The sequence below is a fragment of the Coturnix japonica genome, unplaced genomic scaffold (genome assembly GCF_054131305.1).
Source record: "Coturnix japonica strain WE unplaced genomic scaffold, WE-NBRP24 Scf060, whole genome shotgun sequence".
Taxonomy (NCBI): Eukaryota; Metazoa; Chordata; class Aves; order Galliformes; family Phasianidae; genus Coturnix; species Coturnix japonica.
In genome coordinates this window covers 248,471-320,559 of record NW_028188963.1, presented here as the reverse complement: position 1 = coordinate 320,559, position 72,089 = coordinate 248,471, and the positions used below count along the sequence as shown (strand labels likewise).

Below are 72,089 nucleotides of genomic sequence, written 5' to 3'. Positions count from 1 at the left end.
TCAGCCCCAAAAATGCCATTTTCAGCCCCAAAATGGGATTTGCAACCCAAAAAGTGCCATTTTTAGCCCCAAAAGTGGCATTTTCAGCCCCAAAAATGCCATTTTCAGCCCCAAAATGGGATTTTCAACCCCAAAAGTGCCATTTTCAGCCTCAAAATGGGATTTTCAGCCCCAAATGGGATTTTCAGCCCCAAAACTGCCATTTTCAGCCCTAAAATTGGGATTTTCAGCCCCAAAAGAGCCATTTTCAGCCCCCAAAATGGCATTTTCCAACCCCAAAAGTGCCATTTCAGCCCCAAAATTGCAATTTTCAGCCTCAGAAGTGCCATTTTCAGCCCCAAAATTGGGATTTTCAGCCCCCAAAATGCCATTTTCAGTCCCAAAAATGGCATTTTCAGCCCCAAAAGTGCCATTTTCAGCCCCCAAAATGGCATTTTCTGACCCCAAATGGGATTTTCAGCCCCTAAATCGCCATTTTCAGCCCCTAAACTGGGATTTTCAGCCCCAAAAATTCAATTTTCAGACCCAAAAGTGCCATTCCAGCCCCCAAAATGGCGTTTTCAGCCCCCAAATTGCAATTTTCAGCCTCAGAAGTGCTATTTTCAGACCCAAAATGTGATTTTCAGCCCCCAAAACTGCCTTTTTCAGCCCCAAATGTGCCATTTTCAGCCCCAAATGTGCAATTTTCAGCCCCAAAAGTTCTATTTTTAGCCCCAAAAGTGCCATTTTCAACCCCAAAACTGCCATTTTCAGCCCCAAAAATGAGATCCTGAGCTCCAAAAGTGGGATTTTCGGCCCCAAAACTGAGATTTTCAGCCTCAAAGTGCCATTTTCAGCCCCAAAATCGGCATTTTCAGCCCCAAAACTGAGATTTTCAGCCCCAAAATAGGGATTTTTTGCCCCAAAATCGCAATTTTCAGCCCCAAAACTGAGATTTTCAGCCCCAAAAGTGCCATTTTCAGCCCTAAAATCGGCATTTTCAGCCCCAAAAGTGCCATTTTCAGCCCCAAAATCGGGATTTTTTGCCCCAAAATCGCAATTTTCAGCCCCAAAACTGAGATTTTCAGCCTCAAAGTGCCATTTTCAGCCCACAAATCGGCATTTTCTGCCCCAAAACCGTGATTTTCAGCCCCAAAACTGAGATTTTCAGCCCCAAAATAGGAATTTTTTGCCTCAAAATCGCAATTTTCAGCCCCAAAATAGGGATTTTTTGCCCCAAAATCGCAATTTTCAGCCCCAAAACTGAGATTTTCAGCCTCAAAAGTGCCATTTTCAGCCCTAAAATTAGTATTTTTTGCCCCAAAATCGGCATTTTCAGCCCCAAAACTGAGATTTTTTGCCCCAGAAGTGCCATTTTCAGCCCTAAAATCGGCATTTTCAGCCCCAAAACTGTGATTTTCAGCCCCAAAATCGGGATTTTTTGCCCCAAAATCGCTATTTTCAGCCGCAAAACTGAGATTTTCAGCCCCAAAACTGAGATTTTCAGCCCCAAAACTGTGATTTTCAGCCCCAAAATAGGATTTTTTTGCCCCAAAATCGCAATTTTCAGCCCCAAAACTGAGATTTTCAGCCTCAAAAGTGCCATTTTCAGCCCCAAAATTGGCATTTTCTGCCCCAAAACCGTGATTTTCAGCCCCCAAACTGTGATTTTCAGCCCCAAAATTAGTATTTTTTGCCCCAAAATTGCAATTTTTTGCCCCAAAACTGAGATTTTCAGCCCCAAAACTGAGATTTTCAGCCCCAAAACCGTGATTTTCAGCCCCAAAATTAGTATTTTTTGCCCCAAAATCGCAATTTTCAGCCCCAAAACTGAGATTTTCAGCCCCAAAACCGTGATTTTCAGCCCCCAAACTGTGATTTTCAGCCCTAAAACCGTGATTTTTGCCCCAAAATAGGGATTTTTTGCCCCAAAATCGCAATTTTCAGCCCCAAAATCACAATTTTCAGCCCTAAAATTAGTATTTTTTGCCCCAAAACGGACCCTCCCGACTCCAAAATGACCTTTTTCAGCCCCAAAACGAGCTCCCCAAACTTCCATTTTCCATCCCCAAGCCCCAAAATCGCCTTTTTTCACCCCAAAACGAGTCCTACGAGCCCCCAAACTCACCCTCTATCCCACCCCTCCCCTCTCACCTCATCGTTAATTAGCGTTAATGAATTAATCGGCGTTAATTAACGGCGGCTCATTAACGGGCGGCTCCCGGAATCACTTTTGGTTCCTCCTTCCAATTTTGGGTGGAAAAAAGCAGAAATTGGGACGGAAAGGGTGGGGTGATGACGTCATCACTGCTCGGGAGAGGGGGGAGGGGCGTCTCTTCTAATTTGCATGTCGTTTGCATATCATCAGCATATAATTTGCATGTCGTTTGCATACAGCGGCGCAATGGGATTTTCAGACCCAAAAATGGCATTTTTAGACCCAAAATGGAGCCAAAATTGGCATTTTTAGACCCAAAAATGGGATTTTCAGACCCAAAATGACATTTTTAGATTCAAAACAGACCCAAAAATGGCATTTTTAGACTCAAAATAGACCCAAAACTGGGATTTTTAGACCCCAAAATTGGCACTTTTAGACCCAAAATGGACACAAAATTGGTATTTTCAGCCCCAAAATGGCATTTTTAGACCCAAAATTGGGATTTTTAGACCCAAAACAGACCCAAAATTGGCATTTTCAGCCCCCAAAATGGCATTTTCAGCCCCAAAATTGGCATTTTTAGACTCAAAATAGACCCAAAACTGGGATTTTCAGACCCAAAAATGGCATTTTCAGACCCAAAATGGCATTTTTAGACCCAAAATAGACCCAAAATTGGCATTTTCAGACCCAAAAATGGCAATTTCAGACCCCAAAATGGCATTTTTAGACCCAAAATGGACACAAAATTGGTATTTTCAGCCCCAAAATTGGCATTTTCAGACCCCAAAATGGCATTTTTAGACCCAAAATGGACACAAAATTGGGATTTTCAGCCCCAAAATTGGCATTTTTAGACTCAAAATAGACCCAAAAATGGCATTTTCAGCCACAAAAATGGAATTTTCAGATCCAAAATTGGGATTTTCAGACCCAAAATGGACCCAAAATTGGCATTTTTAGACCCAAAATGGACCCAAAATTGGCATTTTCAGCCCCAAAATGGCATTTTTAGATCCAAAAATGGACCAAAATTGGCATTTTCAGACCCAAAATTGGTATTTTCAGCCCCAAAATGGTATTTTTAGCCCCAAAACGGACCCAAAAATGGCATTTTTAGACCCAAAATTGGCATTTTTAGCCCCAAAATGGACCCAAAATTGACATTTTCAGCCCCAAAAATGGCATTTTTAGACCCCAAAATGGACCCAAAATTGGCATTTTTAAACCCAAAAATGGTATTTTCAGCACCAAAAATGGGATTTTCAGACCCAAAATGACATTTTTAGATCCAAAATTGGCATTTTTAGACCCAAAATGGACCAAAAATTGACATTTTTAGACCCCAAAATGGCATTTTTAGACCCAAAATGGACCCAAAATTGGCATTTTCAGCCCCAAAAATGGCATTTTTAGACCCAAAAATGGGATTTTCAGACCCAAAATGGACCAAAATTGGCATTTTCAGACCCAAAAATGGCATTTTTACTCAAAATGGACCCAAAATTGGCATTTTTAAACCCAAAAATAACAGTTTTAGCCCCAAAACAATAGACCCAAAAATGGCATTTTTAGACCCCAAACTGAGGTCCCTGAAGCTCATTTGCATACGGTTCATTTGCATAAACCACGCCCCCAGCTCGTCAGCAAGTGATAAATATAGAGATATATATTTGCGCTGTGTTATTTGCATATCATTTGCATACCGCCCCGCCCCCTTTGGCACAGTTTACACGCTGGCTCATTTGCATATCGCACTCCTCATTTGCATATCGCAGTCCTCATTTGCATATCACAGTCTCCCTCATTAACAAAGTGCTCGTTTGCAGTGGTGCTCAGTGCTCATTTGCATATCACCTTCCTCATTTGCATGTCCAACTCATTTGCATGCCTTGTCCCTCATTTGCATGTCGAGTCTCATTTGCATGTCAAACTCATTTGCATGTCAAGCTCCTCATTTGCATACAGTCGCTCCCACGCGGCTCGGTTCTCATTTGCATTCCATGTCCTTCATTTGCATGTCGTCCTCATTTGCATGTCGACCTCATTTGCATGTCGACCTCATTTGCATGTCGACCTCCTCATTTGCATACGATCGCTCTCATTTGCATATGGCTCTCAGTTCATTTGCATATCAGTCCAACCCTCCCGTGTCATGCGCGTGCTCATTAGCATAACCCATGCCTCATTTGCATACCACGGCTCTGATTGGTGCGTCACATTCATTCGCAGTGCTCATTTGCATATTAATTAATATCCCCCCCCCCAAAAAAATGACCCAAAAAAGCAGAAATTCACCCCAAAAATAAATAAAATAAATAAAACCCTATAAATCAAACAGAGGCCCATGCAGAAATAAATAATTAATCATTAATTAATTAACAAACTCATTAAGAACTCATGAATATTCATCAGCAATCGCCCCTTTGGCTCAACAATGGGATCCTATAGGAAGACTATGGGAGCCATTGGATCCTATTGATCCTATAGGGAAATAATGGGTGCCATTGGATCCTATAGATCCTATAGGGAAACCATGGGATCCTATAGATCCTATAGGAACACCATTGGATCCTATAGATCCTATAGGAACACCATTGGATCCTATAGATCCTATAGGAACACCATTGGATCCTATAGATCCTATAGGAAAACTATGGGTGCCATTGGATCCTATAGATCCTATAGGAGCACCCAGACCCCATAGATCCTATAGGAACACCCATAGGTGCCATTGGATCCTATAGATCCTATAGGGAAACCATTGGATCCTATAGATCCTATAGGGAAACCATGGGAGCCATTGGATCCTATAGATCCTATAGGGAAACCATGGGATCCTATAGATCCTATAGGAAAACTACGGGTGCCATTGGATCCTATAGATCCCATAGGAGCACCCAGACCCCATAGATCCTATAGGAACACCCATAGGTGCCATTGGATCCTATAGATCCTATAGGAGCACCCATGGGAGCCACTGGATCCTATAGATCCTATAGGAGCACCCTGACCCCATTGATCCTATAGGAGTACCCATGGGAGCCATTGGATCCTATAGATCCTATAGGAAAACTATGGGAGCTATTGGATCCTATAGATCCTATAGGAGCACCCTGACCCCATTGATCCTATAGGAGCACCCATGGGAGCCATTGGATCCTATTGATCCTATAGGAAAACTATGGGAGCCATTGGATCCTATAGATCCTATAGGAGCACCCTGACCCCATAGATCCTATAGGAACACCCATGGGTGCCATTGGATCCTATAGATCCTATAGGAGCACCCATATGGATCCTATAGATCCTATAGGAGCACCCTGACCCCATAGATCCTATAGGTGCACCCATGGGTGCCATTGGATCCTATTGATCCTATAGGAGCACCCAGACCCCATTGATCCTATAGGAGCACCCATATGGATCCTATAGATCCTATAGGAGCACCCAGACCCCATAGATCCTATAGATCCTATAGATCCTATAGGAGCACCCGTATGGATCCTATAGATCCCATAGGAGCACCCTGACCCCATAGATCCTATAGGAGCACCCATGGGAGCCCCCAGACCCCATTTATTGCACATAAGCACCCATAGGTGCCCCCAGACCCCATATATCCCATAGGAGCACCCATAGGTGCCCCTATAACCCCATATATATTATATGGGACCACCTATGGGTGCCCCTAAATCCTATATGAGAGCACCCATGGGTGCCCGCAGACCCTATAGATCCTATAGGAGCACCCATGGGCGCCCCCAGACCCTATAGATCCTATAGGAGCACCCATGGGCGCCTCCAGACCCTATAGATCCTATAGGAGCACCCATGGGTGCCCCCAGACCCTATAGATCCTATAGGAGCACCCATGGGTGCCCCCAGACCCTATAGATCCTATAGGAGCACCCATGGGTGCCCCCAGACCCCATATAACCCCATAAGGGGGGGGTTTATTGCAATGGGAGGGGGGTATAGGGGGGTATAGGGGATATAGGGGATATAGGGGGGTATAGGGGATATAGGGAGGTATAGGGGGATATAGGGGATATAGGGGATATAGGGGGGTATAGGGGGATATAGGGGGATATAGGGGGGTATAGGGGATATAGGGGATATAGGGGGGTATAGGGGGGTATAGGGGTTATAGGGGGATATAGAAGGGTATAAGGAGGGTATAGAGGGGTATAGGGGGGTACAGGGGGGTATAGGGGATATAGGGGATATAGGGGGGTATAGGGGGTATATTGGGGTATAGGGGATATAGGGGGATATAGGGGGGTATAGGGTGATATAGGGTGTTATAGGGGGGGTATAAGGGGGATATAGAAGGGTATAGGGGGGTATAGGGGGCTATAGGGGGCTATAAGGGCTATAGGGAGGGTATAGGGGGATATAGGGGGTTATAGGGGGGGTATAGGGAGGGGATAGGATTGTATAGGGGGCTATAGGGGCTATAGGGGGGTATAGGGGGTTATAGGGTTGTATAGGGTTGTATAGGGGCTATAGGGGGGGTATAGGGTTGTATAGGGTTGTATAGGGGCTATAGGGTCTATAGGGCGCCCCCTACTCGGCCACCTGCACCGCGGCGCAGTTCTCTTTGCTCTCGGTGATGGCCAGGTACTCGGAGCTGGGGAGAACAATGGGGTCAGCTGGGAAACAGACCCCCCCTATAACCCCCTACATCCCCCAATTGAGCCCCAAATCCCCCCATATCCCCCCATATCTCCCCATAGGGGCCCCATAACCCCCCATATCTCCCCATAGGGACCCCATATCCCCCCATATCTCCCCATAGGGGCCCCATAACCCCCCATATCTCCCCATAGGGACCCCATATCCCCCCGTATCACCCCATATCCCCCCATTGAGCCCCATAGGGACCCTATATCCCCCCATATCCCCCCCATAACCCCCCCATATCCCCCCATAGGGACCCCATATCCCCCCATATCCACCCATATCCCCCCCTATCCCCCTTTGATCCCCTCATACACCCCCATATCCCCCCCATATCCCCCCCATATCCCCCCATTGAGCCCCATATCCCCCCCATAACCCCCCATTGAGCCCCATAGGGACCCCATAACCCCCCATAACCCCCCATATCTCCCCATATCCCCCCATAACCCCCCATATCTCCTCATAGGGACCCCATAACCCCCATATCCCCCCATTGAGCCCCATATATCCCCTCCTAACCCCCAAATATCCCCCCATATCCCCGTTTGATCCCCTCATACACCCCCATATCCCCCCCATAACCCTCCACATCCCCCACTGAGCCCCATAGCCTCCCATATCCCCCCATAATCCCCCCATATCCCCCTCATAACCCCCCATATCCCCCCTATATCCCCCCATAACCCCCCATATCCCCCCATTGAGCCCCATAGGGACCCCATAACCCCCCATTGAGCCCCATATCCCCTCACTGAGCCCCATAGCCCCCCCATAACCCCCCATTGAGCCCCATATCCCCTCAGTGAGCCCCATAGCCCCCCATATCCCCCCCATAACCCCCCATTGAGCCCCATATCCCCTCACTGAGCCCCATAGGCCCCCATATCCCCCCATATCCCCCCCATAACCCCCCATTGAGCCCCATATCCCCTCACTGAGCCCCATAGCCCCCCATATCCCCCCATATCCCCCCCATAACCCCCCATTGAGCCCCATATCCCCTCACTGAGCCCCATAACCCCCCATATCTCCCCCATAACTCCCCATATCCCCCCCATAACCCCCCATTGAGCCCCATATCCCCTCACTGAGCCCCATAGCCCCCCATATCCCCCCATTGAGCCCCATTTCCCCCCATATCCCCCCATAACCCCCCCATATCCCCCCATTGAGCCCCATGGCCCCCCATATCTCCCCATAGGGACCCCATATCCCCCCATATCCCCCCATATCTCCCCATAGGGACCCCATATCCCCCCATATCTCCCCATATCTCCCCATAGGGACCCCATATCCCCCCATATCTCCCCATATCCCCCCATATCCCCCCCCATATCCACTCACGCGCTGTCTGGGGGCGGTGCTGACGCAGCCGCCACCTTCCTGTAGCAATAGAGCATCTCAGCCGCCAGCCACAGTGTGAGCAGCACGATCAGGACGTACATCAGCACCTCGGACACGATGCTGGCCAGGTCCCGGCGCTCTGAGGGTTAAAAACACCCCCCCCCCATTGACTAAAACACGACCCCCCACCCAATAAACCCCTCCCCTTGATCTCTATGGCAAAGTCTGCCTGGCAACAGGCCACGCCCCCTCCCTTAAGCCACGCCCACAGCACGTCTAAGCCACGCCCCCACCCAGTAACCCTTCACATCCACCAATGCAAAGTCTGCCTGGCAACAGGCCACGCCCCCAAGGCTAAGCCACGCCCACTTCATGTAAGCCACGCCCCCACCCATTAACCCAATGCAAACTCTGCCTGGCAACAGGCCACGCCCCCAAGGCACAGGCCACGCCCACATCCTCTAAGCCACGCCCACTTCGTGTAAGCCACGCCCATCTGGTCTAAGCCACGCCCCTACCCAATATCCCAGGCCCCCCAAATCACCAATGCAAAGTCTGCCCGGCAACAGGCCACGCCCCCTCCCCTTAAGCCACGCCCACCTGGTCTAAGCCACGCCCCCACCCACTAAACCCCTCCCCATGATCTCTATGGCAAAGTCTGCCTGGCAACAGGCCACGCCCCCAAGGCAAAGCCACGCCCACCTATAAGCCACGCCCACTTTGTGTAAGCCACGCCCCCACCCATTAACCCACCCACCCCCAATGCAAAGTCTGCCCGGCAACAGGCCACGCCCCCTCCCGTAAGCCACGCCCACAGCACGTCTAAGCCACGCCCCCACTCTCTCAAGCCACGCCCCCTATGATAAAGCCACGCCCCCATCTTCTAAGCCACGCCCCCACCCAATAACAATCCCCCTTCATCCCCAATGCAAAGTCTGCCTGGCAACAGGCCACGCCCCCTCCCTTAAGCCACGCCCCCCTCTCAAGCCACGCCCACACTCTCTTAAGCCACGCCCCCAGCTCGTGAAAGCCACCTCGAATAGGCCACGCCCCCACCCACTAAAGCCCCCACCCTCCACCAATGCAAAGTCTGCCTGGCAACAGGCCACGCCCCTTCCCTTAAGCCACGCCCCCAGCTCGTGTAAGCCACGCCCACCTCGAATAGGCCACGCCCCCACCCGCTAAACCCCCCCACTCTCCACCAATGCAAAGTCTGCCTGGCAACAGGCCACGCCCCCTCCCTTAAGCCATGCCCCCACTCTCTTAAGCCACGCCCCCGCTCGTGCAAGCCACGCCCATCCTCTTAAGCCACGCCCACATCGAATAGGCCACGCCCCCAATAACTAACCCCCTCCACCCCCCCAATCCACCAATGCAAAGTCTGCCTGGCAACAGGCCACGCCCCCTCCCTTAAGCCACGCCCCCACTCTCTTAAGCCACGCCCCCTCCTGCTTAAGCCACGCCCCCTAGTCAAGCCTTGCCCCCATCTTCTAAGCCACGCCCCCACCCAATATCAACCCCCCTTCACCCCCAATGCAAAGTCTGCCTGGCAACAGGCCACGCCCCCTCCATTAAGCCACGCCCCCACTCTCTTAAGCCACGCCCCACTCTCTCAAGCCACGCCCCATTCTCTCAAGCCACGCCCCTCTCTTGCTTGAGCCACACCCCCTCCATTAAGCCACGCCCCCACTCTCTCAAGCCACGCCCCCTCCTGCTTAAGCCACGCCCCTTAGTCAAGCCACGCCCCCTTGCTCAAAGCCACGCCCCCTCTCTTAAGCACCGCCCCTTACTCATGCTCCGCCCTCTCTTGCTTAAGCCACGCCCCCTTTCTCAAGCCACGCCCCCACTCTCTCAAGCCACGCCCCCATCTTCTAAGCCACGCCCCCACCCAATATCAATCCCCCTTCATCCCCAATGCAAAGTCTGCCTGGCAACAGGCCACTCCCCTCCCTTAAGCCACGCCCACACTCTCTCAAGCCACGCCCCTCCTGTAAGCCACGCCCCTTCTCTTAAGCCACGCCCCTCCCTCAAGCCACGCCCCCTCCTGCTTAAACCACGCCCCTTAATAAAAGCCAAACCTTTACTCAAAGCCACGCCCCCAATCTCTAAAGCCCCGCCCCTTACTCAAACCACGCCCCCCTTAAGCCACGCCCCCACTCTATCAAGCCCCGCCCACTCAAAGCCACCCCTCTCCCTTAGGCCACGCCCCCTCCTGCTTAAGCCACGCCCCCTTACCCAAAGCCCCGCCCCCTCTTAAACCCCGTCCCTTACTCAAGCCCCGCCCACTCTTGCTTAAGCCACGCCCCCTCCCTTAAGCCACGCCCCCTCCGTTAAGCCACGGCCCCCCTCCCTTAGGCCACGCCCCCTCCCTTAAGCCCCGCCCCCCCCCCCTTCTCTTAAAGGCACAGCGACCTTTTTCCACCACGGCCAGCTTGACGCTCTTGTTGCGGGCCAGGCTGTAGGTGTAGCCCTCGAAGGTCAGGTTACGCCGCAGCCGACACACGTAGAGCCCGGCGTGGGGCCGCCCCACGGCTGAGAGGTGCACGGACAGGTCCTGGATGTCCCGAGTGCCGCGGGATCCATTCCATGTTAACAGCCCTTGGAAAGGACCTGGGGCAACCCAGGCACCATCCTCGGCTGTGTAATGGAGGATCTGTGGGGCACAGACATGTAAGTGTGGGGCTGGGACACAGTGGGACCCATAGTGATACATAGGGACCCATAGAGACCCATAGAGACCCATAGAGACCCATAGGGACCCCATAGGACCCCATAGAGACCCCATAGAACCCCATAGAGACACATAGAGACCCATAGAGACCCATAGGGACCCATAGAGACCCATAGGGACCCATAGGGACCCCATAGGGACCCATAGAGACCCATAGAGACCCCATAGAGACCCCATAGGGACCCATAGAGACCCATAGGGACCCATAGGGACCCCATAGGGACCCCATAGACCCCCATAGCCCCCCGCAGAGCCCCCATAAAGCCCCAGAGTCCCATAAAGACCCCATAGAGATCCATAGAGACCCCATAGAGCCCAATGAGACTCCATAGGAGACCATAGGGACCCCATAGAGACCCATAGGGACCCATAGGGACCCCTTAAGGACCCATAGGGTCCCCCCCCCCCAACCAAAGCCCATAGGGACAGCATAGAACCCCATAGAGACCCATAGAGACCCCATAGGATCCCATAGAGACCCATAGAGACCCATAGGGACCCATAGAGACCCCATAGACCCCCATAGCCCCCCGCAGAGCCCCCATAAAGCCCCAGAGTCCCATAAAGACCCCATAGAGATCCATAGAGACCCCATAGAGCCCAATGAGACCCCATAGGAGACCATAGGGACCCCTTAGGGACCCATAGGGACCCCCCCACCCCATCAGAAGCCCATAGAGACCCATAGAGACCCATAGGGACCCATAGGGACCCCATAGGGACCCATAGAGACCCATAGAGACCCATAGGGACCCATAGGGACCCATAGAGACCCCATAGAAGCCCATAGGGACCCCATAGAACCACATAGAAGCCCATAGGGACCCCATAGGGACCCATAGGACCCCATAGGGACCCCATAGAACCCCATAGAGACCCATAAAGACCCCATAGAGATCCATAGAGACCCCATAGAGCCCAATGAGACTCCATAGGAGACCATAGGGACCCCATAGAGACCCATAGGGACCCATAGGGACCCCTTAAGGACCCATAGGGTCCCCCCCCCCCAACCAAAGCCCATAGGGACAGCATAGAACCCCATAGAGACCCATAGAGACCCCATAGGATCCCATAGAGACCCATAGAGACCCATAGGGACCCATAGAGACCCCATAGACCCCCATAGCCCCCCGCAGAGCCCCCATAAAGCCCCAGAGTCCCATAAAGACCCCATAGAGATCCATAGAGACCCCATAGAGCCCAATGAGACCCCATAGGAGACCATAGGGACCCCTTAGGGACCCATAGGGACCCCCCCACCCCATCAGAAGCCCATAGAGACCCATAGAGACCCATAGGGACCCATAGGGACCCCATAGGGACCCATAGAGACCCATAGAGACCCATAGGGACCCATAGGGACCCATAGAGACCCCATAGAAGCCCATAGGGACCCCATAGAACCACATAGAAGCCCATAGGGACCCCATAGGGACCCATAGGACCCCATAGGGACCCCATAGAACCCCATAGAGACCCATAGAGACCCCATAGAGACCCATAGGGACCCATAGAGACCCATAGAGACCCCATAGAGACCCCATAGGGACCCATAGGAGACCATAGGGACCCATTGAGACCCCACAGAAGCCCATAGAGACCCATAGAGACCCATAGAGACCCCATAGAAGCCGATAGGGACCTCATAGAACCCCATAGAGACCCCATAGAAGCCCATAGGGACCCCATAGAAGCCCATAGGGACCCATAGGACCCCATAGAGACCCATAGGACCCCATAGAGACCCCATAGAAGCCCATAGAGACCCCATAGAAGCCCATAGGGACCCATAGGACCCCATAGAGACCCATAGAGACCCCATAGAGACCCATAGGGACCCATAGGGAACCATTGGGACCCATAGAGACCCATAGGGACCCCATAGAACCCCATAGAGACCCATAGAGACTCCATAGAACCCCATAGGGACCCCATAGAGACCCATAGGGACCCATAGGGACCCCATAGAGACCCATACAGACCCATAGAGACCCCATAGAGACCCATAGGACCCCATAGAACCCCATAGAGACCCCATAGAAGCCCATAGGGACCCCACAGAGACCCATAGAGACCCCATAGAGACCCATAGGGACCCATAGAGACCCATAGAGACCCCATAGAACCCCATAGGATCCCCATAGAGACCCATAGGGACCCATAGGGACCCATAGACCCCCCCTACCTTGGTGAACTCGGGGGCTCCCTCGGCCCTGAAGAACCATTCACCTTCAGCCTCAGCCGGGGTCTCACTGCGTCTCTTACAGGCGATACAAAGCAGTTTGAATGGGGCTCCCAATACGGCTTCAGTCTCCGAATCCACCTCCACGCAACCCCCCGAGACCCCCGGAGCTGTAATAGGGAGAAAGGGAGAGAGAATTAAGGGAAAAAACCCCCAAATTTTGGGGTGAAAAAGTTGGATTTGGGGGGGGATTCGAAGGGAGGGCAGTGAGTTGAGGTCACCCATCCAAGGGTTGAACGGTGCAGACCCTGCTTAGCTTCTAAAGTGTTATGAGGGGAAAATTGGGTGAAAAACAGGGAGAAAATTGGGTGAAAAACCCTAAAATTAAGCCCGAAAATATGAATGGGGAAATATGGGGGGGGTCACAAAGGGGGACCTCAAAAATTGGGGATTTGGGGGTGAAAAATTGAAGATTTGGGACATGAAATGTTGCAGGTAGGTTGGGGTCACCCATCCAAGGGCTGAACGGGGCAGACCCTGCTTAGCTTCTAAAGTGTTATGAGGGGAAAATTGGGTGAAAAACAGGGAGAAAATTGGGCGAAAAACCATAAAATTAACCCCAAAAATATGAATGGGGAAATATGGGGGGGGTCACAAAGGGGGACCCGAAAAATTGAGGAATTTGGGGTGAAAAATTGAAGATTTGGGACAGGAAGAGAAAGGGATGTATTGGGGTCACCCATCCAAGGGCTGAACGGGGTGGACCCTGCTTAGCTTCTACAGTGGTAAGATGGGAAAAATGGGTGAAAAACAGGGAAAATTGGGTGAAAAACCGTAAAATTAACCCCAAAAATATGAATGGGGAAATATGGGGGGGTCACAAAGGGGGACCTCAAAAATTGGGGATTTTGGGGTGAAAAATGGAAGATTTGGGACATTAAATGTTGCGGGTAGGTTGGGGTCACCCATCCAAGGGCTGAACGGGGCAGACCCTGCTTAGCTTCTAAAGTGGTAAGGGGGGAAAAATGGGTGAAAAACGGGGAAAATTGGGTGAAAAACCGTAAAATTAAGCCCGAAAATATGAATGGGGAAATATGGGGGGGGTCACAAAGGGGGACCCCTAAAATTGAGGAATTTGGGGTGAAAAATTGAAGATTTGGGACATTAAACGTTTCAGGTAGGTTGGGGTCACCCATCCAAGGGCTGAACGGGGCAGACCCTGCTTAGCTTCTAAAGTGTTATGAGGGGAAAATTGGGTGAAAAACGGGGAAAATTGGGTGAAAAACAGAAAATTGGGCGAAAAACCCTAAAATTAAGCCCGAAAATATGAATGGGGAAATATGGGGGGGGGTCACAAAGGGGGACCCCTAAAATTGAGGAATTTGGGGTGAAAAATTGAAGATTTGGGACAGGAAGAGAAAGGGATGTATTGGGGTCACCCATCCAAGGGCTGAACGGGGCAGACCCTGCTTAGCTTCTAAAGTGGTAAGGGGGGAAAAATGGGTGAAAAACGGGCAAAATTGGGTGAAAAACCGTAAAATTAACCCCAAAAATATGAATGGGGAAATATGGGGGTGTCACAAAGGGGGACGTCAAAAATTGGGGATTTTGGGGTGAAAAATGGAAGATTTGGGACATGAAATGTTGCAGGTAGGTTGGGGTCACCCATCCAAGGGCTGAACGGGGTGGACCCTGCTTAGCTTCTAAAGTGTTATGGGGGGAAAATTGGGTGAAAAACAGGGAGAAAATTGGGTGAAAAACCCTAAAATTAAGCCCGAAAATATGAATGGGGAAATATGGGGGGTGACAAAGGGGGACCTCAAAAATTGGGGATTTTGGGGTGAAAAATGGAAGATTTGGGACATTAAATGTTTCAGGTAGGTTGGGGTCACCCATCCAAGGGCTGAACGGGGCAGACCCTGCTTAGCTTCTAAAGTGTTATGAGGGGAAAATTGGGTGAAAAACGGGGAAAATTGGGTGAAAAACCGTAAAATTAACCCCAAAAATATGAATGGGGAAATATGGGGGGGGTCACAAAGGGGGACCCCTAAAATTGAGGATTTTGGGGTGAAAAATAGAAGATTTGGGACAGGAAGAGAAAGGGATGTATTGGGGTCACCCATCCAAGGGCTGAACGGTGCAGACCCTGCTTAGCTTCTAAAGTGTTATGAGGGGAAAATTGGGTGAAAAACGGGGAAAATTGGGTGAAAAACCGTAAAATTAACCCCAAAAATATGAATGGGGAAATATGGGAGGGGGTCACAAAGGGGGACCCCAAAAATTGAGGAATTTGGGGTGAAAAATTGAAGATTTGGGACAGGAAGAGAAAGGGATGCATTGGGGTCACCCATCCAAGGGCTGAACGGGGCGGACCCTGCTGAGCTTCAGAGCTCCTATGGGGGGGGGGTCCTAGGTTTGGGTCCTGGAAGATTCCTATGGGGGTTTTAAGGGGACTTTGGGTCCTGGAAGGTTTATAGGGAGGTCTAGGGGATATTCAAGGTCCTGGAAGGGTAATGGGGGGGTCCTGGGAAGGTTTAAGGTCCTGGAAGTTTCATGGGGGGGTCTAGGGGACATTCAAGGTCCTGGAAGGTTCATATTGGGGTCCTGGAAGGTTTACAGGGGGGTTCAGGGGACATTCAAGGTCCTGGAAGGATAATGGGGGGGTCCTGGGTAGGTTTGAGGTCCTGGAAGGTTCCTATAGGGGTCCTAAGTGGGGCTTTGGGTCCTGGAAGGTTTCTAGGGGGGTTCAGGGGACATTCAAGGTCCTGGAAGGGTAATGGGGGGGGGTCCTGGGAAGGTTTAAGGTCCTGGAAGGTTCATGGGGGGGTCTAGGGGACATTCAAGGTCCTGGAAGGTCTATGGGGGGTCCTGGGCAGATCTGAGGTCCTGGAAGATTTATGGGGGGGCCCTGAGGGGGCTTTGGGTCCTGGAAGGTTTACAGGGAGATCTAGGGGACATTCAAGGTCCTGGAAGGTTCCTATGGGGGTCTTAAGGGGGGCTTTGGGTCCTGTAAGGATAATGGAGGGGGGGGTCCAGGGTAGGTTTGAGGTCCTGGAAGGTTCCTATGGGGGTCCTGAAGGGGCTTTGGGTCCTGGAAGGTTTATAGGGGGTTCAGGGCACATTCAAGGTCCTGGAAGGTTCATGGGGAGTCCAGGGTAGGTTTAGGGTCCTGGAAGGTTTATGGGGGGGTCCTAGTAGGTCTGAGGTCCTGGAATGTTAATGGGGTAAGTCCTGGGGAGATTCAAGGTCCTGGAAGGTCTATGGGGGGGTCCTGGGTAGGTTTAGGGTCCTGGAAGGTTCCTATGGGGGTCCTAAGTGGGGCTTTGGGTCCTGGAAGGTTTCTAGGGGGGTTCAGGGGACATTCAAGGTCCTGGAAGGGTAATTGGGGGGGTCCTGGGAAGGTTTATGGGGTCCTGGAAGGTTTATGGGGGGTCTAGGGGACATTCAAGGTCCTGGAAGGTTCCTATGGGGGTCCTGAAGGGGTTTTGGGTCCTGTAAGGATAATGGGGGGGGGTCCAGAAGAGGTTTGAGGTCCTTGAAGGTTCCTATGGGGGTCCTGAAGGGGTTTTGGGTCCTGGAAGGTTTATAGGGGGATCCTGGGATGGTTCTGGGGGTCCCGAAAAGCTCTTTAAAGGTCCTGGAAGGTTCAGTGGGGGGAGGGGCGGGGACAGGACGACTTTGAGAGGTCCTTGAAGGGCTCCTATGGGGATGGGGGGGGGTCCCGAAATAGGGGGGGGGGTTATTTGGGGGGGGGTTGGGGGTCTCACCCATTAAGAGGCCGAGCAGGAGCAGAGCGGGGCCCATAAAGGCCATGACGGGCCGGGCCCGGTTCGGGCCTCTTCGTGGGGACCCTTCAGGGCTCTTCGGGTCCGTTCGGAAACGTTCGGGTCACTGCAGACCCCTTCGGGTCTCTTCGGGTCCAGTTCAGGTCCGGTTCGGGTCCGTTCGGGTCCGTCCGGAGGCGTTCGGGTGACCGCAGACCCCTTCGGGTCTCTTCGGAACTCTTCGGGTCTCTTCGGGTCCGTTCGGAACCGTTCGGGTCACTGCAGACCCCTTCGGAACACTTCGGGTCCAGTTCGGGTCCGTTCGGAGGCGTTCGGGTGACCGCAGAGCGTTTCGGGTCTCTTCGGGTCCGATTCGGGTGTCTTCGGAACTCTTCGGGTCCGTTCGGAGGCGTTCGGGTCACTGCAGACCCCTTCGGGTCTCTTCGGGTTTCTTCGGGTCCCTTCGGCAACGTTCGGGTGACCTCAGAGCTCTTCGGAACACTTCGGATCCGGTTCGGGTCCGTTCGGGTCCGTTCGGAGGTGTTCGGGTGACCGCAAAGCGCTTCGGGTCTCTTCGGGTCCGATTCGGGTCTCTTCGGGTCTCTTCGGGTCCGTTCGGAAGCGTTCGGGTCACTGCAGACCCCTTCGGAACACTTCGGGTCCAGTTCGGGTCCGGTTCGGGTACTATCGGGTCCCTTCGGAAGCGTTCGGGTGACCTCAGAGCTCTTCGGAACTCTTCGGGTCCGTTCGGAGGCGTTCGGGTCACTGCAGACCCCTTCGGAACTCTTCGGGTCCGATTCGGGTACTTTCGGGTCTGTTCGGGTCCGTTCGGACGCGTTCGGGTCACTGCAGACCCCTTCGGAACACTTCGGGTCTGTTCGGAGGCCTTCGGGTCCGGTTCGGGTCCGTTCGGGTCCGTTCGGACGCGTTCGGGTCACTGCAGAGCGCTTCGGGTCTCTTCGGGTCCAGTTCGGACACTTTCGGGTCTCTTCGGGTCCGTTCGGAGGTGTTCGGGTCACTGCAGACCCATTCGGAACACTTCGGGTCCGTTCGGAGGCCTTCGGGTCCGTTCGGGTCCGTTCGGAACCGTTCGGGTCACCGCAGAGCGCTTCGGGTCTCTTCGGGTCCGGTTCGGGTCCGTTCGGGTCCGGTTCGGGTCCGTTCGGAGGCGCTCGGGTCACTTTAGAGCGTTTCGGGTCTCTTCGGGTCCGATTCGGGCACTTTCGGGTCCGTTCGGAAACGTTCGGAAACGTTCGGGTCACTGCAGACCCCTTCGGAACTCTTCGGGTTCAGTTCGGGTCCGTTCGGAAGCGTTCGGGTTCGGTTCGGGTACTTTCGGGTCCCTTCGGAGGCGTTCGGGTGACCTCAGAGCTCTTCGGAACACTTCGGATCCGGTTCGGGTCCGTTCGGGTCCGTTCGGAGGCGTTCGGGTCACTACAGACCCCTTCGGGTCTCTTCGGGTCTCTTCGGGTCCGTTCGGAACCGTTCGGGTCACTGCAGCCCCCTCGGAACACTTCGGGTCCAGTTCGGGTCTGTTCGGGTCTGTTCGGGTCCGTTCGGACGCGTTCGGGTCACTGCAGACCCCTTCGGGTCCGGTTCGGGTTCAGTTCGGGTCCGTTCGGAAGCGTTCGGGTCCGGTTCGGGTATTTTCGGGTCCGTTCGGAGGTGTTCGGGTCACTGCAGAGCGTTTCGGGTCTCTTCGGGTCTCTTCGGGTCCGATCGGAAGCGTTCGGGTGACCGCAGACCCCTTCGGAACTCTTCGGGTCCAGTTCGGGTCCGTTCGGAGGCCTTCGGGTCCGGTTCGGGTCCAGTTCGGGTCCGTTCGGACGCGTTCGGGTGACCGCAGAGCGCTTCGGGTCTCTTCGGGTCCAGTTCGGGTCTCTTCGGAACACTTCGGGTCTCTTCGGGTCCCTTCGGAAACGTTCGGGTCACTGCAGACCCCTTCGGAACACTTCGGGTCCAGTTCGGGTCCGTTCGGACACCTTCGTGTCCCTTCGTGTCCCTTCGGGTATTTCCGTCTCCCGTTCGGGTCCCTTCGGAAGATGCCCCAGCGTCGTTCGGGTGCCGACTTCCGGTTTTCAGCGAACTTCGGCTGTTTCCGGATCCGCTCGGCGGTCACGTGTGGGGTTGTGGGCGGGGCTAAACGAGGCCACGCCCCTTTAAAATGGCGGCGATTGGAGCCGAAATGCCCCAAAATCCCTTAAAATCACCCCAAAAAAAACCCCAAATCTGCAGCTCAATGAACACAAGTGGATCCAGAGTGACACCATAGACCCCAATGGGTCCTCACTGACCCCATAGATCACAATGGGACCCCATTCACCCCATAGACCCCAATGGGTCCCCATAGACTTTAATGTGTCCCCATTGACCCCAATGGCCCCATAGACCCCATTGATTCCAATGGCCCCATTGACCCCATTGATCCCAATGGCCCCATTGATTCCAATGGCCCCATAGACCCCATTGACCCCATTGATCCCAATGGCCCCATTGATTCCAATGGCCCCATAGACCCCATTGACCCCATTGATCCCAATGGCCCCATTGATTCCAATGGCCCCATAGACCCCATTGATTCCAATTAACCCCATAGCCCCCATTGACCCCACAGACCCCATAGACCCCATTGATTCCAATTGACCCCATTGTCCCCATAGACCCCATAGGCTCCATTGACTCCAATTGACCCCATAGACCCCAATGACCCCATAGACCCCATAGGCTCCATTGACCCCACAGACCCCATTGACCCCATAGACCCCATTGATTCCAATTGACCCCATAGATCCCAATGTGACCCCATTGACCCCATAGACCCCATTGATCCCAATGGCCCCATTGACCCCATAGATCCCATAGACCCCATAGACCCCATTGATTCCAATTGACCCCATTGTCCCCATAGACCCCATAGGCTCCATTGACTCCAATTGACCCCATAGACCCCAATGACCTCATTGGCCCCATAGACCCCATAGACCCTAATGGGTCCCTATTGATCCCAATGGCCCCATTGACCCCATAGACTCCAATTGACCCCATAGACCCCAATGTGTCCCCACAGACCCCATAGACCCCACAGACCCCATAACTCCCCATCCATCCACTCTGAAGCAATGCTGGCCAATGGCTGAACTTTATTGGACCACTCCACAGTGCCCCATAGGGCTGCACAGCGCCCCATATCCCCCCATAGAGCCCCATAGGACACTATAGGACCCCATATCACCCCATAGGGCCCCACAGGACACTATAGGACCCCATATCACCCCATAGGGCTGCATATCACCCCATAGAGCCCCATAGAACACTGTAAGGCCCCATAGAGCCCCATAGGAACCTCATAGAGCCCCATACCACCCCATATCACCCCACAGGACAGTGTAGGACCCCACAGAGCCCCATACAAACCCCATAGGGCCCCATAGAGCCCCACATCACCCCATAGAGCCCTATAGGGCCCCATATTGCCCAATAGAGCTCCATAGTGTCCCATAGAACCCCATATCATCTCATAGAGCCCCAGACGACACTGTAGGACCCCACAGAGCCCTATAGGGCCCCATATCACCCCATATCACCCCACAGAGCCCCATAGGACACTGTATCACCCCATATCGCCCCATAGGACACTGTAGGACCCCATAGAGCCCTATAGGGCCCTGTATCACCCCATATCACCCTATAGGGCCCCATATCACCCCATAGAGCCCTATAGGACACTGTAGGACCCCATATCGCCCCATAGGATGCTGTAGGGCCCCATATGACCCCATATGACCCCATATCGCCCCATATCGCCCCACATCGCCCCATAGATCACTTGTAGAACTCGTGCTCCTGCTCGTCCTTCCTGATGACGCTCTTGTAGGCCTTCTCACCCTATAGGGCCCCATATCACCCCATATCACCCCATAGTGCCCCATATCACCCCATATCACCCCATAGCGCCCCATAGATCACTTGTAGAACTCATGCTCTGTATTATCCCATAGAGTCCCATAGAGTCCCATACCACCCCATATCACCCCATAGTGCCCCATATGACCCCATATCACCCCATAGCGCCCCATAGATCACTTGTAGAACTCGTGCTCCTGCTCGTCCTTCCTGATGACGCTCTTGTAGGCCTTCTCACCCTATAGGGCCCCATATCACCCCATATGATCACCCCATATCACCCCATATCACCCCATAGGGCCCCATAGAGCCCCATAGGACACTGTAGGACCCCATATGACCCCATATCACCCCATAGGGCCCCATAGAGCCCCATAGGACACTGTAGGACCCCGTATCACCCCATATGACCCCATATCACCCCATAGGGCCCCATATCACCCCATATCACCCCACAGATCACTTGTAGAACTCATGCTCTGTATTATCCCATAGAGCCCCATAGGACACTGTAGGATCCCATATGACCCCATATCACCCCATATGACCCCATATCACCCCATAGAGTCCCATATCACCCCATAGGGCCCCACATCGCCCCCCCCATATCACTTGTAGAACTCGTGCTCTGTAGGACCCCATAGAGCCCTATAGGGCCCCATATCGCCCCATAGGACATTGTAGGACCCCATATCACCCCATATCACCCCATAGGACACTGTAGGACCCCACAGAGCCCTATAGGGCCCCATATCGCCCCACATCGCCCCCCAGATCACTTGTAGAACTCGTGCTTTGTAGGACCCCATATCACCCCATATCACCCCATAGGGCCCCACAGATCACTTGTAGGGCCCCATATCACCCTATAGGGCCCCATATGACCCCATATCGCCCCATATCGCCCCACATCTCCCCATAGATCACTTGTAGAACTCGTGCTCCTGCTCGTCCTTCCTGATGACGCTCTTGTAGGCCTTCTCACCCTATAGGGCCCCATATCACCCCATATCACCCCATATGACCCCATATGACCCCATATCACCCCATATGACCCCATATCACCCCATATCGCCCCACATCTCCCCATAGATCACTTGTAGAACTCGTGCTCCTGCTCGTCCTTCCTGATGACGCTCTTGTAGGCCTTCTCACCCTATAGGGCCCCATATCACCCCATATCACCCCATAGTGCCCCATATCACCCCATAGGGCCCCATATCACCCCATAGGGCCCCATAGAGCCCCATAGGACACTGTAGGACCCCATATGACCCCATATTGCCCCATAGCGTCCCACATCGCCCCACAGATCACTTGTAGAACTCATGCTCTGTATTACCCCATAGAGCCCCATAGGACACTGTAGGATCCCATATGACCCCGTATCACCCCACAGAGCCCTATAGTGCCCCATATCACCCCATATCACCCCACATCTCCCCACAGATCACTTGTAGAACTCGTGCTCCTGCTCGTCCTTCCTGATGATGCTCTTGTAGGCCTTCTCACCCCATATCACCCCATATGGCCCCATAGAGCCCCATAGGACACTGTAGGATCCCATATGACCCCATATGACCCCATTGATTCCAATTGACCCCATAGATCCCAATGTGACCCCATTGACCCCATAGACCCCATTGATCCCAATGGCCCCATTGACCCCATTGATTCCAATTGACCCCATTGTCCCCATAGACCCCATAGGCTCCATTGACTCCAATTGACCCCATAGACCCCAATGGCTCCCCATTGATCCCAATGGCCCCATTGACCCCATAGACCCCATTGACCCCATAGACCCCATTGATTCCAATTGACCCCATAGATCCCAATGTGACCCCATAGATCCCATAGACCCCATTGACTCCAATTAACCCCATAGACCCCAATGACCCCATTGACCCCATAGACCCCATTGATTCCAATTGACCCCATTGATCCCATAGACCCCATAGGCTCCATTGACTCCAACTGGCCCCATAGACCCCATAGACCCTAATGGGTCCCCATAGATCCCAATGTCCCCACAGACCCCATAGACCCCAATTTCCCCATTGACCCCATAGACCCCATTGATTCCAATTGACCCCATTGACCCCAATTGACCCCATAGATCCCCACATGTCCCTATTGATCCCAATGGCCCCATTGATCCCATAGACCCCAGTGTGACCCCATTGACCCCAATGTCCCCATTGACCCCATAGGCTCCATTGACCCCACAGACCCCATTGACCCCATAGACCCCATTGATTCCAATTGACCCCATAGATCCCAATGTGACCCCATTGACCCCATAGACCCCATTGATCCCAATGGCCCCATTGACCCCATAGATCCCATAGACCCCATAGACCCCATTGATTCCAATTGACCCCATTGTCCCCATAGACCCCATAGGCTCCATTGACTCCAATTGACCCCATAGACCCCAATGACCTCATTGGCCCCATAGACCCCATAGACCCTAATGGGTCCCTATTGATCCCAATGGCCCCATTGACCCCATAGACTCCAATTGACCCCATAGACCCCAATGTGTCCCCACAGACCCCATAGACCCCACAGACCCCATAACTCCCCATCCATCCACTCTGAAGCAATGCTGGCCAATGGCTGAACTTTATTGGACCACTCCACAGTGCCCCATAGGGCTGCACAGCGCCCCATATCACCCCATAGGGCCCCACAGGACACTATAGGACCCCATATCACCCCATAGGGCCCCACAGGACACTATAGGACCCCATATCACCCCATAGGGCTGCATATCACCCCATAGAGCCCCATAGAACACTGTAAGGCCCCATAGAGCCCCATAGGAACCTCATAGAGCCCCATACCACCCCATATCACCCCACAGGACAGTGTAGGACCCCACAGAGCCCCATACAAACCCCATAGGGCCCCATAGAGCCCCACATCACCCCATAGAGCCCTATAGGGCCCCATATTGCCCCATAGAGCTCCATAGTGTCCCATAGAACCTCATATCACCTCATAGAGACCCCATAGGACACTGTAGGACCCCATATCATCCCATAGTGCCCCACAGTGTCCCATATCACCCCACAGCGCCCCATAGAGCCCTATAGGACACTGTAGGACCCCATATCACCCCATAGAGCCCCATAGGACACTGTATCACCCCATATCGCCCCATAGGACACTGTAGGACCCCATAGAGCCCTATAGGGCCCTGTATCACCCCATATCACCCTATAGGGCCCCATATCACCCCATAGAGCCCTATAGGACACTGTAGGACCCCATATCGCCCCATAGGATGCTGTAGGGCCCCATATCACCCCATATCACCCCATAGAGCCCCATATCACCCCATAGGACACTGTAGGACCCCATATCGCCCCATATGACCCCATATGACCCCATATCGCCCCATATCGCCCCACATCGCCCCATAGATCACTTGTAGAACTCGTGCTCCTGCTCGTCCTTCCTGATGACGCTCTTGTAGGCCTTCTCACCCTATAGGGCCCCATATCACCCCATATCACCCCATATCACCCCATAGTGCCCCATATCACCCCATAGCGCCCCACATTGCCCCACAGATCACTTGTAGAACTCGTGCTCCTGCTCGTCCTTCCTGATGACGCTCTTGTAGGCCTTCTCACCCTATAGGGCCCCATATCACCCCATATCACCCCATATCGCCCCATAGCGCCCCATATGACCCCATATTGCCCCATAGCGCCCCATAGGGCCCCACAGATCACTTGTAGAACTCATGCTCTGTATTACCCCATAGAGCCCCATAGGACACTGTAGGATCCCATATGACCCCATATCACCCCATAGAGCCCTATAGGGCCCCATATGACCCCATAGCGCCCCATAGCGCCCCACATCGCCCCACAGATCACTTGTAGAACTCGTGCTCCTGCTCGTCCTTCCTGATGACGCTCTTGTAGGCCTTCTCACCCTATAGGGCCCCATATCACCCCATATCACCCCGTATCACCCCATATCACCCCGTATCACCCCATAGTGCCCCATATGACCCCATATTGCCCCACAGATCACTTGTAGAACTCGTGCTCCTGCTCGTCCTTCCTGATGACGCTCTTGTAGGCCTTCTCACCCCATAGTGCCCCATATCACCCCATATCACCCCATAGTGCCCCATATGACCCCATATTGCCCCATATCGCCCCACATCGCCCCATAGATCACTTGTAGAACTCGTGCTCCTGCTCGTCCTTCCTGATGACGCTCTTGTAGGCCTTCTCACCCTATAGGGCCCCATATCACCCCATATCACCCCATATCACCCCATATGACCCCATATCACCCCATAGCGCCCCACATCGCCCCACAGATCACTTGTAGAACTCGTGCTCTGTAGGACTCCATAGAGCCCCATATCACCCCATAGGACACTGTAGGACCCCATATCACCCCATATCGCCCCATATGACCCCATATCACCCCACATCTCCCCACAGATCACTTGTAGAACTCGTGCTCCTGCTCGTCCTTCCTGATGACGCTCTTGTAGGCCTTCTCACCCTATAGGGCCCCATATCACCCCATATCACCCCATAGCGCCCCATATCACCCCATATCACCCCATATAGCCCCATAGTGCCCCATATCACCCCATATCGCCCCATAGGGCCCTATAGAGCCCCATAGGACACTGTAGGACCCCATATCACCCCATATGACCCCATATGACCCCATATCACCCCACAGATCACTTGTAGAACTCATGCTCTGTATTACCCCATAGAGCCCCATAGGGCCCCATATCACCCCATATCACCCCATAGGACACTGTAGCGCCCCACATCTCCCCACAGATCACTTGTAGAACTCGTGCTCCTGCTCGTCCTTCCTGATGACGCTCTTGTAGGCCTTCTCACCCTATAGGGCCCCATATCACCCCATATGACCCCATAGTGCCCCATATGACCCCATATCGCCCCATATCACCCCACATCTCCCCATAGATCACTTGTAGAACTCGTGCTCCTGCTCGTCCTTCCTGATGACGCTCTTGTAGGCCTTCTCACCCTATAGGGCCCCATATCACCCCATATCGCCCCATATCACCCCATAGTGCCCCATAGTGCCCCATATCACCCCATAGGGCCCCATAGCGCCCCACATCTCCCCATAGATCACTTGTAGAACTCGTGCTCCTGCTCGTCCTTCCTGATGACGCTCTTGTAGGCCTTCTCAAAGTCCTTGGCCAACACGATGTAACGGTTCTCGCGCACCGCCAGCATCCCGCCCTGCGTGACGTCATCACGGGAACCCATTGTGACGTCATCACGGCCCCCATTGTGACGTCATAACGGCCCCCATTGTGATGTCATAATGGCCCCATTGTGACGTCATAATGAGCCCCCATTGTGACGTCATCAATACGGCATTGTGATGCCATTTCTACCCATACCCCCCATATCCCAACCCCATAGAGCCCCCATATCCCCCCATAGGGACCCCATAGAGCCCCACAGAGCCCTATAGAACCCCATAGGGACCCCATAGAGACCCACAGGGACCCCATAGAGACCCCAAAGAGACCCCACAGAGCCCTATAGAGCCCCATAGGGACAACATAGAGACCCACAGGGACCCCATAGACCCCATAGAGCCCTATAGAACCCCATAGGGACCCCATAGAGACCCACAGGGACCCCATAGACCCCATAGAGACCTATAGAACCACATAGAGACCCACAGGGACCCCATAGAGGCCTATAGAACCCCATAGGGACCCCACAGAGACCCACAGAGCCCTACAGAACCCCATAGGGACCCCATAGAGACCTATAGAACCCCATAGGGACCCCATAGAGACCCACAGGGACCCCATAGAGCCTTATAGAACCCCATAGAGACCCCATAGAGCCCCATAGAGACCTATAGAACCCCATAGGGACCCCATAGAGCCCCATAGAGACCTATAGAACCCCATAGGGACCCCATAGAGACCCACAGGGACCCCATAGAGCCCCATAGAGCCCTATAGAACCCCACAGGGACCCAATAGAGACCCACAGAGCCCCATAGAACCCCATAGGGACCCCATAGAGACCCACAGGGACCCCATAGAGCCCCCATATCCCCCCATAGGGACCCCATAGAGCCCCATAGAGACCTATAGAACCCCACAGAGCCTCACAGGGACCCCATAGAGCCCTATAGAACCCCATAGGGACCCCATAGAGACCTATAGAACCCCATAGGGACCCCATAGAGCTCCCATATCCCCCCATAGGGACCCCATAGACCCCACAGAGACCTATAGAACCCCATAGGGACCCCATAGAGCTCCATAGGGACCCCATAGACCCCACAGAGCCCCATAGGGACCCCATAGAGCCCCATAGAGCCCCATAGGGACCCCATATCCCCCCATATCCCACCCCATATCACACCCCATATCCCCCATAACCCACCTCCTGGCAGATGGAGTTGATGTCGGCTCCCGAAATCTTATCGGGTCGGGCCACATCTGGGGGTCGGGGTGAAGGAAAAGGGGGGGGGGAGGGGGCTCCTCATTGACCCCAATGGCCCCATTGACCCCATTGACCCCAATGGGTCCCTATTGACACCAATACCCCCATTGACCCCATTACCCCCAATGCCCCTATTGACTCCATAGACCCCATAGCCCCCATTGACCCCATAGACCCCAATGGGTCCCCATAGACCCCACAGACCCCAATGGGTCCCTATTGACCCCATTGAACCCAATTGACCCCACTGACCCCATAGACCCCAATGGGTCCCTATAGTCCCCATAGCCCCCATTGACCCCAATGTCCCCATTGACCCCATAGCGCCCATAGACCCCAATACCCCCATTGACCCCATAGCCCCCATTGACCCCAATGTCCCCATTACCCCCAATGCCCCCACTGACCCCAATACTCCCATTACCCCCATAGACCCCATAGCCCCCATAGACCCCAGTGTCACTATTGGCCCCATAGACCCCATTCACCCCATTCACCCCATAGCCCCCATAGACCCCATAGCCCCCATTGACCCCATAGCGCCCATAGACCCCAATACCCCCATAGCCCCCACTGACCCCATACCCCCACTGGGTCCCCATTAACCCCATAGACCCCAATGGGTCCCCATTGACCCCATTGACCCCAATGGGTCCCCATTGACCCCATAGACCCCAATGGGTTCCTATTGACCTCATAGACCCCCATTGACCCCATAGCCCTCACTGACCCCATAGGCCCCATTGACCCCATAGACCCCATCACCCCCATACACCCCAATACCCCCATTAACCCCAATACCCCTATTGACCCCATAGCCCCATTGACCCTATATCCCCCTATAGGATACAGTCCTCGAGATCCACCTCCTCGGACAGGTTCATTTTGCCCCATAGACCCCACTGACCTCATAGACCCCAATGGGTCCCCATTGACCCCATTCACCCCAATGGGTTCCTATTGACCCCATAGCCCCCATAGACCCCAATGCCCCCATTGACCCCATAGCCCCCACTGACCCCAATGCCCCCATTACCCCCAATACCCCTATTGACCCCATTGACCCCATATCCTCCATTACCCCAATACCCCTATTGACCCCATATCCCCCATTGACCCCATTGCCCCCATTACCCCCATAGCCCCCATAGACCCCAATGCCCCCATAGACCCCAATGCCCCCATAGCCCCCATAGCCCCCACTGACCCCATTCACCCCATAGCCCCCATTAACCCCATAGTCCCCATTGACCCCAATACCCCTATTGACCCCATTACCCCCAATGCCCCCACTGACCCCAATACCCCCATTGACCCCAATACCCCCATAGCCCCCATAGACCCCAATGCCCCCATTGACCCCAATACCCCTATTGACCCCATAGCCCCCATTGACCCCATAGCCCCCACTGACCCCCAATACCCCCATAGCCCCCATTGACCCCAATACCCCTATTGATCCCATAGTCCCCATAGCCCCCATTACCCCTATTGACCCCATAGCCCCCATTACCCCCATTGACCCCATAGCCCCATTGACCCTATATCCCCCTATAGGATACAGTCCTCCAGATCCACCTCGTCGGACAGGTTCATTTTGCCCTACTGACCCCAATACCCCCATAGCCCCCATAGCCCCCACTGACCCCATTCACCCCATAGCCCCCATAGCCCCCATTGACCCCATAGCCCCCACTGCCCCCAATACCCCCATTGACCCCATAGACCCCAATACCCCCATTGACCCCATAGCCCCATTGACCCCATAGCGCCCATAGACCCCAATACCCCCATTGACCCCATAGCCCCATTGACCCCATAGCGCCCATAGACCCCAATACCCCTATTGAGCCCATAGACCCCATTGACCCCATAGCCCCCATTGACCCCATAGCCCCCAATACCCCCATTGACCCCATAGACCCCAATGCCCCCATTGACCCCATAGTGTCCATAGCCCCCATTACCCCCAATGCCCCCATTGACCCCATAGACCCCATCACCCCCATACACCCCAATACCCCCATTAACCCCAATACCCCTATTGACCCCATTGCCACCATTAACCCCATAGCCCCCATAGCCCCCATCATCCCCATTGACCCCAATAGGGCCCTATAGGAAACAGTCCTCCAGATCCACCTCGTCGGACAGGTTCATTTTGCCCCATTGACCCCAATACCCCCATAGCCCCCATTGACCCCATTACCCCCATAGCCCCCATTGACCCCATAGCCCCCATTGACCTCAATACCCCCATAGCCCCCATTGACCCCATAGACCCCAATGCCCCCATTGACCCCATAGCGCCCATAGACCCCATTAACCCCACTGACCCCATTACCCCCAACGCCCTCATAGTCCCCATTGACCCCATTGACCCCATAGCCCCCATTGACCCCAATACCCCCATTGACCCCATAGACCCCAATGTCCCCATTGACCTCATAGCCCCCATTGACCCCATAGCCCCCATTGACCCCATCACCCCCATAGACCCCAATGTCCCCATTGACCCCAATACCCCCATACACCCCAATGCCCCCATTGACCCCATTACCCCCATAGCCCCCATAGACCCCAATACCCCTATACACCCTAATGCCCCCATTGACCCCATAGACCCCATAGCCCCCATTGACCTCAATACCCCCATAGCCCCCATTGACCCCAATACCCCCATTGACCCCATAGTCCCCATAGCCCCTATTGACCCCAATACACCCCATAGTCCCCATAGACCCCAATACCCCCATAGCCCCCATTGACCCCATAGTGCCCATTGACCCCAATACCCCTATACACCCTAATGCCCCCATTGACCCCATAGACCCCATAGTCCCCATTGACCTCAATACCCCCATAGCCCCCATTGACCCCAATACCCCCATTGACCCCATAGTCCCCATAGCCCCCATTGACCCCATTACCCCCATACACCCCAATGCCCCCATTGACCCCATAGCCCCATAGCCCCCATTGACCCCATAGACCCCAATACCCCCATTGACCCCATAGCCCCCATTGACCCCAATGCCCCCATTGACCCCATAGCCCCATAGCCCCCATTGACCCCATAGACCCCAATACCCCCATTGACCCCATCACCCCCATAGACCCCAATGTCCCCATTGACCCCAATACCCCCATTGACCCCAATGCCCCCTTTGGCCCCATAGTCCCCATTGACCCCAATACCCCCATATCCCCCATTGACCCCAATAGGGCCCCTATAGGATACAGTCCTCGAGATCCACCTCGTCGGACAGGTTCATTTTGCCCCATTGACCCCAATACCCCCATAGACCCCAATGCCCCCATAGACCCCAATGTCCCCAATACCCCCATAGTCCCCATTGACCCCAATACCCCCATAGTCCCCATTGACCCCAATACCCCCATATCCCCCATTGACCCTATATCCCCCTATAGGATACAGTCCTCGAGATCCACCTCGTCGGACAGGTTCATTTTGCCGGTGATGGTGGAGAAAATGAGCCGTTTTTGGCGTCTGTCGGGTAACGGGAATTCGATTTTACGATCCAAACGACCCGGACGCAGCAGGGCAGGATCCAGCGTGTCGGCGCGGTTAGTGGCCATGATCACCTGCAGTGGGGGGCAATGGGGTTTTTATGGGGTCTCTATGGGGTTATTGGGGTCTATATGGGGTCAGTGGGGTCTCTATGGGGCCAATGGGATCAGTGGAGTCTCTATGGGGTCATTGGGGTCTCTGAGAGGTCTCTATGGGGTCACTGGGATCTCTATGGGGTTATTGGGGTCTATATGGGGTTACTGGGGTCCCTATGGGGCCAGTGGGGTCTGTATGGGGTCACTGGGGTCTCTGAGGGGTCTCTATGGGGTCACTGGGGTCTCTATGGGGACACTGGGGTATTTATGGGATCAGTGGAGTCTCTATGGGGTCAGTGGGGTTTTTTATGGGGTCAGTGGGGTCTCTATGGGGTCATTGGGGTCTCTATGGGGGCAATGGGGGATCTATGGGGTCAGTGGGGTCTATATGGGGTCAGTGGGGTCTATATGGGGTCAGTGGGGTCTCTATGGGGTTATTGGGATCTCTATGGGGTCAGTGGGGTTTTTATGGGGTCAATGGGGGTATTGGGATCTCTATGGGGTCAGTGGGGGCTAGATCCAGCGTGTCGGCCCGGTTAGTGGCCATGATCACCTGCAAGGGGGGATCTATGGGGTCAGTGGGGTTTCTTATGGGGCAATGGGGGCAATGGGGGATCTATGGGGTCAGTGGGGTTTTTTATAGGGTCAGTGGGGTCTATGGGGTTATTGGGATCTCTATGGGGTCAGTGTGGGCCGGATCCAGCGTGTCCGCGCGGTTAGTCGCCATGATCACCTGCAAGGGGGCAATGGGGATCTATGGGGTTACTGGGATCTCTATAGGGTCAGTGGGGTCTCTATGGGGTTATTGGGGTCTCTATGGGGCCAATGGGATCAGTGGAGTCTCTGTGGGGTCATTGGGGTCTCTATGGGGTTACTGGGATCTCTATGGGGTTATTGGGATATCTATGGGGTCAGTGGGGTTTTTATGGGGTCAATGGGGGTATTGGGGTCTCTTGGGGTCAGTGGGGGCTCTATGGGGTCAGTGGGGGCTAGATCCAGCGTGTCGGCCCGGTTAGTGGCCATGATCACCTGCAAGGGGGGATCTATGGGGTCAGTGGGGTTTCTTATGGGGCAATGGGGGCAATGGGGGCTCTATGGGGTCAGTGGGGTTTCTTATGGGGCAATGGGGGATCTATGGGGTCAGTGGGGTATCTATGGGGTCAATGGGGTTTCTATGGGGTCAGTGGGGTCTATATGGGGTCAGTGTGGGCCGGATCCAGCGTGTCGGCGTGGTTAGTGGCCATGATCACCTGCAAGGGGGCAATGGGTACCATAGGGTGTCTATAGGGTGCTATAGGGTGCCATAGGGTGCCATAGGGTGTCTATAGGGTGCTATAGGGTGCCATAGGGTATCTATAGGGTGCTATAGGGTGCCACAGGGTGCTATAGGGTTCAATAGGGTGCTATAGGGTGCTATAGGGTCCCACCTTGACGTTGACGTTCTGGTCGAAGCCGTCCATCTGGTTGAGCAGCTCCAGCAGGATGCGCTGCACCTCCCGGTCAGCTATATAGGGACGTATGGGGATATAGGGTCATATATAGGGACGTGTGGGGATATAGGGTCATATATGGGGTAATAGGGTCATATATAGGGACGTGTGGGGATATAGGGTCATATATGGGGTAATAGGGTCATGTATGGGGTAATAGGGTCATGTATGGGGACGTATGGGGTTATAGGGTCATGTATAGGGACGTATGGGGTAATAGGGTCATATATAGGGACATATGGGGTAATAGGGTCATGTATGGGGACGTATGGGGTAATAGGGTCATGTATGGGGTAATAGGGTCATGTATAGGGACGTATGGGGTTATAGGGTCATATATGGGGTAATAGGGTCATGTATGGGGTAATAGGGTCATGTATAGGGACGTATGGGGTAATAGGGTCATGTATGGGGTAATAGGGTCATGTATAGGGACGTATGGGGTTATAGGGTCATGTATGGGGTAATAGGGTCATATATAGGGACGTATGGGGTTATAGGGTCATGTATGGGGTAATAGGGTCATGTATAGGGACGTATGGGGTAATAGGGTCATATATAGGGACGTACGGGGTAATAGGGTCATGTATAGGGACGTATGGGGATATAGGGTCATGTATAGGGACGTATGGGGATATAGGGTCATGTATAGGGACGTATGGGGATATAGGGTCATGTATAGGGACGTATGGGGTTATAGGGTCATGTATAGGGACGTATGGGGTTATAGGGTCATATATGGGGTAATAGGGTCATGTATGGGGTAATAGGGTCATGTATGGGGACGTATGGGGTTATAGGGTCATATATGGGGACGTATGGGGTAATAGGGTCATATATAGGGACGTATGGGGTAATAGGGTCATGTATAGGGACGTATGGGGTAATAGTGTCATGTATGGGGACGTATGGGGTAATAGGGTCATGTATAGGGACGTATGGGGTAATAGGGTCATGTATGGGGTTATAGGGTCATATATAGGGACGTATGGGGTTATAGGGTCATGTATAGGGACGTATGGGGTAATAGGGTCATGTATAGGGACGTATGGGGTAATAGGGTCATGTATAGGGACGTATGGAGTTATAGGGTCATGTATGGGGTAATAGGGTCATGTATGGGGACAGCTATCATCCCATTAGGGCACCATATATGGGCCCATATACAATCCCATACATGATCCCATATCCGTTCCCCTATAGGGTGAATGTATGGACCCCATACCTCCTGTCTGGGCGTCGAAGCGCTTGGTGGCGATGGGGTCCCATTAGGTTCCCATATACGATCCCATATACAATCCCATATACGGTCCCATATACAATCCCATATACGATCCAATATACAATCCCCTATACGTTCCCCTTTAGGGTCAATGTATGGACCCCATACCTCCAGTCTGCGCGTCGAAGCGCTTGGTGGCGATGGGGTCCCATTAGGGCTCCCATATATGATCCCATATACAATCCCATATATGACCCCATTATAGCTCCCATATATGATCCCATATATACGTTCCCCTATAGGGTGAATGTATGGACCCCATACCTCCTGTCTGGGCGTCGAAGCGCTTGGTGGCGATGGGGTCCCATTATGGCTCCCATATACGATCCCATATACAATCCCATATATGACCCCATTATAACTCCCATATACAATCCCATATATACGTTCCCATATAGGGTGAATGTATGGACCCCATACCTCCAGTCTGCGCGTCAAAGCGCTTGGTGGCGATGGGGTCCCATTAGGGCTCCCATATATGATCCCATATACAATCCCATATACAATCCCATATATACGTTCCCCTATAGGGTGAATGTATGGACCCCATACCTCCGGTCTGGGCATCGAAGCGCTTGGTGGCGATGGGGTCCCATTACTGCCCCATATATGATCCCATTACAGCCCCATTAGGATTCCCCTATATGATCCCATACATGACCCCATTATAACTCCCATACATGATCCCCTATCCGTTCCCCTATAGGGTGAATGTATGGACCCCATATCTCCTGTCTGTGCGTCGAAGCGCTTGGTGGCGATGGGGTCCCATTAGGGTCCCATATACAATCCCATACACAATCCCATATACAATCCCATACACAATCCCATATACAATCCCATATACAATCCCCTATACGTTCCCCTATAGGGTGAATGTATGGACCCCATACCTCCTGTCTGGGCGTCGAAGCGCTTGGTGGCGATGGGGTCCCAATACTGCCCCATTAGGTTCCCATATATGATCCCATATACAATCCCATACATGACCCCATTATAGCTCCCATATATGATCCCCTATACGTTCCCCTATAGGGTCAATGTATGGATCCCATACCTCTGGTCTGGGCGTCGAAGCGCTTGGTGGCGATGGGGTCCCATTACCACCCCATTAGGGCTCCCATATATGATCCCATTATGACCCCATACACAATCCCATATATGACCCCATATATGATCCCATATCCGTTCCCCTATAGGGTGAATGTATGGACCCCATACCTCCTGTCTGTGCGTCGAAGCGCTTGGTGGCGATGGGGTCCCATTAGGGCTCCCATATATGATCCCATTACAGCCCCATTAGGATTCCTATTAGAACTCCCATATAGAATCCCATATATGATCCCATATACAATCCCATATATGATCCCATATACAATCCCATATATGATCCCATATACGTTCCCATATAGGGTGAATGTATGGACCCCATACCTCCTGTCTGGGCGTTGAAGCGCTTGGTAGCGATGGGGTCCCATATACAATCCCATACACAATCCCATACATGACCCCATACACAATCCCATATATGACCCCATATACAATCCCATATCCGTTCTCCTATAGGGTCAATGTATGGATCCCATACCTCCAGTCTGCACGTCGAAGCGCTTGGTGGCGATGGGGTCCCATTAGGGCTCCCATATACGATCCCATTATTGCTCCCATATATTATCCCATTACAGCCCCATTAGGATTCCCATTTGGGTTCCCATTATGGCCCCCATATACGTTCCCCTATAGGGTCAATGTATGGATCCCATACCTCCGGTCTGCGCGTCGAAGCGCTTGGTGGCGATGGGGTCCCATTACAGCCCCATTAGGATTCCCATTAAGGCTCCCATATACAATCCCATATACAATCCCATATATACGTTCCCATATAGGGTGAATGTATGGACCCCATACCTCCGGTCTGCGCATCGAAGCACTTGGTGGCGATGGGATCCCAATACAGCCCCATTAGGTTCCCATATATGATCCCATATACAATCCTATACATGATCCCATATACGATCCCATATCCGTTCCCCTATAGGGTGAATGTATGGACCCCATACCTCCTGTCTGCGCGTCGAAGCGCTTGGTAGCGATGGGGTCCCATTACTGCCCCATATATGATCCCATTACCGCCCTATTAGGGCTCCATATACAATCCCATATATGATCCCCTATACGTTCCCCTATAGGGTGAATGTATGGATCCCATACCTCCTGTCTGCGCATCGAAGCGCTTGGTGGTAATGGGGTCCCATTAGGGCTCCCATATATGATCCCATTACAGCTCCCATATACAATCCCATATATGATCCCATATACAATCCCATACATGATCCCCTATACGTTCCCATATAGGGTCAATGTATGGATCCCATACCTCCGGTCTTTGTGTCAAAGCACTTGGTGGCGATGGGGACCTATACCGCCCCATTAGGTTCCCATATATGATCCCATATACAATCCCATACATGACCCCATTATAGCTCCCATATATGATCCCATATACATTCCCATATAGGGTGAATGTATGGACCCCATACCTCCTGTCTGTGTGTCGAAGCGCTTGGTGGCGATGGGGTCCCATTACTGCCCCATATATGATCCCATTACAGCCCCATTATGGCTCCCATATACAATCCCATATACAATCCCATATACAATCCTATATAGGGTGAATGTATGGACCCCATACCTCCGGTCTGTGCGTCGAAGCGCTTGGTGGCGATGGCGTCGATCTCGTCGATGAAGATGATGGCGGGCGCGTTCTCCTTGGCCAGGCGGAAAACGTCGCGCACCATGCGCGGACCCTCCCCCAAATACTTCTGCACAAACTCCGAGCCCACCACCCGGATAAAGGCCGCTGTATGGGGGACACAGGACCCCATAAGAACCTCAAAGACCCCCACAGACCCCATAGACACCCTAAGACCCCATAAGGGCCTCAAAGACCCCATAAGAACCTCCAGGATCCCATAAGAACCTCAAAGACCCCATAAGAACCTCAAAGACCCCCATAGACCCCATAGACACCCTAAGACCCCATAAGGGCCTCAAATACCCCACAAGACCCCACTGACCCCATAAGAACCTCAAGGACCCCCATAGACACCCTAAGACCCCATAGACACCCAAAGACCCCATAAGGGCCTCAAAGACCCCATAAGAACCTCAAAGACCCTATAGACACCCAAAGACCCCATAAGAACCTCAAGGATCCTATTAAAACCCTACGACCCCATAAGGCCCCATAAGGACCTCAAAGACCCCATAAGAACCTCCAGGATCCCATAAGAACCTCAAAAACCCATAAGACCCCATAAGAACCTCAATGACCCCCATGGACCCCACAAGACCCCACTGACCCCATAAGAACCTCAAGGATCCCATAAGACCCCATAAGACCCATAAGGACCCCATAAGAACCTCAAAAACCCCATGAGACCCATAAAGACCCCATAAGGAACTCAAGGATCCCATAAGACCCTTAAGGACCCCATTAGAACCTCAAAAACCCATAAGACCCCATAAAAACCTCAAAGACCCTCATAGACCCCATAGACACCCTAAGACCCCATAAGGGCCTCAAAGACCCCATAAGAACCTCAAGGAACCCATAGACACCCTAAGACCCCATAAGACCCATAAGGACCCCATAAGGAACTCAAGGACCCCCACAGACCCCATAGACACCCTAAGGCCCCATAAGAACCTCAAAGACCCCATAAGAACCTCAAGGACCCCCATAGACCCCATAGACACCCTAAGACCCCATAGACACCCAAAGACCCCATAAGGGCCTCAAAGACCCCATAAGAACCTTAAGACCCAAAGACACCCTAAGACCCCATAAGACCCATAAGGACCCCATAAGACCCCACTGACCCCATAAGGAACTCAAGGATCCATTAAGACCCCATAAGACCCATAAGGACCCCATAAGGACCCTATAAGGACCCATAAAGACCCCATAAGCACCTCAAAGACGCCATAGACCCCATAAGAACCTCAAGGATCCTATTAAAACCCTACAACCCCATAAGGACCCCATAAGGACCCTATAAGGACCCCATAACCCCATAAGGACCCCATAACCCCATAAGGATCCCATAAGGACCCTATAAGGACCCCATAACCCCATAAGGATCCCATAAGGACCCCATAAGGACCCTATAAGGACCCCATAACCCCATAAGGACCCCATAAGGACCCTATAAGGACCCCATAAGGACCCTATAAGGACCCCATAACCCCATAAGGACCCCATAAGGACCCCATAACCCCATAAGGACCCCATAAGGACCCCATAACCCCATAACCCCATAAGGACCCCATAAGGACCCTATAAGGACCCCATAACGACCCCATAAGGACCCCATAACCCCATAACCCCATAAGGACCCCATAAGGACCCTATAAGGACCCCATAACCCCATAAGGACCCCATAACCCCATAAGGACCCCATAAGGACCCCATAACCCCATAAGGACCCCATAAGGACCCCATAAGGACCCTATAACACCCCATAAGGACCCCATAACCCCATAAGGACCCCATAACCCCATAAGGACTCCATAAGGACCCTATAACCCCATAACCCCATAAGGACCCTATAAGGACCCTATAAGGACCCCATAAGGACCCCATAACCCCATAAGGACCCCATAAGGACCCTATAAGGACCCCATAAGGACCCCATAAGGACCCCATAAGGACCCCATAAGGCCCCATAAGGACCCCATAACCCCATAAGGACCCTATAAGGACCCCATAACCCCATAAGGACCCTATAAGGACCCCATAAGGACCCCATAACCCCATAACCCCATAAGGACCCCATAAGGACCCCATAAGGACCCCATTAGGACCCCATAAGGACCCTATAACACCCCATAACCCCATAACACCCCATATCACCCCATATCCCCCACCTGTGGTGTGATGCGCCACAGCCTTGGCCAACATGGTTTTCCCGCAGCCGGGGGGGCCGTACATCAGGACACCGCGGGGGGGGTCGATCCCGATCTGTAGCGACCCCATAAACACCCCATAAGGACCATAGAGACCCCATAGACCCCATAAACACCCCATAAGGACCATATAGACCCCATAGACCCCATAATACCCCATAGACCCCATAAACACCCCATTAGGACCATATAGACCCCATAGACCCCATAAGGACCCCATAACACCCCATAGAGCACAGTGACCCCATAAACACCCCATAAGGACCACACAGACCCCATAGACCCCATAATACCCCATAGACCCCATAAACACCCCATAAGGACCACATAGACCCCATAGACCCCATAAGGACCCCATAACACCCCATAGAGCACAGTGACCCCATAAACACCCCATAAGGACCACACAGACCCCATAGACCCCATAATACCCCATAGACCCCATAAACACCCCATAAGGACCACATAGACCCCATAATACCCCATAGACCCCATAAACACCCCATAAGAACCATATAGACCCCATAGACCCCATAAACACCCCATAAGGACCATATAGACCCCATAGACCCCATAAGGACCATATAGACCCCATAGACCCCATAGACCCCATAAGGACCACACACAACCACACACACCCCATAACACCACAGAGACCCCATAACACCCCATAACACCCCATAGAGCACAGTGACCCCATAAACACCCCATAAGGACCACATAGACCCCACAGACCCCATAAGGACCCCATAGAGTACAACAGCCCCATAAGAACCCCATAAGGACACCACTGATCCCATATAGACCCCATATGGACCCCATATAACCCCATATAGACCCTATATAACCTCATATAGACCCACATAACCCCATATAGACCCTATAAATCCCATATAACCCCATATAACCCCATACAGACCCCATATACCCCCATATAGACCCCATATGACCCCATATAACCCCATATAACCCCATATAGACCCCACATAACCCCATATAACCCCATATAGACCCCACATAACCCCATATCCCCCCATATAACCCCATATAACCCCATATAATCCCATATAGACCCCATATAACCCCATATAGACCCCATACAGACCCCATATAACCCCATATAACCCCATATAGACCCCATATAACCCCATATAACCCCATATAACCCCATATAGACCCCATATAACCCCATATAACCCCATATAGACCCCATACAGACCCCATATAACCCCATATAACCCCATATAGACCCCATATACCCCCATATAACCCCATATAACCCCATATAGACCCCATATAAACCCCATATAACCCCATATAACCCCATATAACCCCATACAGACCCTATATAACCCCATATAACCCCATATAACCCCATATAGACCCCATATCCCCCCATATAACCCCATATAACCCCATATCCCCCCATATAACCCCATATAGACCCCATATCCCCCCATATCCCCCCATAGAACCCCATATCCCTCCATATAACCCCATATAACCCCATATAACCCCATATCCCCCCATATAACCCCATATAACCCCATATAGACCCCATATCCCCCCATATCCCCCCATAGAACCCCATATCCCTCCATATAACCCCATATAGACCCCATATAACCCCATATAGACCCCATATAGACCCCATATAACCCCATATAGACCCCATATAACCCCATATAACCCCATATAGACCCCATATAACCCCATATAACCCCATATAGACTCCATATAGACCCCATATAGACCCCATATAATCCCATATAACCCCATATAACCCCATATAACCCCATATCCCCCCATATAACCCCATATAGACCCCATATAACCCCATATAACCCCATATAGACTCCATATCCCCCCATATAACCCCATATAACCCCATATACACCCATATAACCCCATATAGACCCCATATAACCCCATATAACTCCATATAACCCAATATAACCCCATATAACCCCATACAGACCCCATATAACCCCATATAACCCCATATCCCCCCATATAACCCCATATAGACCCATATAACCCCATATAGACCCATATAGACCCCATATCCCCCCATATCCCCCCATATAGACCCCATATAACCCCATTTAGACCCCATATAACCCCATATAACCCTATATATCCTATATATCCCATATAACCCCATATACCTGTTTATAGAGCTCGAAGTGTGTCAGTGGCAGCTCCACGGCCTCCCCATATAACCCCATATAACCCCATATAGACCCCATATAACCCCATATAACCCCATATCCCCCCATATAACCCCATATAACCCCATATAGACCCCATATAACCCCATATAACCCCATATCCCCCCATATAACCCCATATAACCCCATATAGACCCCATATAACCCCATATAACCCCATATCCCCCCATATAACCCCATATAACCCCTTATAACCCCATATAACCCCATATAGACCCTATATAGACCCTATATATCCTATACCTGTTTATAGAGCTCGAAGTGTGTCAGTGGCAGCTCCACGGCCTCCCTCACCTCCTGTTTCTGGATGTCCATCCCCCCGATGTCTGCGTACATCACATCCGGCTTCTGGTCTAATAGGGGAAATAACATGGGGTCAGGACCCACATATCCCCCCATAGCCCCCCATATAACCCCATATACCCCCATATAACCCCATATCCCCCCATATAACCCCATATACCCCCATATAACCCCATATCCCCCCATATAACCCCATATACCCCCATATAACCCCATATACCCCCATATAACCCCATATACCCCCATATAACCCCATATCCCCCCATATAACCCCATATAACCCCATATCCCCCCAAATTCCCCCATATCCCCCCATATAACCCCAAATCCCCCCCCATATCCCCCCCAAATCCCCCCATATCCCCCCATATCCCCCCATATCCACCCCAAATCCCCCCATATCCCACCCAAATCCCCCCATATCCACCCCATATCCCCCCATATCCACCCCATATCCCCCCCATATCCCACCCAAATCCTTCTAAATCCCCCCCAAATCCCCCCATATCCCCCCCATATCCACCCCAAATCCCCCCATATCCACCCCAAATCCCCCCATATCCACCCATATCCACCCCATATCCCCCCATATCCCCCCCAGACCCTCCCCCATATCCCCTCCCATCCCCACATAGGGGGTCTCCCAACCCCCCCCGCCCCCACATAGGGGGTCTCCCAGCCCATATTAGGGGTCTCCCCCCCCATTTCCCCTCCCATCCCCATATAGGGGGTCTCCCAGCCCCCCCTGCCCCATATAGGGGGTCTCCCAGCCCATATAGGGGGTCTCCCAGCCCCCCCTGCCCCATATAGGGGGTCTCACACCCCACATAGGGGGTCTCCCCCCCCATATTGGGGTCTCCCCCCCATATAGGGGGTCTCCCAGCCCACATAGGGGGTCTCTCCCCCCCATATATGGGGTCTCCCCCCCCATATAGGGGTCTCCGCCCCCATTTCCCCTCCCATCCCCATATAGGGGGTCTCCCAGCCCCCCCTGCCCCATATAGGGGGTCTCCCCGCCCATATAGGGGGTCTCCCCCCACATATTGGGGTCTCCCCCCCCCATATAGTGGGTCTCCCCCCCATATTGGGGGTCTCCCCCCCATACCGGAGCTGAGCATCATGATGCTGCTGTCAGCCTCAAAGCCCCATTTCCCCCCAAATCCCCCCCATATCCCCCCATTTCCCCCCCAAATCCCCCCATATCCCCCCCCATCCCCACATAGGGGGTCTCTCCCCCCCATATATGGGGTCTCCCCCCCCATATTGGGGTCTCCCCCCCCCATATAGGGGGTCTCCCCCCCATACCAGAGCTGAGCATTATGATGCTGCTGTCAGCCTCAAAGCCCCATTTCCCCCCCATATCCCCCCCCAAATTCCCCCATTTCCCCCCCATATCCCCCCATATCCCCTCCCACCCCCATATAGGGGGTCTCCCCCCCATATAGGGGTCTCTCCCCCCCATATTGGGGTCTCTCCCCCCCACATAGGGGGTCTCCCCCCCATATTGGGGTCTCCCCCCCCATATAGGGGTCTCCCCCCCCATTTCCCCTCCCATCCCCATATAGGGGGTCTCCCAGCCCCCCCTGCCCCATATAGGGGGTCTCCCCCCCCATATATGGGGTCTCTCCCCCCCATATTGGGGGTCTCCTCCCCCATTTCCCCTCCCATCCCCATATAGGGGGTCTCCCAGCCCATATAGGGGGTCTCCCAGCCCCCCCTGCCCCACATTGGGGGTCTCCCAGCCCCATATAGGGGTCTCCCCCCCCATATTGGGGTCTCCCCCCCATATTTGGGGGTCTCTCCCCCCCATACCGGAGCTGAGCATCATGATGCTGCTGTCGGCCTCGGGGGGCAGCACGTCCACCAGCGCGTTGCTGTGTTTGTGGAGGGCGACGGAGGCGTTGGGCTTCAGCAGCTCACGGTCAATGGTGCTCAATATACGGACATAGTAATTGGAACCTGAGGAAAATGACCCAAAATGACCCAAAATGGAACAAAACTGACCCAAAATGACCCAAAATGGACCCATAACGGCCCCATTGGGCTTCAACAGCTCACGGTCAATGGTGCTCAGTATGCGCACGTAGTAATTGGAACCTGAGGAAAATGGAAGGAAAATGACCCAAAATGGACCCAAAATGACCCAAAATGGACCCAGAATGGACCTAAATGGGCCCAAATGGACCCAAATGGGTCCAAAATGGACCAAAACTGACCCAAAATAGACCTAAATGTACCCAAAATGGACCCATAACGGCCCCATTGGGCTTCAGCAGCTCACGGTCAATGGTGCTCAGTATGCGGACATAGTAATTAGAACCTGAGCAAAATGGAAGGAAATTGACCCAAAATGGACCCAAAATGACCCAAAATGGACCTAAATGGGCCCCAAATGGATCCAAATGGGCCCAAAACGAACCAAAATGGCCACAAAATAGACCCAAAATGGACCCCAAATGGACCTAAATGGACCTAAATGGATCCAAATGGGCCCAAAATGGACCTAAATGGATCCAAATTGGCCCAAAATGGACCTAAATGGACCTAAATGGGCCCCAAATGGATCCAAAAATGGAACAAAACCAACCTAAAATGGACCCAGAATGGACCTAAATGGGCCAAAATGGGCCCAAAATGGAACAAAACTGACCCAAAATTGACCTAAATAGACCCAAATGGACCCAAATTGGAACAAAACCGACCCAAAATGGGCCCAAATGGACCCAGAATGGAACAAAACCGACCCAAAATGGACCCAAATTGGAACAAAACCGACCCAAATTGGACCCAAAAAGGAACAAAACTGACCCAAAATGGAAGAAAACTGACCCAAAATGGAAGAAAACTGACCCAAAATGGACCCAAAATGGACCTAAATGGGCCCCAAATGGACCCATAACGGCCCCATTGGGCTTCAACAGCTCACGGTCAATGGTGCTCAGTATGCGCACGTAGTAATTGGAACCTGAGGAAAATGACCCAAAATTGAATGAAAATGACCCTAAATTGACCCAAAATGGACCCAAAATGGACCTAAATGGGCCCAAAATGGACCAAAATGGATCCAAATGGACCCAAAATGGAACAAAACCAACCCAAAATGGACCCAAATGGACCCAAATGGACCCAAAATGGAACAAAACCGACCCAAAATGGAAGAAAACCGACGCAAAATTGACCCAAAAAGGAACAAAACTGACCCAAAATGGAAGAAAACCGACCCAAAATTGACCCAAAATGGACCAAAACCGACCCAAAATGGACCCAAATGGAGCCAAAATGGAACAAAACCGACCCAAATTGGACCCAAAAAGGAACAAAACTGACCCAAAATGGAAGAAAACTGACCCAAAATGGACCCAAACTGACCCAAAATGGACCCATAACGGCCCCATTGGGCTTCAGCAGCTCACGGTCAATGGTGCTCAGTATGCACACGTAGTAATTGGAACCTGAGCAAAATGACCCAAAATGACCCAAAATGGAACAAAACTGACCCTAAATGGACCCAGAATGGACCTAAATGGGCCCAAGTGGACCCAAATGGGTCCAAATGGGCCCAAAATGGACCCAAATGGACCCAAAATGGAACAAAACCGACCCAAAATAGACCCAAATGGACCCAAAATGGAAGAAAACCGACCCAAAATGGACCCAAAAAGGAACAAAACTGACCCAAAATGGAACAAAACCGACCCAAAATGGACCTAAATGGGCCCAAATGGACCCAAAATGAAACAAAACTGACCCAAAATGGACCTAAATGAACCCAAATGGAACAAAACCAACCCAAAATGGACCCAAAATGACCCAAAATGGACCCAGAATGGACCAAAATGGACCCAAATGGATCCAAATGGGCCCAAAATGGACCTAAATGGACCCAAAATAGACCCAAAATGGACCAAAATGGACCCAAAATAGACCCAAATGGACCCAAAATGGAACAAAACCGACCCAAAATGGACCCAAAAAGGAACAAAACTGACCCAAAATGGAAGAAAACTGACCCAAAATGGACCCAAACTGACCCAAAATGGACCCAAAATGGACCTAAATGGGCCCCAAATGGACCCATAACGGCCCCAATGGGCTTCAGCAGCTCACGGTCAATGGTGCTCAGTATGTGGACGTAGTAATTGGAACCTGAGGAAAATGACCCAAAATTGAATGAAAATGACCCTAAATTGACCCAAAATGGACCCAAAATGGACCTAAATGGGCCCAAATGGGCCCAAATGGGTCCAAAATGGACCAAAATCGACCCAAAATGGAACAAAACCGACCCAAAATAGACCCAAATGGACCCAAAATGGAAGAAAACCGACCCAAAATGGACCCAAAAAGGAACAAAACTGACCCAAAATGGAAGAAAACCGACCCAAAATTGACCCAAAATGGACCAAAACCGACCCAAAATGGACCCAAATTGGAACAAAACCGACCCAAATTGGACCCAAAAAGGAACAAAACTGACCCAAAATGGAAGAAAACTGACCCAAAATGGACCCAAAATGGACCTAAATGGGCCCCAAATGGACCCATAACGGCCCCATTGGGCTTCAGCAGCTCACGGTCAATGGTGCTCAATATACGGACGTAGTAATTGGAACCTGACCCAAAATGGAAGGAAAATGACCCAAAATGGACCCAAAATTGACCCAAAATGGACCTAAATGGGCCCAAATGGGCCCCAATGGGCCCAAAATGGACCCAAATCAACCCAAAATGGAACAAAACTGACCTAAAATGGAATAAAATGGACCCAAAATGGACCCAGAATGGACCTAAATGGGCCCAAATGGGCCCAAAATGGAACAAAATGCGCCCAAAATGGACCAAAATGGATCCAAATGGACCCAAAATGGAACAAAACCGACCCAAAATGGAAGAAAACCGACCCAAAATTGACCCAAAAAGGAACAAAACTGACCCAAAATGGAAGAAAACCGACCCAAAATTGACCCAAAATGGACCAAAACCGACCCAAAATGGACCCAAATGGAGCCAAAATGGAACAAAACCGACCCAAAATGGACCCAAATTGGAACAAAACCGACCCAAATTGGACCCAAAAAGGAACAAAACTGACCCAAAATGGAAGAAAACTGACCCAAAATGGACCCAAACTGACCCAAAATGGACCCAAAATGGACCTAAATGGGCCCAAATGGACCCAAAATGGAACAAAACCGACCCAAAATTGACCCAAAATGGACCCAAAATGACCCTATAAGGGACCCTAAAGGGACCCAGAATGGGACCTAGCAGCGCTGACCCAAAATAAACCCCAAATAGACCCAAAATGGCCCCAAAATGACCCTATAAGGGACCCCAAAGGGACCCATAATGAGTCCCCCATAACCCCATGTACATGTGGTTGACCCCATAACAGACCCTATAACCCCATAACCCACCCCATAACCCCATAACAGACCCCATAACCCCATATAGGATCCCATAACCCCATAACTGACCCTATAACTGACCCTATAACTGTCCCTATAACAGACCCTATAACAGACCCTATAAACCCATAACTGACCCTATAACAGACCCTATAACCCCATAACAGACCCTATAACAGACCCTATAACCCTATAACAGACCCTATAACTGACCCTATAACTGACCCTATAACTGACCCTATAACCCCATAACAGACCCTATAACCCTATAACCCCATAACTGACCCTATAACAGACCCTATAACCCCATAAATCCCATAACCCCATAACAGACCCTATAACAGACCCTATAACCCCATAACTGACCCTATAACAGACCCTATAACAGACCCTATAACAGACCCTATAACCCCATAACTGACCCTATAACAGACCCTATAACAGACCCTATAACCCCATAACTGACCCTATAACAGACCCTATAACAGACCCTATAACTGACCCTATAACAGACCCTATAACAGACCCTATAACCCCATAACTGACCCTATAACAGACCCTATAACAGACCCTATAACCCCATAACTGACCCTATAACAGACCCTATAACTGACCCTATAACTGACCCTATAACCCCATATAGGATCCCATAACCCCATAACAGACCCTATAACCCCATAGAGGATCCCATAACCCCATAACAGACCCTATAACCCCATATAGGATCCCATAACCCCATAACAGACCCTATAACCCCATATAGGATCCCATAACCCCATAACAGACCCTATAACCCCATATAGGATCCCATAACCCCATAACAGACCCTATAACCCCATATAGGATCCCATAACCCCATAACAGACCCTATAACCCCATATAGGATCCCATAACCCCATAACAGACCCTATAACCCCATATAGGATCCCATAACCCCATAACAGACCCTATAACCCCATATAGGATCCCATAACCCCATAACAGACCCTATAACCCCATATAGGATCCCATAACCCCATAACAGACCCTATAACCCCATATAGGATCCCGTAACCCCATAACAGACCCTATAACCCCATATAGGATCCCATAACCCCATAACAGACCCTATAACCCCATATAGGATCCCATAACCCCATAACAGCCCCTATAACCCCATATAGGATCCCATAACCCCATAACAGACCCTATAACCCCATATAGGATCCCATAACCCCATAACAGACCCTATAACCCCATATAGGATCCCATAACCCCATAACAGACCCATAGAGACCCATAGGGATACATAGAGACACATAGAGATTAACAGTGCGCCCCCTAGAGGCCTGGAGGACTCATTGCAACCCATAGGGATTAATAGGGAACCATTGCAACCCATAGAGAACCCAAAGAGATTAACAAAGAGATTAACAGAGCGCCCCCTCTGTTAATCCCATATAGGATCTCTGTTAACCCCATATAGGATCCCATAACCCCATAACAGACCCTATAACCCCATATAGGATCCCATAACCCCATAACTGACCCTATAACCCCATATAGGATCCCATAACCCCATAACAGACCCTATAACCCCATAACAGACCCTATAACCCCATATAGGATCCCATAACCCCATAACAGACCCATAGAGACCCATAGGGATACATAGAGACACATAGAGATTAACAGTGCGCCCCCTAGAGGCCTGGAGGACTCATTGCAACCCATAGGGATTAATAGGGAACCATTGCAACCCATAGAGAACCCAAAGAGATTAACAAAGAGATTAACAGAGCGCCCCCTCTGTTAATCCCATATAGGATCTCTGTTAACCCCATATAGGATCCCATAACCCCATAACAGACCCTATAACCCCATATAGGATCCCATAACCCCATAACAGACCCTATAACCCCATATAGGATCCCATAACCCCATAACAGACCCTATAACCCCATATAGGATCCCATAACCCCATAACTGACCCTATAACCCCATATAGGATCCCATAACCCCATAACAGACCCTATAACCCCATATAGGATCCCATAACCCCATAACAGACCCTATAACCCCATAACAGACCCTATAACCCCATATAGGATCCCATAACAGACCCTATAACCCCATATAGGATCCCATATACCTGTAGTTGACCCTACAATGGCCGTGTTCTGATCCACGGCCTCCAGGAATTGCCCTATAACCAGTGGGATGCTTTGGATCCGTTTCACTTCTTCTTGTGCGTGTAGAAATTCCTTCTTCAGGTTCTTCTGCTCGTCCTTGATGTACTCCTCCTGAACCTCCAGGAACTGCAGCTCCTGCTGGAGTTTCTATAGGGGATTTATAGGGGATTTTATAGGATTTATAGGGGATTTATAGGGGATTTATAGGGTATGGGGTCCCTATTGGTCTCTATGGGTTGCAATGAGTCCTCCGAGCCTCTAGGGGGCATTCCATTCATCTCTATGGTTCTCAATGGTTCCCTATTAATCCCTATGGGTTGCAATGAGTCCTCCAGGCCTCTAGGGGGCGCTCTATTAATCTCTATGGATCCCTATGGGTTGCAATGGTTCCCTATTAATCCCTATGGGCTGCAATGAGTCATCCAGGCCTCTAGGAGGCGCACTGTTAATCTCTATGTGTCTCTATGGATCCCTATGGGTTGCAATGGTTCCCTATTAATCCCTATGGGTTGCAATGAGTCCTCCAAGCCTCTAGGGGGCGCTCTTATGGGTTCTCTATTGGTCTCTATTAGTCCCTATGTGTCTCTATGTGTCTCTATGAGTCTCTATGGGTCCCTATGGGTTCCTATGGGTCCCTATGGGTCCATATGGGTGTCTATGGGTGTCTATGGGGTGTCTATGGGGTGGCTCCTCCTGAACCTCCAGCAACTGCAGCTCCTGCTGGAGTTTCTATAGGGGATTTATAGGATTTTATAGGATTTATATGGGATTTATAGGGGATTTATAGGTTATGGGGTCCCTATGAGATGCAATGAGTCCTCCAGGCCTCTAGGGGGCGCTCTATTAATCTCTATGTGTCTTTATGGGTCCCTATGGATTGCAATGAGTCCTCCAGGCCTCTAGGGGGCGCTCTATTAATCTCTATGGGGTCTCTATTGGTCTCTATTAGTCCCTGTGTGTCTCTATGTGTCCCTATGGGGTCTCTATGGGTCCCTATGGTTCTCTATGGGGTCTCTATGGGTCCCTATGGGTCTCTATGGGTCTCTATGGGTCTCTATTTATCCCTATGGGTCTCTATGGGTGTCTATGGGTGTCTATGGGGTGTCTATGGGGTGGCTCCTCCTGAACCTCCAGGAACTGCAGCTCCTGCTGTAATTTCTATAGGATATATAGGGGATTTTATAGGATTTATAGGGGATTTATAGGGGATTTATAGGGTATGGGGTCCCTATGAGTTGCAATGAGTCCTCCAGGCCTCTAGGGGGCGCTCTATTAATCTCTATGGATCCCTATGTGTGTCAATGGTTCCCTATTAATCCCTATGAGTTGCAATGAGTCCTCCAGGCCTCTAGGGGGCGCTCTATTAATCTCTATGTGTCTCTGTCGGCCCCTGTGGGTTGCAATGAGTCCTCCAGTCCTCTAGGGGGCGAACTGTTAATCTCTATGTGTTCTCTATGGGTCTCTATGCGTCCCTATGGGTCCCTATGGCTCTCTATGGGTCTCTATGTATTCCCTATGTGTCTCTATGGTTCTCTATGTGTCTCTAAGGGTCCCTATGGGTTCCTATGGGTCTCTATGGGTTCTCTATTAGTCCCTATGTGTCTCTATGTGTCTCTATGGGTCCCTATGGGTCTCTATGGGTCCCTATGAGTCCCTATGGATCCCTATGGGAACCCTATGTGTCTCTATGTGTCCCTATGGGTCTCTATGGGTCTCTATGGGTGTCTATGGGGTCTCTATGGGGTGGCTCCTCCTGAACCTCCAGGAACTGCAGCTCTTGTTGGAGTTTCTATGGGATATATAGGGGATTTTATAGGATTTATAGGATTTATAGGGTATGGGGTCCCTATGGATCCCTATGGGTTGCAATGAGTCCTCCAGGCCTCTACGGGGCGCACTGTTAATCTCTATGTGTCTCTACGGGTCCCTATGGGTTGCAATGAGTCCTCCGAGCCTCTAGGGGGCGCTCTATTAATCTCTATGGGGTCTCTATTGGTCTCTATTAGTCCCTATGTGTCTCTATGGGTCCCTATGGGGTCTCTATGTGTCCCTATGGGTCCCTACGGGTCTCTATGGGTCCCTATGAGTCCCTATGGATCCCTATGGGAACCCTATGTGTCTCTATGGGTCCCTATGGGTCTCTATTGGTCCCTATGGGGTGTCTATGGGGTGTCTATGGGTCTCTATGGGGTGGCTCCTCCTGAACCTCCAGGAACTGCAGCTCTTGTTGGAGTTTCTATAGGGGATTTACAGGATTTTTATAGGATTTATAGGGGATTTATAGGGTATGGGGTCCCTATGTGTCTCAATGGTTCCCTATTAATCCCTATGGGTTGCAATGAGTCCTCCAGTCCTCTAGGGGGCGCTCTATTAATCTCTATGTGTCTCTATGGGTCTCTATGGGTTGCAATGAGTCCTCCAGGCCTCTAGGGGGCGCTCTATTAATCTCTATGGGGTCTCTATTGGTCTCTATTAGTCCCTATGTGTCTCTATGGGTCCCTATGTGTCTCTATGGGTCCCTATGTCTCTCTATGTGTCCCTATGGGTCCCTATGGGTCTCTATGGGTCCCTATGTGTCTCTATGGGTCCCTATGTGTCTCTATGGGTCCCTATGGATCCCTATGGGAACCCTATGTGTCTCTATGTATCCCTATGGGTCTCTATTGGTCCCTATGGGTCTCTATGGGTCCCTATGGGTCCCTATGGTTCTCTATGGGGTGTCTATGGGGTGGCTCCTCCTGCACTTCCAGGAATTGCAGCTCCTGCTGGAGTTTCTATAGAGGATTTATAGGATTTTATAGGATTTATAAGATTTATAGGGGATTTATAGGGTATGGGGTCTCTATGGGTCTCTATGGGTCCCTATGTCTATGGGGTGGCTCCTCCTGAACCTCCAGGAACTGCAGCTCTTGTTGGAGTTTCTATGGGATATATAGGGGATTTTATAGGATTTATAGGGTTATACAGGGTATGGGGTCCCTATGGATCCCTATGAGTTGCAATGAGTCCTCCGAGCCTCTAGGGGGCGCTCTATTAATCTCTATGTGTCTCTATGGGTCTCTATGGATTGCAATGAGTCCTCCAGGCCTCTAGGGGGCGCACTGTTAATCTCTATGGGTTCTCTATGGGTTGCAATAGTTCCCTATTAATCCCTATGGGTTGCAATGAGTCCTCCAGTCCTCTAGGGGGCGCACTGTTAATCTCTATGTGTCTCTATGGGTCCCTATGGGTTGCAATGAGTCCTCCAAGCCTCTAGGGGGCGCTCTATTAATCTCTATGGGTCTCTATGGGTTGCAATGGTTCCCTATTAATCCCTATGAGTTGCAATGAGTCCTCCGAGCCTCTAGGGGGCGCTCTATTAATCTCTATGGGTCTCTATGGGTCTCTATGTATCCCTATGGGTCTCTATGGGTCCCTATTTCTATGGGGTGGCTCCTCCTGAACCTCCAGGAACTGCAGCTCTTGTTGGAGTTTCTATAGGGGATTTATAGGATTTTTATAGGATTTATAGGGTTATATGGGGTATATATGGGTCCCTATGTGTCTCTATGTGTCTCAATGGTTCCCTATTAATCCCTATGGGTTGCAATGAGTCCTCCAAGCCTCTAGGGGGCACTCTATTAATCTCTATGTGTCTCTATGTCTATCTATGTGTCCCTATGGGTCCCTATGTGTCTCTATGGGTCTCTATGTGTCTCTATGGGTGTCTATGGGTCCCTATGGGTCTCTATGTGTCTCTATGGTGTCTATAGGGTTCCTATAGGGTTCCTATAGGGTTTCTATATGTCTCACCTTGTACCTGCTGTACAGATCCCTATGGGGTTTCTATAGGGTCTCTATGTGTCTCTATGGTGTCTATAGGGTCTCTATAGGGTTCCTATAGGGTCTCACCTTATACCTGCTGTACAGATCCCTATGGGGTTCCTATAGGGTTTCTATAGGGTCTCTATAGGGTTCCTATAGGGTCTCTCACCTTATACCTGCTGTACAGATCCCTATGGGTCTCTATGGGGTCTATAGGGTTCCTATATGTCTCACCTTATACCTGCTGTACAGATCCCTATGGGGTTCCTATAGGGTTTCTATAGGGTCTCTATGTGTCTCTATAGGGTTCCTATAGGGTTCCTATAGGGTCTCTATAGGGTCTCACCTTATACCTGCTGTACAGATCCCTATGGGGTTTCTATAGGGTTTCTATAGGGTCTCACCTTATACCTGCTGTACAGATCCCTATGGGGTTTCTATAGGGTTTCTATAGGGTCTCACCTTATACCTGCTGTACAGATCCCTATGGGGTTTCTATAGGGTTTCTATAGGGTCTCACCTTATACCTGCTGTACAGATCCCTATGGGGTTTCTATAGGGTTTCTATAGGGTCTCTATGTGTCTCTATGGTGTCTATAGGGTTCCTATAGGGTTTCTATAGGGTTTCTATGGGGTTTCTATGGGGTCTATAGGGTTCCTATAGGGTTCCTATAGGGTCTCTATATGTCTCACCTTATACCTGCTGTACAGATCCCTATGGGGTTTCTATAGGGTCTCTATGTGTCTCTATGGTGTCTATAGGGTTCCTATAGGGTTCCTATAGGTTCTCTATATGGTCTCTATAGGGTCTCTCACCTTATACCTGCTGTACAGATCCCTATGGTGTCTATAGGGTTTCTATAGGGTCTCTATGGGGTTCCTATAGGGTTCCTATAGGGTTTCTATATGTCTCACCTTATACCTGCTGTACAGATCCCTATGGTGTCTATAGGGTTCCTATAGGGTCTCTCACCTTATACCTGCTGTACAGATCCCTATGGGGTTCCTATAGGGCTCCTATATGGTTCCTATATGTCTCACCTTATACCTGCTGTACAGATCCCTATGGGTCTCTATAGGGTCTCTATAGGGTTCCTATAGGGTCTCACCTTATACCTGCTGTACAGATCCCTATGGGTCTCTATGGGGTTCCTATAGGGCTCCTATAGGGTCTCTATAGGGTCTCTCACCTTATACCTGCTGTACAGATCCCTATGGGTCTCTATGGGGTCTCTATAGGGTTCCTATAGGGTTTCTATATGTCTCACCTTATACCTGCTGTACAGATCCCTATGGGGTTCCTATAGGGTTTCTATAGGGTTTCTATAGGGTCTCTATAGGGTTCCTATAGGGTTTCTATAGGGTCTCACCTTGTACCTGCTGTACAGATCCCTATGGGGTTTCTATAGGGTTCTTATAGGGTTTCTATAGGGTCTCTATAGGGTTCCTAGAGGGTTTCTATAGGGTTTCTATAGGGTATCTCACCTTGTACCTGCTGTACAGATCCCTATAGGGTTCCTATAGGGTTTCTATAGGGTCTCTCACCTTGTACCTGCTGTACAGATCCCTATGGGGTTTCTATAGGGTCTCTATGTGTCTCTATGGTGTCTATAGGGTCTCTATAGGGTTCCTATAGGGTCTCTATAGGGTCTCACCTTATACCTGCTGTACAGATCCCTATGGGGTTTCTATAGGGTCTCTATGGTGTCTATAGGGTCTCTATAGGTTCTCTATAGGGTTCCTATATGGTCTCTATAGGGTCTCTCACCTTATACCTGCTGTACAGATCCCTATGGGGTTCCTATAGGGTTTCTATGGGGTCTATATGGTTTCTATAGGGTCTCACCTTATACCTGCTGTACAGACCCCTATGGGTCTCTATAGGGTTCCTATAGGGTCTCTATAGGGTCTCACCTTATACCTGCTGTACAGATCCCTATGGGTCTCTATGGTGTCTATAGGGTCTCTATAGGGTTCCTATAGGGTCTCACCTTGTACCTGCTGTACAGATCCCTATGGGGTTTCTATAGGGTTTCTATAGGGTTTCTATAGGTTTCCTATAGGGTTTCTATATGTCTCACCTTATACCTGCTGTACAGATCCCTATGGGGTTCCTATAGGGTTTCTATGGGGTTTCTATGGGGTCTATAGGGTTCCTATATGTCTCACCTTATACCTGCTGTACAGATCCCTATGGGTCTCTATGGGGTCTCTATAGGGTCTCTATATGGTTCCTATATGTCTCACCTTATACCTGCTGTACAGATCCTCCAGATCTTCGGCCTCGGGTCCCAGGAAGGGCAGAGCAGGGTGGGGGCGGGGCAGGGACGGGAGCTCGTCCTGAAACACCCCATTTTACCCCAAAAAGCCCCAAAAAACCCCAAATTTCACCCCAAAACCTGCAAATTTCACCCCCAAAGACCCCAAAAAAGTCCTTTTTCACCCTAAAAACCCCAAAAACCCCATATTTCACCCCAAAAAACCCCAAATTTCACCCCAAAAAGCCCCAAAATCCCCAAATCTCACCCCAAAACCCACAATTTTCACCCCCAAAGACCCCAAAAAACCCCATTTTCACCCCCAAAAACCCCTAAAACCCCATATCTCACCCCAATAATGACCCCATTTCACCCCATATTTCACCCACAAAACCCCCAATTTCACCCCAAAAACCTCAAAAACCGAAAAATTCACCCCAAAACCCACAAATTTCACCCCCAAAAACCCCAAAATCCCCCAATTTCACCCCCCAAAAAAACATATTTTACCCCATAGAGACCCCAAAAACCCTAAATTTCACCCCAAAACCCACAAATTTCACCCCCAAAGATGCCAAAAACATCCGTTTTCAACCCAAAATCCCCCAATTTCACCCCCAAAATGGCCCCATTTCACCCCAAAAACCCCATATTTCACCCCAAAAAGCCCCAAAACCCACAAATTTCAGCCCCAAAGACCCCAAAAAAGTCCTTTTTCACCCCAAAAAGCCCCAAAATCCCCCAATTTCACCCCAAAATGGCCCCATTTAATCCCATATTTCAGCCTCAAAACCCCCCATTTTCATCCCAAAAAACCCCAAATTTCACCCCAAAAAGCCCCAAAAAACCCCAAATTTCACCCCAAAACCTGCAAATTTAACCCCAAAGACCCCAAAAAAGTCCTTTTTTACCCCCAAAATCCCCAATTTCACCCCAAAAAGCCCCCAAATCCCCCAATTTTACCCCAAAATGGCCCCATTTCACCCCATATTTCAGCCTCAAAACCCCCCATTTTCACCCCAAAAAACCCCAATTTCTGCCCCAAAACCCCCAAATTTCACCCCAAAGACCCAAAAAAGTCCTTTTTCAACCCAAAAACGCTCATTTTCACCCCCAAAAAAACCCATTTTCACCCCCCAAAACCCCCAAATCTCCCAATTTCACCCCAAAAATCGCCCCATTTCACCCCCAAAAACCCAAATTTCACCCCCAAAACCCTCCATTTTCACCCCAAAAAAACCCCAATTTCTGCCCCAACCCCCCCAAATTTCAACCCAAAGACCCCAAAAAACCCCAAATTTCACCCCAAAAAAACCCATTTTCACCCCAAAAAGCCCCAAAATCCCCCAATTTTACCCCAAAATGGCCCCATTTAATCCCATATTCCACCCCCAAAAACCCCCATTTTTACCCCAAAAAACCCCAAATTTCACCCCAAAAACCCCAAATTTCACCCCAAAACCCGCAAATTTCACCCCCAAAGACCCCAAAAAAGTCCTTTTTCACCCCAAAAATCCCCAATTTCACCCCAAAAAGCCCCAAAATGCCCCAATTTCACCCCAAAATGGCCCCATTTAATCCCATATTCCACCCCCAAAAACCCCCATTTTTACCCCAAAAAACCCCAATTTCTGCCCCAAAACCCCCAAATTTCACCCCAAAAAACCTCATTTTCACCCCCAAAGACCCCAAAATCTCCCAATTTCACCCCAAAAATGGCCCCATTTCAACCCAAAAACCCCATATTTCTCCCCAAAAAGCCCCAAAACCCCCAAATTTCACCCCAAAACCCCCAAATTTCACCCCCAAAGACCCAAAAAAACCTCATTTTCACCCCCAAAAAACCCAAATTTCACCCCAAAAAGCCCCAAAATCCCCCAATTTCACCCCAAAAATGGCCCAAATTTCACCCCATATTTCACCCCCAAAACCCCCCATTTTCACCCCAAAATCAGCCCCATTTCACCCCATATTTCAGCCTCAAAACCCCCCATTTTCACCCCAAAAAAACCCCAAATTTCAGCCCCCAAACCCCCAAATTTAAACCCAAAGACCCAAAAAACCCCAAATTTCACTCCAAAAATCCCCATTTTCACCCCAAAAAGCCCCAAAATCCCCCAATTTCACCCCAAAAATCGGCCCCATTTCACCCCCAAAATCGCCTCATTTCAGCCCATAACAACCCCATATTTCACCCCAAAAAAGCCCTTTTTCCCCCCCAAATCTCCCCCGTGACCCCAAAAATCCCCATTTCACCCAAAAATGCCCATTTTTAGCCCAAAAAGCCCCAAAATCGCCCGTTTTCAGCCCAAAATCGCCCCCCAAACCTGCGCTTTTTCACACAACACTCCGATCTCCTCCATCGTGACGAGGCGGAAGTGACAGGCCCCGTCCGGAAGAGGCGGGGCTAAGAGCGGAAGCGGAAGTGGTGATACGACCGGAAGTGTTCGCAAAGAACGATGGGAAACTGAGTCCCCTTCAAAAGTAATGGGGCTAAAACCGGAAGTTCCGCCATTTTGAGGAAAGGAACGCTGGGAAACTGAGCCCCATTCAAAGGAGGCGGTGGTAAAATCGGAAGTTCCGCAAGGAATGCTGGGAAACTGAGTTTCCTTCAAAGTAGGAAGTGCTACAACCGGAAGTTCCGCCATCTTGTGCAAGGAACCCTGGGAAACTGAGTCCCTTTCAAAGGGACCGGTGGTAAAACCGGAAGTTCCGCAAGGAATGCTGGGAAACTGAGTCCCCTTCAGAGGGCGCGGTGCTAAAACCGGAAGTTCCACCATTTTGACGAAAGGAACGCTGGGAAACTGAGCCCCATTCAAAGGGGACGGTGTTAAAACCGGAAGTTCCGCAAAGAATGCTGGGAAACCGAGTCCCATTCAAAGGGGGGGGAGGGGGGGGCCATGCTAAAACCGGAAGTTCCGCCATTTTTTGCGCAAGGAACTCTGGGAAACCGAGTCCCATTTCAAAGGGGGGCGGTGCTACAACCGGAAGTTCCGCCATCTTGCTCAAAGGGACGCTGGGAAACTGAGTCCCATTTGACCCTATTATTTCCCCCCTATATTCTCCCCTATATCCCCCCTTATTTTCCCCTATATCCCCCTATATCCCCCACAGACGCCATATTAGAACCCATTTTCTGTCCTTTTCCCCCATTTTAATGCCGTTTCCCCCATTTTTGGGGTCGCCCCATAAGTGGTGACCCCCCCCCCATACCCCATATAGGGTCGTTGTTATGGGGTCGGGGTCCCAGCCCCCTTATAGGGTTCATAGGGGTCTATGGGGTGTCACTGCTCCCCCTGCCACCAATGGTAGAGCTGGTCCGTCAGGATCCCGGTGTACGTCAGCACCGCCACCGTGCCCTTCTCATAGGCGTCCCTATAAGGAAACCCCATAGGAGATATAGGGCGGCCCTATAGGGTCTATAGGGTTTAGAATCAATAGGGCGGCCCTATAGGATCTCTAGGGTTATTTAGGGTATAGGATCTATAGGGTGGCCCTATAGGATCTATAGGGTTATTTCAGGGTATAGGATCAATAGGGCGGCCCTATAGGATCTATGGGGTTATATAGGGTATAGGATCAATAGGGCGGCCCTATAGGATCTGTAGGGTTATTTCAGGGTATAGGATCTATAGGGTTTAAGGGTATAGGATCTATAGGGTTATGTATAGGGTGGCCCTATAGGATCCATAGGGTTATTTAGGGTATAGGATCTACAGGGTTTAAGGGTATAGGATCAATAGGGCGGCCCTATAGGATCTATAGGGTTATTGAGGGGTATAGGATCTATAGGGCGGCCCTATAGGATCTGTAGGGTTATATAGGGTATAGGATCTATAGAGCAGCCCTATAGGATCTATAGGGTTTAGGATCTATAGGGTTTAGGGTATAGGATCAATAGGGTTTAAGGGTATAGGATCAATAGGGTGGCCCTATAGGATCTATAGGGTTATATATAGGGCTGCCCTATAGGATCCATAGGGTTATTTAGGGGTATAGGATCAATAGGGCGGCCCTATAGGGTCTATAGGGTTTAAGGGTATAGGATCTATAGGGTTATGTATAGGGTGGCCCTATAGGATCAATAGGGTTATTTAGGGGTATAGGATCAGTAGGGCAGCCCTATAGGATCCATAGGGTTTAGGACCAATAGGGCGGACCTATAGGATCTATAGGGCTTAGGATCAATAGGGTGGACCTATAGGATCTATAGGGTTATTTAGGGGTATAGAATCAATAGGGCGGCCCTATAGGATCTATAGGGTTATTTAAGGGTATAGGATCAATAGGGCGGCCCTATAGGATCTATAGGGTTATATATAGGGCAGCCCTATAGGATCCATAGGGTTATTTAGGGTATAGGATCTACAGGGTTTAAGGGTATAGGATCAATAGGGCGGCCCTATAGGATCTATAGGGTTATTGAGGGGTATAGGATCTATAGGGCGGCCCTATAGGATCTGTAGGGTTATATAGGGTATAGGATCTATAGGGCAGCCCTATAGGATCTATAGGGTTTAGGATCTATAGGGTTTAGGGTATAGGATCAATAGGGTTTAAGGGTATAGGATCAATAGGGCGGCTCTATAGGATCTATAGGGTTATATATAGGGCGGCCCTATAGGATCTATAGGGTTTAGGGTACAGGATCAATAGGGCAGCCCTATAGGATCTATAGGGTTATTGAGGGGTATAGGATCAATAGGGCAGCCCTATAGGATCTATAGGGTTATATATAGGACCAATACATATATAGGGTGGCCCTATAGGATCAATAGGGTTATTTAGGGGTATAGGATCAATAGGGCGGCCCTATAGGATCTGTAGGGTTATATATAGGGCGGCCCTATAGGATCTATAGGGTTATATATAGGGCGGCCCTATAGGATCTATAGGGTTTAGGGTACAGGATCAATAGGGCAGCCCTATAGGATCTATAGGGTTATTGAGGGGTATAGGATCAGTAGGGTGGCCCTATAGGATCTATAGGGTTATATATAGGACCAATACATATATAGGGTGGCCCTATAGGATCAATAGGGTTATTTAGGGGTATAGGATCAATAGGGCGGCCCTATAGGATCTATAGGGTTATATAGGATCTATAGGGTTATATATAGGGCGGCCCTATAGGATCCATAGGGTTATTTAGGGTATAGGATCAATAGGGTTTAGGGTATAGGATCAATAGGGCGGCCCTATAGGATCTATAGGGTTATTGAGGGGTATAGGATCAATAGGGCAGCCCTATAGGATCTATAGGGTTTAGGCTATAGGATCAATAGGGCGGCCCTATAGGACATATAGGGTTATTTAGGGGTATAGGATCAATAGGGCGGCCCTATAGGATCTATAGGGTTATATAGGGTATAGGATCTATAGGGTTTAGGGTATAGGATCAATAGGGCGGCCCTATAGGATCTATAGGGTTTAGGGTTTAAGATCAATAGGGCGGCCCTATAGGATCTATAGGGTTATATATAGGGCGGCCCTATAGGATCCATAGGGTTATTTAGGGTATAGGATCTACAGGGTTTAAGGGTATAGGATCAATAGGGCGGCCCTATAGGATCTATAGGGTTATTGAGGGGTATAGGATCTATAGGGCGGCCCTATAGGATCTGTAGGGTTATATAGGGTATAGGATCTATAGGGCAGCCCTATAGGATCTATAGGGTTTAGGATCTATAGGGTTTAGGGTATAGGATCAATAGGGTTTAAGGGTATAGGATCAATAGTGTGGCCCTATAGGATCTCTAGGGTTATATATAGGGCGGCCCTATAGGATCTATAGGGTTATATATAGGGCAGCCCTATAGGATCCATAGGGTTATATAGGGTATAGGATCTATAGAGTTTAGGGTATAGGATCAATAGGGCGGCCCTATAGGATCTATAGGGTTTAGGGTTTAAGATCAATAGGGCGGCCCTATAGGATCTATAGGGTTATTTAGGGGTATAGGATCAATAGGGCAGCCCTATAGGATCTATAGGGTTTAGGCTATAGGATCAATAGGGCGGCCCTATAGGATCTATAGGGTTATATATAGGGCTGCCCTATAGGATCTATAGGGTTATTTAGGGGTATAGGATCAATAGGGCGGCCCTAAAGGATCTGTAGGGTTATATAGGGTATAGGATCTATAGGGCAGCCCTATAGGATCTATAGGGTTTAGGATCTATAGGGTTTAGGGTATAGGATCAATAGGGTTTAAGGGTATAGGATCAATAGGGTGGCCCTATAGGATCTCTAGGGTTATATATAGGGTGGCCGTACAGGATCTATAGGGTTATATAGGGTATAGGATCAATAAGGTGGCCCTATAGATCAATAGGGTGGCCCTATAGGATCTCTAGGGTTATTTAGGGGTATAGGATCAATAGGGCAACCCTATAGGATCAATAGGGTGGCCCTATAGGATCTATAGGGTTATATAGGATCTATAGGGTTATGTATAGGGTGGCCTTATAGGATCTATAGGGTTTAGGCTATAGGATCAATAGGGCGGCCCTATAGGATATATAGGGTTATTTAGGGTATGGGATCTATAGGGTTTAGGGTTTAGGATCAATAGGGTGACCCTATAGGATCTATAGGGTTATTTAGGGTATAGGCTCAATAGGGCAGCCCTATAGGATCAATAGGGTTTAAGGGTATAGGATCAATAGGGCGGCCATATAGGACCTATAGGGTTTAGGGTATAGGATCAATAGGGTTTAAGGGTATAGGATCAATAGGGCGGCCCTATAGGATCTCTAGGGTTATATATAGGGCGGCCCTATAGGATCTATAGGGTTATATAGGGTATAGGATCAATAAGGTGGCCCTATAGATCAATAGGGTGGCCCTATAGGATCTATAGGGTTATTTAGGGGTATAGGATCAATAGGGCGACCCTATAGGATCAATAGGGTGGCCCTATAGGATCTATAGGGTTATATAGGATCTATAGGGTTATGTATAGGGCGGCCCTATAGGATCTATAGGGTTTAGGGTACAGGATCAATAGGGCAGCCCTATAGGATCTATAGGGTTATATATAGGACCAATACATATATAGGGTGGCCCTATAGGATCTATAGTGTTATTTAGGGGTATAGGATCAATAGGGCGGCCCTATAGGATCTATAGGGTTATATATAGGGCGGCCCTATAGGATCTATAGGGTTATATAGGGTATAGGATCAATAGGGTTTAAGGGTATAGGATCTATAGGGCGGCCCTATAGGATCTGTAGGGTTATATATAGGGCGGCCCTATAGGATCTATAGGGTTATTTCAGGGTATAGGATCAATAGGGCGGCCCTATAGGATCTATAGGGTTATATAGGGTATAGGATCTATAGGGTTTAAGGGTATAGGATCTATAGGGTTATGTATAGGGTGGCCCTATAGGATCTATAGGATTATATAGGGTATAGGATCAATAAGGTGGCCCTATAGATCAATAGGGTGGCCCTATAGGATCTATAGGGTTATTTAGGGGTATAGGATCAATAGGGCGGCCCTATAGGATCAATAGGGTGGCCCTATAGGATCTATAGGGTTATATAGGATCTATAGGGTTATGTATAGGGCAGCCCTATAGGATCCATAGGGTTATTTAGGGGTATAGGATCAATAGGGCGGCCCTATAGGATCTATAGGGTTATTTAGGGGTATAGGATCAATAGGGCGGCCCTATAGGATCAATAGGTTTTAGGGTATAGGATCTGTAGGGTTATGTATAGGGCGGCCCTATAGGATCTATAGGGTTATATAGGGTATAGGATCAATAGGGCGGCCCTATAGGATCAATAGGGTTTAAGGGTATAGGATCTATAGGGTTATATATAGGGCGGCCCTATAGGATCTATAGGGTTATATATTGTATAGGATCTATAGGGTTATGTATAGGGTGGCCTTATAGGATCTATAGGGTTTAGGGTATAGGATCTATAGGGTTATGTATAGGGTGGCCCTATAGGATCTATAGGGTTTGGGACCAATAGGGCGGATCTATAGGGTTATATATAGGGCAGCCCTATAGGATCTATAGGGTTATTTAGGGGTATAGGATCAATAGGGCGGCCCTATAGGACCTATAGGGTTATTTAGGGTTATAGGATCTATAGGGCGGCCCTATAGGATCTATAGGGTTATATATAGGGCAGCCCTATAGGATCTATAGGGTTATATATAGGGCAGCCCTATAGAACCTATAGGGTTATTGAGGGTCTCTTACCTGATGCTCTGTGGGGTGGTTGGGGGTCTGAGCCGTTCCAGGAGCCCCCCGGCCATTTTGACCCCACGACCCACCAGCCCCACAGCGGCCGACCCCAAATGGGTCCATTGGGATGAATGGGGCGGTTGTGGGGTCGGGGCCGAGGGGGGGCGGCCCCAAGAGGCTGGGGGGGACAGTGGGGTTAATGGGGGCAATGGGGGCAATGGGGTCTATGGGGTCAGTGGGGTCTATGGGGTGATTGGGGTCTATGGGGTCAATGGGGTTAATGGGGGCTATGGGAGCAATGGGGGCTATGGGGTCTATGGGGTCAATGGGGTCTATGGGGTCAATGGGGTCTATGGGGGTATTGGGGTCTCTGTGGGTATTGGGGTCTATGGGGTCAATGGGGTTAATGGGGTTAATGGGGGCAATGGGGGCTATAGGGTCTATGGGGTTAATGGGGTCTATTGGGTCAATGGGGGCTATGGGGGTTAATGGGGGTATTGGGGTTAATGGGGTCAATGGAGGTTAATGGGGGCTATGGGGGTATTGGGGTCTATGGGGTCAATGGGGTTAATGGGGGTGTTGGGGGTATTGGGGTCAATAGGGTCAATGGGATTATTGGGGTCAATGGGGGTATTGGGGTCAATGGGGTCTATGGGGTCAGTGGGGGCAATGGGGGTATTGGGGTCAATGGGGTCAATGGGGGTATTGGGGTCAATGGGGTCAATGGGGGTATTGGGGTCAATGGGGTCAATGGGGTTAATGGGGGCTATGGGGGCAATGGGGTTAATGGGGGCTATGGGGTCTATGGGGTGAATAGGGTCAGTGGGATCAATGGGGTCAATGGGGTCTATTGGGTCAATGGGGGCTATGGGGTCTATGGGGTCTATGGGGGTCAATGGGGTTTATAGGGTCTATGGGATGAATAGGGTCAATGGGATCAATGGGGTCAATGGGGTCAATGGGGTCTATTGGGTCAATGGGGGCTATGGGGGCAATAGGGACTATGGGGGCAATGGGGGCTATGGGGTCAATGGGGTTAATGGGGTTAATGGGGTCTATGGGGTCAGTGGGGTCTATGGGGGCTATAGGGGCAATGGGGTTAATGGGGTTTATGGGGTCTATGGGGTGAACAGGGTCAGTGGGATCAATGGGGTCAATGGGGTCTATTGGGTCAATGGGGTCTATGGGGTCAATGGGGGCTATGGGGGTCAATGGGGGCTATGGAGGTCAATGGGGTTTATAGGGTCAATAGGGTCTATGGGGTCAATGGGGGCTATGGGGGTTAATGGGGGTATTGCGGTTAATGGGGTCAATGGGGTTAATGGGGGCTATGGGGTTAATGGGGGCTATGGGGTCAATGGGGTTATTGGGATCAATGGGGCTATTTGGGGCCATTTGGGTCCATTTAGGGCCATTTTGGGTCCATTTAGGGCCATTTTGGGGTCATTAGGGTCCATTTTGGGTCCATTTAGGGCCATTTAGGGCCATTAGGGTCCATTTGGGTCCATTTAGGGCCATTTTGGGGTCATTAGGGTCCATTTTGGGTCCATTTTGGGTCCATTTAGGGCCATTTTGGGGTCATTTAGGGCCATTTTGGGTCCATTTGGGTCCATTTAGGGCCATTTTGGGTCCATTTAGGGCCATTTTGGGGTCATTAGGGTCCATTTAGGGCCATTTTGGGTCCATTTAGGGCCATTTTGGGGTCATTAGGGTCCATTTAGGGCCATTTTGGGCCCATTTAGGGCCATTTTGGGGTCATTAGGGTCTATTTTTGGGTCAATTTAGGGCCATTTTGGGTCCATTTAGGGCCATTTCGGGGTCATTAGGGTCCATTTAGGGCCATTTTGGGTCCATTTAGGGCCATTTTGGGGTCATTAGGGTCCATTTAGGGCCGTTTTGGGTCCATTTAGGGCCATTTTGGGGTCATTAGGGTCCATTTAGGGCCATTTTGGGTCCATTTAGGGCCATTTTGGGGTCATTAGGGTCCATTTAGGGCCATTTTGGGTCCATTTAGGGCCATTTTGGGGCTGACCAGAGCAGAGCAGCAGCAGCAGCAGCGCCGTCGCCGTCACTTTGGGGTCCATCATCCTCAACCCTATAAGAAATAACCCCAAAAAACCCCAAATCCGGCCCTTTTAGGGACAAAAAAGCCCCAAATTCGGGCCATTTTCACCCCAAAATCCCCATTTGGGGCCATTTTCACCCCAAAAATCCCCATTTCTGACCATTTTTGGGGGTTCAAAATCCCTTTTCTGCCTCTTTTTGGGGTCCAGACCCCAAACTGTCCCCACCCCATAAATAAAACCCACCAAATCCTATTTAAATCCCATTGAATCCCATTGGATCCCATTGAATCCCATTGAATCCCATATAAATCCCATATAAATCCCATATAAATCCCATATAAATCCCATTGAATCCCATTAAAATCCCCTACAATCCCATTGAATCCCATTAAAATCCCATATAAATCCCACTCAGTCCCATTGAATCCCATTGAATCCCATATAAATCCCATTAAATCCCATATAAATCCCATTTAATCCCATTGGATCCCATTGAATCCCATTAAAATCCCATATAAATCCCACTCAGCCCCACTGAATCCCATATAAATCCCATATAAATCCCATATAAATCCCACTCAGTCCCATTAAAATCCCATTCAATCCCATATAAATCCCATTGAATCCCATTGAATCCCATTGAATCCCATTGAATCCCATTGTAATCCCATATAAATCCCATCCAATCCCATCCGGTCCCATTGAATCCCATATAAATCCCATTGAATCCCATATAAATCCCCTACAATCCCATTCAATCCCATTAAAATCCCATATAAATCCCACTCAGTCCCATTGAATCCCATATAAATCCCATTGAATCCCATTGAATCCCATATAAATCCCATATAAATCCCATCTAATCCCATTGAATCCCATTGAATCCCATATGAATCCCATATAAATCCCATCCAATCCCACTGAATCCCATTGAATCCCATATAAATCCCATATAAATCCCATCCAATCCCATCCAGTCCCATTGAATCCCATATAAATCCCATTGAATCCCATATAAATCCCATTCAATCCCATATAAATCCCATATAAATCCCATATAAATCCCATTAAATCCCATATAATCCCATTGAATCCCATATAAATCCCATATAAATCCCATTGAATCCCATATAAATCCCATATAAATCCCATATAAATCCCATTGAATCCCATATAAATCCCATATAAATCCCATATAAATCCCATTGAATCCCACTGAATCCCATTGAATCCCATATAAATCCCATATAAATCCCATATAAATCCCATTGAATCCCATTAAAATCCCCTACAATCCCACTGAATCCCATTAAAATCCCATATAAATCCCACTCAGTCTCATTGAATCCCATTGAATCCCATATAAATCCCATTAAATCCCATATAAATCCCATCTAATCTAATTGGATCCCATTGAATCCCATTAAAATCCCATATAAATCCCACTCAGCCCCATTGAATCCCATTGAATCCCATATAAATCCCACCCAATCCCATTGAATCCCATATAAATCCCATTGAATCCCATATAAATCCCCTACAATCCCATTCAATCCCATTAAAATCCCATATAAATCCCACTCAGTCCCATTAAAATCCCATTCAATCCCATATAAATCCCATATAAATCCCACTCAGTCCCATTGAATCCCATTCAATCCCATATAAATCCCATTTAATCCCATTGGATCCCATTGAATCCCATTAAAATCCCATATAAATCGCACTCAGCCCCATTGAATCCCATATAAATGCCATATAAATCCCATTGAATCCCATTAAATCCCATATAAATCCCATTGAATCCCATATAAATCCCATATACATCCCATCCAATCCCACTGAATCCCATATAAAGCCCATTGAATCCCATATAAATCCCATTAAATCCCATATAAATCCCATTAAATCCTATATAAATCCCATCTAATCCCATTGGATCCCATTGAATCCCGTATAAATCCCATATAAATCCCACTCAGTCCCATTAAAATCCCATTCAATCCCATATAAATGCCATATAAATCCCATTGAATCCCATTGAATCCAATTGTAATCCCATATAAATCCCATCCAATCCCATCCGGTCCCATTGAATCCCATATAAATCCCATTGAATCCCATATAAATCCCACTCAGTCCCATTGAATTCCATTCAATCCCATATAAATCCCATTGAATCCCATTGGATCCCATATAAATCCCATATAAATCCCACCCAATCCCACTCAGTCCCATTGAATCCCATATAAATCCCATATAAATGTCATATAAATCCCACCCAATCCCATTGAATCCCATATAAATCCCACCCAATCCCACTCAGTCCCATTGAATCCCATTCAATCCCATATAAATCCCATATAAATCCCATCCAATCCCATTGAATCCCATATAAATCCCATTGAATCCCATTGGATCCCATAGAAATCCCACCCAATCCCACTCAGTCCCATTGAATCCCATATAAATCCCATATAAATCCCACTCAGTCCCATTAAAATCCCATTCAATCCCATATAAATCCCATATAAATCCCATTGAATCCCATTGATTCCCATATAAATCCCCTACAATCCCATATAAATCCCATATAAATCCCATATAAATCCCATCCAATCCCACTGAATCCCATTGAATCCCATTGAATCCCATATAAATCTCATTAAATCCCATATAAATCCCATTGAATCCCATTGAATCCCATATAAATCCCATTGAATCCCACTGAATCCCATATAAATCCCATTGAATCCCATTAAAATCCCATATAAATCCCACACAGCCCCATTGAATCCCCCTGAATCCCATTGAATCCCATATAAATCCCATATAAATCCCATATAAATCCCATTGAATCCCATTGAATCCCATATAAATCCCATATAAATCCCATTAAATCCCATTGAATCCCATATAAATCCCATATAAATCCCATTGAATCCCATTGAAACCCATTGAATCCCATACAACCCCCCTACAAATCCCCTACAATCCCATTTCCAGCCACATTTTGGGTTGAAAACACCCAAATTTGGGTCATTTTGACCCCCAAATACCCATAAATGGCCATTTTTGGGGCGGCTCCTTCACTTTTAGGGCCCATTTTTGGGGTGAAAAACCCCAATATTGGCTCATTTCTGACCCCCCCCCCCCTTAGAACCCCCTTTTAGGGCCTGTTTTTGGGGTGATAAACCCCATTTTCAGCCCCATTTTTGGGGTGAAAAACCCCAATATTGGGTCATTTGGGGTCCCCCCGCCCTTAAAATCCCCTTTTCAGCCCCATTTTTGGGGTGAAAAACCCCAATATTGGGACATTTCAGACCCCCCCCCCCCCCCCTTAAGCCCCTTCTTGCATCATTTTTGGGTTAAAAAACACCATTTTTGGTCAATTTTGGGCTCAAAACCCCCATTTTTGGTCAATTCGGGTCCCCCCGTTTCATTTATGACACTTTCCAGCCCCTCCCACCACTTTAAACCCCCCCAAACCCCCCCTCAAATCCGACCCCCCTATAGACGGTCCCATTCAACCCCCATTTCCCCCTTTATTTTGGGTTAAAAACAGCCAATTTTGGGTCATTTGGGCTCTAAACCCTCTTTTCTCTCATCTCCCATCGAGACCCCCCCCATAATGACCCCCCCACCCCCTTAAAAAGCCCGTTAAACCCCACACATATTTTGGGTTGAAACCCCCTATTTTTTGTCAATTTGGGGCTCAAAACCCCCATTTTTAGTCAATTCGGGTCCCCCCGTTTCACTTATGACACTTTCCAGCCCCCTCCCCCACTTTAAACCCCCCCAAACCCCCCCTCAAATCCGACCCCCCTATAGACGGTCCCATTCAACCCCCATTTCCCCCCTTATTTTGGGTTAAAAACAGCCAGTTTTGGGTCATTCGGGCTCTAAACCCTCTTTTCTATCAGTTCCAATCGAGACCCCCCCCATAATGACCCCCCCACCCCCTTAAAAAGCCCATTAAACCCCACACATATTTTGGGTTAAAAACCCCCATTTTTGGTCAATTTTGGGCTCAAAACCAACAGTTTTAGTCAATTCGGGTCGCCCCGTTTCATTTATGACACTTTTTGGACCCCCCCACCACTTTAAACCCCCACAACCTCCCCCTCAAATCCGACCCCCCTATAGACGGTCCCATTCAACCCCCATTTCTCCCCTTATTTTGGGTTAAAAACACCCAATTTTGGGTCATTTGGGATCGAAACCCTCTTTTCTTTCATCTCCCATCGAGAACCCCCCCATAATGACCCCCCCACCCCCTTAAAAAGCCCATTAAACCCCACACATATTTTGGGTTAAAAACCCCCATTTTTGGTCAATTTTGGGCTCAAACCCCCCATTTTTAGTCAATTCGGGTCCCCCCGTTTCATTTATGACACTTTCCGGACCCCCCCCCACTTTAAACCCCCCCCAAACCCCCCCTCAAATCCGACCCCCCTATAGACGGTCCCATTCAACCCCCATTTCCCCCTTTATTTTGGGTTAAAAACACCCAATTTTGGGTCATTTGGACTCTAAACCCTCTTTTCTATCAGCTCCCATCGAGACCCCCCCCATAATGACCCCCCCACCCCCTTAAAAAGCCCATTAAACCCCACACATATTTTGGGTTTAAAACCCCCATTTTTGGTCAATTTTGGGCTCAAAACCCCCATTTTTAGTCAATTCGGGTCCCCCCGTTTCATTTATGACACTTTACAGCCCCTCCCACCACTTTAAACCCCCCCAAACCCCCCCTCAAATCCGACCCCCCCATTGACGGTCCCATTCAACCCCCATTTCCCCCCTTATTTTGGGTTAAAAACACCCAATTTTGGGTCATTTGGCCTCGAAACCCTCTTTTCTTTCATCTCCCATCGAGACCCCCCCCCATAACGACCCCCCCACCCCCTTAAAAAGCCCATTAAACCCCACAGATATTTTGGGTTAAAACCCCCCATTTTTGGTCAATTTTGGGCTCAAAACCCCCATTTTTAGTCAATTCGGGTCCCCCCGTTTCACTTATGACACTTCCCAGCCCCCTCCCCCAATTTAAACCCCCCCAAACCCCCCCTCAAATCCGACCCCCTTATAGACGGTCCCATTCAACCCCCATTTCCCCCCTTATTTTGGGTTAAAAACAGCCAGTTTTGGGTCATTCGGGCTCTAAACCCTCTTTTCTATCAGTTCCAATCGAGACCCCCCCATAATGACCCCCCCACCCCCTTAAAAAGCCCATTAAACCCCACACATATTTTGGGTTAAAAACCCCCATTTTTGGTCAATTTTGGGCTCAAAACCCCCATTTTTGGTCAATTCGGGTCCCCCCGCTTCATTTATGACACTTTCCAGCCCCCCCCACCACTTTAAACCCCCCCCAAACCCCCCCTCAAATCCGACCCCCCTATAGACGGTCCCATTCAACCCCCATTTCTCCCCTTATTTTGGGTCAAAAACACCCAATTTTGGGTCATTCGGGCTCTAAACCCTCTTTTCTATCAGCTCCCATCGAGACCCCCCCCCATAATTGACACCCCCCCACCCCAAAAAGCCCCCAACCCCTAAACCCAATTTTGGGTTAAAAAACCCTCTTTTTAGGTCTTTTCTCCCAACCAACCCCCCCCACCCCATATTTGGGGGGTCCTCCACACGACCCCCCCCCAACCCCCATGGGACCCCCCCCCATAAACGCACCCATCGCCACTTGTTGTCTATGGGGTGGGGGGGGGGCGACCCCTGTTATAGGGCGGGGGGCAAAGTCCGGGGGTGGGAGGGGGGCGAGGCTCCAGCGTGGAGGGGGCGGGGCTTAAAGGGGGTCACGTGATGGGGTCAATGGGGGAGGGGGAGGGGGTATTATGGGGTCTATGGGGTGGGAATGGGGTCGTATTGGGGTCTATATGGGATAATGGGGTCGTATTGGGGTTCATGGGTTTATAATGGGGTCCTATAGGGGGCTAACGGGGTCCTATGGGGGGTAATGGGGTCCTATTGGGGCCTATAGGGGTATAATGGGGTCTATGGGGGGTAATGGGGTCCTATTGGGGTCTATAGGGGTATAATGGGGTCTATGGGGGGTAATGGGGTCCTGTGGGGGGGTAATGGGGTCGTATTGGGGTCTATGGGGGGTAATGGGGTCGTATTGGGGTCTATAGAAGAATAATGGGGTCCTGTGGGGGGGTAATGGGGTCGTATTGGGATCTATAGGGGGATAATGGGGTCTATGGGGGGTAATGGGGTCGTATTAGGGTCTATGGGGGGTAATGGGGTCTATGGGGTTATAATGGGGTCTATGGGGTTATAATGGGGTCTATGGGGGTATAATGGGGTCTATGGGGTTATAATGGGGGTCTATGGGGTTATAATGGTGTCTATGGGTTTATAATGGGGTCTATGGGGTTATAATGGTGTCTATGGGTTTATAATGGGGTCTATGGGGTTATAATGGGGGTCTATGGGTTTATAATGGGGTCTATGGAGTTATAATGGGGGTCTATGGGTTTATAATGGGGTCTATGGGGTTATAATGGGGGTCTATGGGTTTATAATGGGGTCTATGGAGTTATAATGGGGTCTATGGGGTTATAATGGGGTCCTATGGGTGTTGGAGATTTGCAGCTCGTGCATGGCAATGCAAGCTCGTTGCAAGCCGTGCATTGCACCATGAACACCTTGCACCCAGAGCATTGCAATGCAAGTGCTTTGCAGCTCCTGCACTGCTGCTCTGCATTGCAATGGGAATATTTTGTGTTGGAGATTTGCACCCCGTGCATTGCAACGCAAGCTCATTGCAACCTGTGCATTGCACCATGAGAACCTTGCACCCAGAGCAATGCAACACAGGTGCAATGGACCCCCTGTGTTACTCCTGTGCATTGCAATATGAACATGTTGTGTTGGAGATGTGCAGCCTGTGCATCGCAACGCAAGCTCATTGCAACCCATGCATTGCACCATGAGCACCTTGCACCCAGAGCAATGCAACGCAGGTGCAATGGACCCCCTGTGTTATTCCTGTGCATTG

The 72,089-nt window shown here is 50.3% G+C and overlaps 4 protein-coding genes and 1 long non-coding RNA gene across 11 annotated transcripts in view; 1 reads left to right on the top strand and 4 right to left on the bottom strand.

The window, feature by feature from the left end:
- Nucleotides 1-2,378, bottom strand: part of LOC146751932 (uncharacterized) — a 29,112-nt gene extending 26,734 nt beyond the window's left edge. The window contains exon 1 of the mRNA XM_085533417.1: nt 2,134-2,378. Within this exon, the coding sequence (XP_085389543.1) occupies nt 2,134-2,138 (5 nt within the window). The 5' untranslated portion in view covers nt 2,139-2,378. The remainder of the gene's footprint in view (nt 1-2,133) is intronic.
- Nucleotides 2,379-3,780: 1,402 nt separating this feature from the next.
- Nucleotides 3,781-18,291, bottom strand: LOC116652698 (sodium channel regulatory subunit beta-1-like). 2 transcript variants are annotated; one of them, XM_085533419.1, is made up of 7 exons: nt 18,072-18,291; nt 16,854-16,947; nt 13,090-13,256; nt 10,583-10,823; nt 8,171-8,309; nt 5,177-6,773; nt 3,781-4,596 (listed from the first exon to the last, which is right to left on the bottom strand). In XM_085533419.1, exons 2-6 carry the CDS (start codon nt 16,897-16,899, stop codon nt 6,710-6,712), a joined length of 657 nt encoding a protein of 218 aa, XP_085389545.1. In that variant the 5' UTR covers nt 16,900-16,947; nt 18,072-18,291; the 3' UTR covers nt 3,781-4,596; nt 5,177-6,709. The 2 variants fall into 2 exon arrangements, with proteins under 2 accessions (XP_085389545.1, XP_085389544.1); XM_085533418.1 differs by lacking the exon at nt 18,072-18,291 and having other exon boundaries at nt 16,854-16,998.
- A 6,204-nt stretch (nt 18,292-24,495) lies between these two features.
- Nucleotides 24,496-57,235, bottom strand: LOC107307631 (26S proteasome regulatory subunit 6B). Of its 4 annotated transcripts, XM_085533410.1 has the most exons (11): nt 57,123-57,235; nt 54,785-54,877; nt 48,694-48,880; nt 42,967-43,113; nt 41,095-41,204; nt 38,582-38,675; nt 36,345-36,512; nt 32,308-32,384; nt 30,691-30,859; nt 27,194-27,249; nt 24,496-26,020 (listed from the first exon to the last, which is right to left on the bottom strand). In XM_085533410.1, the coding sequence occupies exons 1-11, from the start codon at nt 57,156-57,158 to the stop codon at nt 25,907-25,909; spliced, it is 1,251 nt and encodes a 416-aa protein (XP_085389536.1). In that variant the 5' UTR covers nt 57,159-57,235; the 3' UTR covers nt 24,496-25,906. The 4 variants fall into 4 exon arrangements, with proteins under 4 accessions (XP_085389536.1, XP_085389538.1, XP_085389537.1 ...); XM_085533412.1 differs by lacking the exons at nt 24,496-26,020; nt 27,194-27,249; nt 30,691-30,859 and adding exons at nt 31,468-31,613; nt 44,096-44,119 and having other exon boundaries at nt 42,967-43,089; XM_085533411.1 differs by lacking the exons at nt 24,496-26,020; nt 27,194-27,249; nt 30,691-30,859 and adding exons at nt 31,769-31,909; nt 44,096-44,119 and having other exon boundaries at nt 42,967-43,089.
- A 692-nt stretch (nt 57,236-57,927) lies between these two features.
- Nucleotides 57,928-70,830, bottom strand: LOC146751930 (apolipoprotein C-II-like). Its single transcript, XM_085533409.1, has 4 exons — nt 70,763-70,830; nt 65,038-65,100; nt 63,021-63,183; nt 57,928-58,170 (listed from the first exon to the last, which is right to left on the bottom strand). Exons 1-4 carry the CDS (start codon nt 70,764-70,766, stop codon nt 58,080-58,082), a joined length of 321 nt encoding a protein of 106 aa, XP_085389535.1. The 5' UTR covers nt 70,767-70,830; the 3' UTR covers nt 57,928-58,079.
- Nucleotides 63,845-65,104, top strand: LOC146751931 (uncharacterized). 3 transcript variants are annotated; one of them, XR_014941101.1, is made up of 3 exons: nt 63,845-64,456; nt 64,623-64,768; nt 64,843-65,104. It is a non-coding gene; the product is annotated as an uncharacterized LOC146751931 (long non-coding RNA). The 3 variants fall into 3 exon arrangements; XR_014941099.1 differs by having other exon boundaries at nt 63,847-64,538; XR_014941100.1 differs by having other exon boundaries at nt 63,850-64,538; nt 64,623-64,716; nt 64,832-65,104.
- Nucleotides 70,831-72,089: the final 1,259 nt, after the last annotated feature.

Coding starts and splice junctions, on each gene's coding strand:
- LOC107307631 (XM_085533410.1), bottom strand. CDS start 57,158: ATGGAGGAGATCGGAGTGTTGTGTGAAAAAGCGCAG. Junction 54,878..57,122: donor TGTTGTGTGAAAAAGCGCAG/GTTTGGGGGGCG, acceptor GGGGTGTTTCAG/GACGAGCTCCCGTCCCTGCC. Junction 41,205..42,966: donor CATCATGATGCTCAGCTCCG/GTATGGGGGGGA, acceptor TTCCCCTATTAG/ACCAGAAGCCGGATGTGATG.
- LOC116652698 (XM_085533419.1), bottom strand. CDS start 16,899: ATGGCCTTTATGGGCCCCGCTCTGCTCCTGCTCGGCCTCTTAATGG. Junction 8,310..10,582: donor GCTGGCCGTGGTGGAAAAAG/GTCGCTGTGCCT, acceptor TTTAACCCTCAG/AGCGCCGGGACCTGGCCAGC. Junction 6,774..8,170: donor GCACCGCCCCCAGACAGCGC/GTGAGTGGATAT, acceptor TGTTCTCCCCAG/CTCCGAGTACCTGGCCATCA.
- LOC146751930 (XM_085533409.1), bottom strand. Junction 63,184..65,037: donor GCTGCTGCTGCTCTGCTCTG/GTCAGCCCCAAA, acceptor TGTCCCCCCCAG/CCTCTTGGGGCCGCCCCCCC. Junction 58,171..63,020: donor ACCACCCCACAGAGCATCAG/GTAAGAGACCCT, acceptor GTTTCCTTATAG/GGACGCCTATGAGAAGGGCA.